The sequence below is a fragment of the Calliphora vicina genome, chromosome 1 (genome assembly GCF_958450345.1).
Source record: "Calliphora vicina chromosome 1, idCalVici1.1, whole genome shotgun sequence".
In the NCBI taxonomy this organism is placed as follows: domain Eukaryota; kingdom Metazoa; phylum Arthropoda; class Insecta; order Diptera; family Calliphoridae; genus Calliphora; species Calliphora vicina.
Window position 1 is genome coordinate 6,219,134 of NC_088780.1, and position 72,089 is coordinate 6,291,222.

Genomic DNA, 72,089 nt, shown 5'->3' on the forward strand with positions numbered 1-72,089 from the left:
AGTTGTTTTTCTATTGATCCCACTGTGTGTTGCTGTGATTGTGCGAATGTGACCAAAATTGGTTTTAATATTATTTTTTTTTTTGTTCAACGAGTAGAGGGAGTTATTGGGGGAGCCCCCTATCTGGTTTTGTTAGTTTGGCTTCTTTTCGGTGCATGTGAATGAGTGGTTGTATGGAGTGCGTTTGTTTGTTGTTTTTGTTATTTTTATTTTGCATTTTTTTTTCAATTTTACATTTTTCCTGCAGGGCATGAAAATTGCCAATTTTTGGCAAGAAATTGTTTCATTGTCTATAGTTGATGTTGTTGTCATTATTGTATGGATATTTTTTTTTTTGTATATTTTTCAGTTGTTGTGTATATGTATAGGGCATTTTAAACGGCCACTCAGGTAATAGTTTTTATTTAAACTTTTATTAAATAATAAATTAAAACAAAATAATACAATATCTGAAACGTGAAACATTGCCATATAAACAATTAATTTAAAGTGTTGTTGTGTTTGTTGATTAATTAAAATGCACTTGTAACATTCAACATAATTTTTAATTTATAAATATTTTATTAAATGATCAACTACTCAGGGGAGTATAATATAAAATGTTGGCATTTCATTTGTAAAACATTGAATTTATAGTTGTTGAGTGTTTCAAGGGATTTTTTTTGTTGTTTGTGTGTGTAATAAGTTTTGTATAATAAATTTATAGAATGGCCTTGCAGTCGTCAAATGTAATAAAGTAAAAATTATTAATATCTAGGCAGAATAAGAAAAATATAACTTAAAAATTAGGGATTTAAAATAGATGGCGTATCTTTTTAATGCGGTTTTTGTTTTTAATAACTTATATTTCATTTGGAATGTAAACAACTTTGTTTGCTTCAAAAATATCGAATTTTGTGCCAACATAGCGTCATATGCGGGAAGTTTTGCTTAAGCACACCGATTGCTCACCAAAGCTTATAGTGAATGTTTTCCATCGGTTTCAATGTGCTAGAAATGGTTTGTTCCGTTTAGAAATCGTGATTTTGACACGGAAGACAATTATCGCACAGGCCAGCCAGAAAAGTTTGAAGAGCAAGAATCATTGGGAGCTACTCAAGCAGCAATTTCAAAATGTTTGCGAGCAGCAGAATTCATCCAAAACCAGGGAAATTGAGTACCATACGAATTGAAGCCGAGAGACCTTGAAAGACGAATTTACATGTCCGAAATAATACTTGAACGCTATAAATGTTTGCATCGAATCATTACTTGTGATGAAAAATGGATCCAATAGATCGTATGTAAAGCCTGGCCAACCATCCGAACCAAACCAAAAATATCCAAGGCGCTAAAGTGGAGCTCTGTATTTGGTGGGAGAAAAAGGGAGAAAAAGGATCTATTATGAGCTGCTGAAATCTTACAGGACCATTACAGGGAACCTGTACTGTACTGATTCGTTTGAAGCAAACATTGACCGAAAAATGGTCAGACATGAAACCGTAATATTACATCATGACAACATTCGGCCACATTTTGCAATAACTGTTATTTATAATGAAGTGGTTGAGAAGTTTAGCCTAACCCGTCTTATAGTCCAGACCTTGTCCCGTCCGACTACTATTTGTGTCGATCGATGCAGAACGAAATTTGCTTGATTCGTTCTTGGCCTCAAAAGGTGAGCAGTTTTTCCAAATTCCTTTAATCACAACTAGTTACTATTTTCAACACCATTATTTTTTCCTTTGCCATTGATTACTTAGCCCCAAAACACTCCTTATATAGTAACTACATAAATACATAACACCTACATTTAAATTCTAGAATTCCTTTATTGCCACCACTTTAGCTAAACAGTACTCTAAAGGTGTTTTATACATACATATTATGTAAATTATTGTGAATTCAAAATTTCAACCCACATAAAAAAAAGAACTCCATACAACAACAGATCAGTAGCAATAACAACAATAAAATTAATGAATATGGTTGCTGCTGCTGTTTTAACAGTCAGCAGCAACCATATTCATTAATTTTATTGTTGTTATTGCTACTGATCTGTTGTTGTATGGAGCAGCAGCAAACCAAATAAAATTAACAACAATAACAATTCCAAAGACCAATTCATGTTATAAAAATCAAATAAAGTTTTATTGCACCCACAAGAGTGTAAGTAAGTAAGTAACATTGTTACTATTTCCGTTTTCCGTTTCAGCCATTATTGTTTACTTGTCAAATTGTCAATGTGAATTTGAGAGAGAGTGAGAGTTGTAAGTATGTATGGCGTCGGTATGTGTTAATGTCGCCACCCAATACAATAACACTCACCAAAATGTGTTTGGTTAATTGTAATTGCAAACAATTGTAATTGTTGTAACAATATATTAAGCAGGAAACGAAGAATGTTGTCATTTATTTTCGAGAAAAATACTTTATATTGATAAAACCGGATTTTTATTATTTACTTAATAATATATCGAGCTTTTTAAAACAGATATATATGTATAAATCAATCGTTTAACTTATGGCTAGGGAATTTTGCCAATTTTTCACTAACCGATTCCAGGGATTTTTAGTCGGGAATCCCGGGAATTAAAAACTGACGAAATTACATAGAAAACAAGTTAGAACTCTATTTTTTCGCCAAAAAACAGTAAAAAGTTTTTTACAGTTTTTTGCTTATATCTCGGCAATAATAGACCGCTTATTATTATTTATTTGGGTTTTTCGTATGAAAATTTAAAAAGTGAATTCATTATTTATAGAATTTATTTCTTATTGAATCATTCTAATTTCTTTAACCCTTAAATGCATGATTTTTACTTTTATTTTTCTATAAAGTATCAAATATTTAGTTGATTTTTATTTATTATATTTCATTTAGATTTAGTTTGATTTAGAATTTCATTAGCTGAAAATTATCGTATTCCATTTGATTTTGCTGAAGGAGTGGAACTGGAATGTAGACAATTGGCAACAATATGCATTAAAGGGTTAAATTTCTTCTTTAAATCCATATCAAAATAGCTTCCAAAATTTATTAAATCATTAAATTTTTCTTCAATTAAAATCTAGTACCATAGAGAACATAGTCCGGAAACTCGAAAAAAACTCAAACAAAAAAAATACTCAAAAAAGTTACACATACGAGTGTTGTTTTTGTTTTCACATAGTTTTTTTTACTAATACATTCTCACCACTTAGGTTTTTGACAACTAAGTTAGGTCTTTGACAGGAGAGTTTCCGCTCTATGTGTTTTCTCTATGTCTAGTACAAAAAGGCTTAAGACAATTTTTTAAATAATTTTGTAAATGATTTGATCTAACAAAAATTTAATCATTCAAAGTTTGAATAAATTCTGTTATTAATTAACTATAAAATTAATTCAGTTTAAAAAAGGCTTTGAATTGAATCTAAAAAATTCAATATTATGAATGGATTTATGCAATGAAATTCTGGCATTCTTAAATTACGGATTAAGATTTTAGTGAATTAAGCTCAAATTTTATTAATTAATTCGAAGCTCTGATATTTAATAATTATAACACTAAATTTGTATATGAAATTTGGCTATAATATTCCTAATTTAAAATATCATTATATATTTCGGGAATCGCCGGGTACCCGGGAATGTAGAAAAAAATTCCCGATTCCCGGGAATCAAAAAAGGTCGGGATATTAAAAACCCTACTTATGGGTTCTTTTTTCGCCAAATTGATTAACTCCACGTATATTTTTTTATCTGTTCATAACACTCTATGTACTTCCATAAATATGGTACAAAATTATACCCAACATACCTACATTATTATTCAAAATTTTCTTAATTTTCTTAATATTTAATTCAAAAACAAGTCAATGAATCTGACTTAGTCACACTAAAATATGAAAATATGCCAGATTTAAAGTGGCATATATTTGAAATCTAATTGAGATATTGACTTGAAATCTTCTTTGTAAGTCTAAAAATTAACCTATCTAAACAAAACAATATAGCTCGGAATAAATGTGGATCAAATTGTTCCTAGTATTAGCAATCCTTTTAAAATTTTTAACCAAGCTCAATGAAATTTTCCACGTAAATTAAGTACCAAAGTAACAAAGTGTAAAAGAACTTGTCAAAAGGGATTTGCAGGATTCCCGCAATTCCTAAAAATTGTAGCGAAAATTCCAAAAATTTAACTTTTTACAATTTTTCTCATAGGGTCCACATTTTTTTAGTGGCTGGAAAAATACTTTGGAGGTAAATAGAAAATACATTAAGGTTTTCAAGGCTGTTTTACGTTTTCTGATTCCAGCTTTGGGATTTTAGAACATGTGGCCTAAATTTGAAATTTTTATAAAAAAAAATTGGTCAAATTCCGAAGGGCGTAGGGACGACATATTCGAAAACTATGACATGTTTTGTTATACTAAAATGTTCTCCGTAAAGATGCCTTACAGAAAAACATAAAATTGTTATATGTTCTTAAAGAAAGTTTTTTTAATAAAAAAGAGTTAAGTCAACTTTTCGCCTAAAAAACAACAAAAATCTACTATTTTTTGAATTTTTAAATTGAAAATCGTTTATTTTTGAATTCATAATTGATATTGCTCTGAAATATTTTGTATATTATTGGTAATTTAGTTGTCTAACTAACAAAATAATTCGAGTCCATTCAGTCCAAAACTATGCCCTTCATTTTTAAAAAAGCTGACCAAGGTATGGCTAAATTTTAAAATTTCAATTTTGAAATGACTAACTCGAAAATTATAAGATTTAAATAGCACACGCAAGCATGTTTTTTCAATACTCTTTGAAAGCGGAAAGGAAACAAAAAAAATTACATGTGTTTAAAATCTTATATGTCGATGGTACCCTAATTTGGGCCGCCATAGCGCCGCCCCTGGAGCATTTTTATTGTCCATTTTAATAAATTGAACTCAAGTACTCCTTGGCTAGGCTCTCGTAAAATTTTATCCCGATCGGACTAGCTGTTTGGAAATGCCAGATTTATTTCCAAAAAATTTTGATTCTGCCTAGAGTATCCAAAACCGGTAAACTCGACCGGTTTCCGTTTTTTTAACATTTCGGTTTTTTGAAAAACCGGTTTTTGTAAGACGGTTGACCGGTTTTAATGAAGTATATTTTCAAAAGCTCATTTAAACATATTTTTGGAAAACTTTGATACCATTTTTAAAAAATTTTATTTATTTTATAGAAAATTGTAGCATTTTTCAATATTTCGTAAAATATATAAAATAATTGCCTTAAGAATTAAAAAATTTTAAATTAGCGTATATTTCATATTGAATAAAAATTTAATATAAACCGTTTTGGAAGACAAAATCTGAAACCGGATAATCGGTTTTTTTAAAAGATAAAAATCAAAACCGGTTTTTCGGTTAAACCGGAAACCGGTTTTTTAAATTTTCCGATTTTTTGGACACTCTAATTCTGCTCCATTGTGCACTGGTAATACAGTTGATGTTATTTCTAACAGCGCCTATGATAAACTAACTGACTGCAATTTTCGGTTACCATTTCTCTACTATTTATATAGTGTCATCTTGTAGTAGTTCCATGAATTATCTATCTAACGGATAGTCAAGCTTTTAGCAGTTTTAATGTTAGCAGCTTTAACACTTAATGCTGCTATAACGACAAACAATGTTAATAACAGCGTGTTATCAACATTGTTGATGTCGAGCACTGGAAATATTTATAAATATGCTGAATGTATCAAATCTTTAATGCAATTTCGTAACAATATATTAAGACTAGACTTTCTATCTTATTGATTTATAATCAGTTTTGATTTCCGAACGATATTTCTTTTGTATGCACTTAGAATTTCATAAGAATCATATAAGGATACCATGTATACGTTATACGGACTTAGATGAATATTTTGCAGTGTTACACATGGAATAAAAACCATATACCCTTCCATATTTACCACGAGTCATGGTGGAGGCTACAATTAAGCTTTAACATTACTCTCTTAGTTGTTAATGATCTGTGGTAACAGTGTAAAAATTGGCTAATTGTGGCATCTTTATTTAGTTTTAATTTTTAGCAAGCAATTTCATTTAGCGCAACTAAGACGATTTACCATAAATACCACTTATTAGCAAGATTTTTCTTTTTCAACATTTTAACTTTTTATTTCTTTTAATATTTGTTTTTGTATTTAATTATATATCAGCTTTATATTCGATGGTTTTTGTTAAACTTGTTTCTTTTTTTTTTTTTTTGTATCTGGTATTTTTCTTTAATTTCTATATGTTCAAGTGTGGAATGAATACATATTTGTGTGTATGTATGAACACTAACATTTAGTTTCAAATTCTATTAACCGTTATAATACACATGTTGCAAATGTATGGGTAAATAAGTGTGTAAGTAGGTGTGTGAGTGAGTGAATGAGTGTGTGAGTGAGTGAATGTGCATGTGTATATAATAACCAACAATCAACCATGCACATAAAATGTTGTTAACTACTTAAGTACAACTTACGCTTTACCAAGCAATTCACCAGCAAATTTTCTCACACACTCATATTCCCATACATACACACACACGTTCATACAAAAGCATACTCATACATACATATACACATATAATGTAGGATACAATTACAGTTACCAACCATAAGGGGTATAAAATGGAATGCAATACAAGTTAGCTGTTATAACAAATAAGGAATATCTATAATATAGTCGAGAGTAACTCTATAGTTTTCTTAATATTATACCCAATAGTTAGACTATTACAACTATACAGACTTAAATACATACATATACATATGTACATTTATATTAAGTATACTATATATTAAAAGCATTTCTCTCTATTATTTCCAGTTTTACTAAATGAATACTTGTGGGGCTGTAGAAGGAGCAAAAATGTTTAGGATCATATTCTGCTGATGGTTTTTTTTCATTTTCCTTTTCCTGGGTTTTCTTTTCTTCTTTTTAAACTTACTAATTTTTTAAAAAGAAAATTCACTTAAATATAAACAGACTTGTGTACTTAAAGAAACATATGGAATTTACCAGCACTTATACAAACAAACTCTCATACATACTCATGCATTTAAAGGGTGCAAAAATCTATTTTTTTATATATAAAAGTCGCTATAACTCGGTAATTAGTGATATAAATGGAAAAAGGACGATCATCTGTGATCACTTCTATTTTCAACCAAAAAACGATTTTAAATACGAAACTCAAGTAAAAGAGGATATAATTCCGTAAATAGTGGTCCAAATGGATAAAGGACGATCATCTGTGATCACTTCTATATTCAAATAAAAATCTTCTTTATATATGAAAATCCAGTAAAACTTAAAAGTGGCTATAAGTCGATAAATAGTGGTCCAAATGGAAAAAGGACAAACATCTGTTATCACTTCTATTTTCAACCAAAAATCTTCTTTTTGTATGAAACTCGGTAAATAGTGGTCCAAATGGAAAAAGGACGATCATCTGTGATCACATCTATTTTCAACCAAAAATCGATTTTTATATGAAAATCAAGTAAAACTTAAAAGTGGCTATAAGTTCGTAAATAATGGTCCAAATTGAAAAAGGACGATCATCTGTGATCACTTCTATTTTCAACCAAAAATCGATTTTTATATGAAAATCTAGCAAAACTCAAAAGTGGCTCCAAGTCCGTAAATAATTACGATCATCTGTGTCACTTCTATTTTCAACCAAACATCGATTTTTATATGAAAATCAAGTAAAACTTAAAAGTAGCTATAACTCGGTAAATATTGGTCCAAATGGAAGAACAATCATCTGTGATCACTTCTATTTTAAACCAAAAATCGATTTTTATATGAAAATCAAGTAAAACATAAAAGTGGCTATAACTCGGTAAACAGTGGTCCAAATGGAAAAAGGACGATCATCTGTGATCACTTCTATTGTCATCCAAAAATCGATTTTTATATGAAAATCAAGTAAAACTTAAAAGTGGCTATAACTCGGTAAATATTGGTCCAAATGGAAAAAGGACGATAATCTGTGATCACTTCTATTTTCAACCAAAAATCGATTTTTATATGAAAATCAAGTAAAACTTAAAAGTAGCTATAAGTCCGTAAATAATAGTCCAAATTGAAAAAGGACGACCATCTGTGATCACTTCTATTTTGAACCAAAAATCGATTTTTATATGAAAATCAAGTAAAACTTAAAAGTGGCAATAACTCGGTAAATATTGGTCCAAATGGAAAAAGGACGATAATCTGTGATCACTTCTATTTTGAACCAAAAATCGATTTTTATATGAAAATATAGTAGTCTAAATGGAAAAAAAGACACTTCTATTGTCAACCAAAAATCGATTTTTATATGAAAATCAAGTAAAACTTAAAAGTGGCTATAACTCAGTAAATAGTGGTCCAAATGGAAAAAGGACGATCTTCTGTGATCACTTCTATTTTCAACCAAAAATCAATTTTTATATCAAAATCAAATAAAACTTAAAAGTGGCTATAAGTCCGTAAATAATAGTACAAATTGAAAAAGGACGATCATCTGTGATCACTCTATTTTCATAACTCGGTAAATAGTGGTCCAAATGGAAAAAGGACGATCATCTGTGATCACTTCTTTTTTTAACTAAAAATCGATTTTTATATGAAAATCAAGAAAAACTTAAAAGTGGCTATAACTCGGTAAATATTGGTCCAAATGGAAAAAGGACGATCATCTGTGATCACTTCTATTTTCAACCAAAAATCGATTTTTATATGAAAATCAAGTAAAACTTAAAAGTAGCTATAAGTCCGTAAATAATAGTCCATATTGAAAAAGGACGACCATCTGTGATCACTTCTATTTTCAACCAAAAATCGATTTTTAAAAGTGGCTATAAGTCCGTAAATAAAAAGGACGATCATCAGCGATCACTTCTATTTTCAACCAAAAATCGATTTTTATATGAAAATCAAGTAAAACTTAAAAGTGGCTATAACTCAGTAAATAGTGGTCCAAATGGAAAAAGGACGATCATCTGTAATCACATCTATTTTCAACCAAAAATCGATTTTTATATGAAAATCAAGTAAAACTTAAAAGTGGCTATAAGTCGGTAAATAGTGGTCCAAATGGAAAAAGGACAAACATCTGTGATCACTTCTATTTTCAACCAAAAATCTTCTTTTTGTATGAAACTTGGTAAATAGTGGTCCAAATGGAAAAAGGACGATCATCTGTGATCACATCTATTTTCAACCAAAAATTTTTATATGAAAATCAAGTAAAACTTAAAAGTGGCAATAACTCGGTAAATATTGGTCCAAATTGAAAAAGGACGATCATCTGTGATCACTTCTATTTTCAACCAAAAATCGATTTTTATATGAAAATCAAGTAAAACTTAAAAGTGGCTATAACTCGGTAAATAGTGGTCCAAATGGAAAAAGGACGATCATCTGTGATCACTTCTATTTTCAACCAAAAATCGATTTTTTAATGAAAATCAAGTAAAACTTAAAAGTGGCTATAACTCGGTAAATAGTGGTCCAAAAAAAAGGACGATCATCTGTGATCAGTTCTATTTTGAACCAAAAATCGATTTTTATATGAAAATCAAGTAAAACTTAAAAGAGGCTATAACTCAGTAAATAGTGGTCCAAATGGAAAAAGGACGATCTTCTGTGATCACTTCTATTTTCAACCAAAAATCAATTTTTATATCAAAATCAAATAAAACTTAAAAGTGGCTATAAGTCCGTAAATAATATTACAAATTGAAAAAGGACGATCATCTGTGATCACTCTATTTTCAACCAAAAATCGATTTTTTTATGAAAATCATGTAAAACTTAAATGTGGCTATAAGTCGGTAAATAGTGGTCCAAATGGAAAAAGGACAAACATCAGTGATCACTTCTATTTTCAACCAAAAATCTTCTTTTTGTATGAAACTTGGTAAATAGTGGTCCAAATGGAAAAAGGACGATCATCTGTGATCACATCTATTTTCAACCAAAAATTTTTATATGAAAATCAAGTAAAACTTAAAAGTGGCAATAACTCGGTAAATATTGGTCCAAATGGAAAAAGGACGATCATCTGTGATCACTTCTATTTTGAACCAAAAATCGATTTTTATATGAAAATCAAGTAAAACTTAAAAGTGGCTATAAGGCGGTAAGTAGTAGTCTAAATGGAAAAAAAGACGATCATCTGTGATCACTTCTATTGTCAACCAAAAATCGATTTTTATATGAAAATCAAGTAAAACTTAAAAGTGACTATAACTCGGTAAATATTGGTCCAAATGGAAAAAGGACGATCATCTGTGATCACTTCTATTTTCAACCAAAAATCGATTTTTATATGAAAATCAAGTAAAACTTAAAAGTAGCTATAAGTCCGTAAATAATAGTCCAAATTGAAAAAGGACGACCATCTGTGATCACTTCTATTTTCAACCAAAAATCGATTTTTATATGAAAATCAAGTAAAACTGAAAAGTGGCAATAACTCGGTAAATATTGGTCCAAATGGAAAAAGGACGATCATCTGTGATCACTTCTATTTTGAACCAAAAATCCATTTTTATATGAAAATCAAGTAAAACTTAAAAGTGGCTATAACTCGGTAAATAGTGGTCCAAATGGAAAAAGGATGATCATCTGTGATCACTTCTATTTTCAACCAAAAATCGATTTTTATATGAAAATCAAGTAAAACTTAAAAGTAGCTATAACTCGGTAAATAGTGGTCCAAATGGAAAAAGGACGATCATCTGTGATCACTTCTATTTTGAACCAAAAATCCATTTTTATATGAAAATCAAGTAAAACTTAAAAGTGGCTATAACTCGGTAAATAGTGGTCCAAATGGAAAAAGGATGATCATCTGTGATCACTTCTATTTTCAACCAAAAATCGATTTTTATATGAAATTCAAGAAAAACTTAAAAGTGGCTATAACTCGGTAAATATTGGTCCAAATGGAAAAAGGACGATCATCTGTGATCACTTCTATTTTCAACCAAAAATCGATTTTTATATGAAAATCAAGTAAAACTTAAAAGTAGCTATAAGTCCGTAAATAATAGTCCAAATTGAAAAAGGACGACCATCTGTGATCACTTCTATTTTCAACCAAAAATCGATTTTTAAAAGTGGCTATAAGTCCGTAAATAAAAAGGACGATCATCAGCGATCACTTCTATTTTCAACCAAAAATCGATTTTTATATGAAAATCAAGTAAAACTTAAAAGTGGCTATAACTCAGTAAATAGTGGTCCAAATGGAAAAAGGACGATCATCTGTAATCACATCTATTTTCAACCAAAAATCGATTTTTATATGAAAATCAAGTAAAACTTAAAAGTGGCTATAAGTCGGTAAATAGTGGTCCAAATGGAAAAAGGACAAACATCTGTGATCACTTCTATTTTCAACCAAAAATCTTCTTTTTGTATGAAACTTGGTAAATAGTGGTCCAAATGGAAAAAGGACGATCATCTGTGATCACATCTATTTTCAACCAAAAATTTTTATATGAAAATCAAGTAAAACTTAAAAGTGGCAATAACTCGGTAAATATTGGTCCAAATTGAAAAAGGACGATCATCTGTGATCACTTCTATTTTCAACCAAAAATCGATTTTTATATGAAAATCAAGTAAAACTTAAAAGTGGCTATAACTCGGTAAATAGTGGTCCAAATGGAAAAAGGACGATCATCTGTGATCACTTCTATTTTCAACCAAAAATCGATTTTTTAATGAAAATCAAGTAAAACTTAAAAGTGGCTATAACTCGGTAAATAGTGGTCCAAAAAAAAAGGACGATCATCTGTGATCACTTCTATTTTGAACCAAAAATCGATTTTTATATGAAAATCAAGTAAAACTTAAAAGAGGCTATAAGTCGGTAAATAATAGTCCAAATTGAAAAAGAACGATCATCTGTGATCACTTCTATTTTCAACCAAAAATCGATTTTTTAATGAAAATCAAGTAAAACTTAAAAGTGGCTATAACTCAGTAAATAGTGGTCCAAATGGAAAAAGGACGATCTTCTGTGATCACTTCTATTTTCAACCAAAAATCAATTTTTATATCAAAATCAAATAAAACTTAAAAGTGGCTATAAGTCCGTAAATAATAGTACAAATTGAAAAAGGACGATCATCTGTGATCACTCTATTTTCAACCAAAAATCGATTTTTTTATGAAAATCATGTAAAACTTAAAAGTGGCTATAAGTCGGTAAATAGTGGTCCAAATGGAAAAAGGACAAACATCTGTGATCACTTCTATTTTCAACCAAAAATCTTCTTTTTGTATGAAACTTGGTAAATAGTGGTCCAAATGGAAAAAGGACGATCATCTGTGATCACATCTATTTTCAACCAAAAATTTTTATATGAAAATCAAGTAAAACTTAAAAGTGGCAATAACTCGGTAAATATTGGTCCAAATGGAAAAAGGACGATCATCTGTGATCACTTCTATTTTGAACCAAAAATCGATTTTTATATGAAAATCAAGTAAAACTTAAAAGTGGCTATAAGGCGGTAAGTAGTAGTCTAAATGGAAAAAAAGACGATCATCTGTGATCACTTCTATTGTCAACCAAAAATCGATTTTTATATGAAAATCAAGTAAAACTTAAAAGTGACTATAACTCGGTAAATATTGGTCCAAATGGAAAAAGGACGATCATCTGTGATCACTTCTATTTTCAACCAAAAATCGATTTTTATATGAAAATCAAGTAAAACTTAAAAGTAGCTATAAGTCCGTAAATAATAGTCCAAATTGAAAAAGGACGACCATCTGTGATCACTTCTATTTTCAACCAAAAATCGATTTTTATATGAAAATCAAGTAAAACTGAAAAGTGGCAATAACTCGGTAAATATTGGTCCAAATGGAAAAAGGACGATCATCTGTGATCACTTCTATTTTGAACCAAAAATCCATTTTTATATGAAAATCAAGTAAAACTTAAAAGTGGCTATAACTCGGTAAATAGTGGTCCAAATGGAAAAAGGATGATCATCTGTGATCACTTCTATTTTCAACCAAAAATCGATTTTTATATGAAAATCAAGTAAAACTTAAAAGTAGCTATAACTCGGTAAATAGTGGTCCAAATGGAAAAAGGACGATCATCTGTGATCACTTCTATTTTGAACCAAAAATCCATTTTTATATGAAAATCAAGTAAAACTTAAAAGTGGCTATAACTCGGTAAATAGTGGTCCAAATGGAAAAAGGATGATCATCTGTGATCACTTCTATTTTCAACCAAAAATCGATTTTTATATGAAAATCAAGTAAAACTTATAGGTCCGTAAATAATAGTCCAAATTGAAAAAGGACGAGCATCTGTGATCACTTCATTTTCAACCAAAAATCGATTTTTATATGAAAATCAAGTAAAACTTAAAAGTGGCTACTATTTACCGACTTATAGCCACTTTTAAGTTTTACTTGATTTTCATATAAAAATCGATTTTTACATGAAAATCAAGTAAAACTTAAAAGTCCGTAAATAATAGTCCAAATGGAAAAAGGACGATCATCTGTGATCACTTCTATTTTCAACCAAAAATCGATTTTTATATGAAAATCAAGTAAAACTTAAAAGTGGCTATAACTCGGTAAATAATAGTCCAAATGGAAAAAGGATGATCATCTGTGATGACTTATATTTTTAAGGTATAACCGATAAAGTTAATTAACATTTATTAAAATCCAAAACATTATTTTTCTCAAGAACACAGTAATAAAATACAAATTCCATTTAATTTAAAGTAAAAAGAAAAACAAAAATAAAATAAAATAACAAACAGTGAAACAACTAAATAAAACTCGTATTCATATGAAATGGAAAAGTAGAAGAAAACTCTCAGTGCACAACATGAATAAATAAATTTAAAGTAACAGTAAACAGCCGTTAGTGGAGCAGTTAGAATTCATATGTATGTATGTATTTCAGAATATATATGTGACTGCTTTTGAATAGTATGTAAGTGTGTTGAGTAAAGTAACAGACAAATGCATTTTCAAGGAATTCATTCAAGTTTTATTAAAAGCTGTTTAAATATTTAAATTAATAATTGTTTTTGAATTTGTCTAATGCTGCCATAGTAAGTATAACAATTTTGTTACTTTTAATTTAAAAGTTTTAAATTTAGTGTTTTAATTAAATTGAGTTTTAAAATTTCTTAGTTTTGTCATAAACTTTGATTGTAATGGATTTACACAGATTTATTAAATTTGTTTATCACAACTTATCTCAAATAAACATCAATTAATCAAAACATGATTTGAAGCTACATAGTTTCAATAAACATTTGTAATTTATTAATAAAACTGTCATTTGCAGCCAGCCAATCATTATTAGACAACATTTGCAGCTTTACTTTCATATTCTGTGTTTATTTTTTTGTATTTTCAAATAAGTATTTTCTGTTTTAATAAAATCATCATCATCATAAAATTATTATTATCGTCACAAGCACTTGCGCCTTAAGAAATGAATGGCTCATGTACATTAGCTCACTTTTTTTGTAAGATAAATTAAAAAACATTTGGAAAATATAGGGAAAATGTTTAAGATATTATGAACAGAATAATAACATGAACATTTATTTAAGTTTTATTAAAAAATATAATTTAAAGAAGATAAAAATGGAACTAAATTTCAGTAAAATTAAACTGCTAAATGTACAAATATTTATAGCTTCCAATATAATTTCTTTAATTTATTGATTTCGTACAACTTCCGCTGAATCATATGAAGAACCAACGACACGAATACTTGTTATTTATTAATCACATACATTTAGGCGTTACGTATACGCAGTGTAAGACTATACTTTCACACAATTCATCATCAATTCCTTATTATTAATACTTATTGAATAAAAACAACAACCCTTTTGATTTTCTTTTGCAGTCTCAATAGTGTCTGGATGTCAAAAATGATTGATGAAATTGTATTCCATAATTAATCGTCTGTCTGTCCCACAAATTAATTGTTTTGCTGCAAGAAACCACTTGAATTATTTCCAATTATATGAAGTTTTATATAAAACTTAATTGTAATTAAAACCAAAAAAACATAATCATAAAAACCAACACAGCCATGCCATAAAACATACTCGTTAAATTTTCAAGTGTTTTTCACTTAACTTGTTACAAACATTTTTAAACAAAACGGGTCAAGACAGGGAAATTTCCAACTGTTTTTTTTTCAACTGTTTTGCTTTATGCTGCAGAACAATGTTTATTTTCTTATGTTTTTTGGTTGTTTATTTTTCTGCATGCAAATATTGTGACAGAAAAATAACAAAATTGTCAACACCCAGAATATGAATAGAAAAAGAAACTAGAAATGCAATAGAAAAAAACATTTTGATAATAAAACAATATGGCCCATGTTAGTGCAGCAACAAAAAAAAAACGACTTCGACAACATTTTAATAGTTATTTAAGTTTCTATTCTACATTGAAAACAATATTTTCTGTTGTTGGCCAGAAGCCAACGAAATATGTATTTACAACAACAAATACCAGCAAAAAAAAACTAACATTTAAACTAACCGAAACCTCGTACATCACTTGAAGAGCAGACCAGCAACGTTTGGTTAAATTTTGTTCTCTTTTTAAGGTTCAAGAAAAAAATATATCAGCAGCAGCAGCAGAGGACACAAGGTATTTAAACCTGGTGATTGTTTGTGTTCTGATTGGAAAATGTTAAACGGAAATTGTTAACACAAATGAAAGTGTTAAAATATAAATTTGAAAATTGTCGTTACATGAAAAAGCAAGGAGGAAGCATTTTAAATGAAAAATATTTAAAAAAATAGTAAAGACATCATATACCTAAAAAATTTTACAGAAATTCACTAATATTTCTATATATCATGAGTTCCATAAAACATCACAAACAAATTGAACATGGGTCTTTGGATTTTTATCAGATTCGGTAAACACTTGCCCTTTAGAGTCCTTTAAAAAATCTGACATCATCCTCATAATATATGAATATTTGAAGTAAAAGCCCAAGTTAATGTTCTTGATTCGAAATTTATAAGAATAAAAACTAAAATGTCCAAAGGGAATCTGAACTTCCCGCATATGACGATTCGTTTGTACAAAATTCGACATTTTCAAAGCAAAACAAAAATTACAGATATCTAGGTACCCTTCAAAATGTTATTAAAAACAAAAATCGCGTTCGAAAGATACGCCATCTATTGTAAATCCCGTATTTTGAAGTCATACACCCAATAATTGTTTTAAATTTTGTGTAGGACAAAAATCAATTTGTTTGATTTTAACATATCTGTTACATTAAGTAACGACGGCAATTTAAATTTGTATAATACTATGAATAATACATCTGAATGTTGATTGCAAGTTGTCCCATTTTATCCTAGAATGGCGTCGCGATCACTACGGGAAGATGAAATTTATAACATTATATGTCAATATGATATGGACGATGATGACGGTATTGTTTGACCCAGATTTTCAACCACCGTTAGCAGATTCTTAAATATTTCCAGATTGTGAAGAAAATATCGGGGTAGATATAGATTTAATCATTGTTAATGAAAAAAATTTCACTACTTCAGACCCCTCACACTCAGTTCGTGAACAGCAAACAAATCAATCTCATTGAACAAAGCTAAAATGTAAAAAACAATTCACAGGAAATACTAGTTTGCCACCAAATATATTGAATCTGGATATATCTATTTAATATACATACATATATTTTTTTAAATATTTTTTCATATTAAAGACTAAATTTCTACAGAAAATAATTATCTCAAAGAAGACTAAATAAATAAAAAAAAAAAACAACTAACCTCAAAACGAACTCTATTTTTATTTCCAATTTGCGTTATATCAGCATTTGTTCTTTTATTTGATTTTATTAATACTAGTTGTATGTAAATATGTAGTATGTATGTATGTATGTATGTAGCATTGTTTGTTTTTGTATAATTTTTATCACAGTCCTGTTAACAGTTAGTTTTCCTTTTCCCTTTCATTCGTTTTGTAGCAACACACTCGCATTCATATCAAAACAATAGAGATGCCGTTATAAACAAACATGTAGAAATATCTCTCTCCACTGTGAAATACACAACAATAAATGTCGGCATTACATACAAAGTGCACACTACATACATACATATATATATACATATATGCATATATTTGTAGGTATGTATATATGTTTGTATATTTGTGTTTATAAACTATAGTTTCCGTATATTGTTATTGTTTTGTTATTAAATGTCATGTTTGCAGTAAATGAATGGTTGGTTGTTGTTGCTGCATACATTCATATTTCTGTCTGTTTGTGTATCTCTCTCTGTTTTATGTTAATGTCGGTGTGTTGTGTGCATTTCCGTTTCTTATGTTCAACAGGAGTGGAATAAGAATACATTTCATGTTTATTATCTTGAATGAATGAATTGTAAAATGTTGTTGCTACTAGTACTTGTTGTTAATATTAGATAATGTTAATGGAGGAGGAGGAGGAAGACCCATCTCAATAGACTCATTCAAATACAAATTCTTAGCAGCACTTTAAGAAGAAATAAAAAAAAATAAAGAATTGTTTTCACACCAACTACAACCACTTTGCGGAAGAAATGACGACAATTGCAAATGACATTTGAAATTGAAAGGTAAGTCACAGTTTCATTTATAACATTTATTATATTAAATGGATGTGGTAGTACCATTTGTTGGAATAAAATTTTTGAATATTTTTTAGTTTTAATATCCACGATATTAATTTGTATTAATATGTAATTAGAGTTCTTTTGTGACCAGGTCACTTCATTTGTTTTTCGGGTATCACCACTTTTCTGAAGGCTTTTGCTTAAATAAAAATAATGGCGGATTTTGAGCACATTTTTCTGTAGAGCAAAAATGGTTGAATATATTGCAAATCTGATTTCACCAATGGGTTCTGCATCAAAAATTAATACAACTGATGTTTTTTGAATCCTTATAAATAGTTCCACAAACCCACAACAGGGGGCGCAAATCTCATAAAAAAAAAAAATAAATTTTAGTTTTTTTAAACATGCTCGATGAAGAGGCATTTTAAGCTTAGAAAACGGCACCAATATTTCTATCATTAACCATTAAAAAGTTACGAGACTTCAAAGTTATTTATTTAACAAGAAAATAAAATTTAGTAAAAAAAGTTTAAAAAAAGTACCAAGGAAATATTGGTACCGTTTTGATAAGCTTAAAGTATTTTCATCATACGTGTTTAAAAAATCAAAAATCCTTTTTTTAATTTTTTTATGATATTTGCGGCTCCTGTTGTGGGTTAGTGGAACTATTTTTAAGGATTCAAAAAACTTCAATTCTATTAATTTTTGATGCAGAATCCATTGGTGAAATAAGATTTGCAATATATTCAACCATTTTTGATCTACAGAAAAATGTGCTCAAAATCCGCGTCTTTAGGTGCGTTGAACCACTACAAGGAGTGAAAATTTTCTAAAAAAAAAGAACGCCATTATTTTTATTACCCGCAAATCAAATTTTTTAAATTAACTCTAATGTACATATTTTGCATTCATAAATACTGGGGAATCGTTTAAACGATCATTGTGTTCTTAACAAATACTAAAACTTCCTATCATTGTATTCATTAAGAACACTAAAACTTCTTATAGAAAATCATTAACTTCAAAGAAGACTTTAATTTTTATGGTCTTTTCATGGCCTTCTTTAGAAGACTAAAATTTTCTATGGAAAATCATGTCCGTCTTAAAGAAGACTAAAATGTTGTATAGGAAATCATTGTTTGTTTTATTTACTATAAAAAAAAGAATATTTTAATCTTCTTTAAGAAAATTAAATAGCAGGATTTTTGAATATCCCAAGGGGTAAAATTGTTCTCCATCATGTAAAAACCAAATGAAGAAATTTTGAGCAAAATCGAATAATATTTTATAGAAACATTTTAGTTCAGAAGATTCGCGCTTAGGGTCAAAGTAGCAAGATTTCTCAAAAAATGTTTTTTTTTTATTTGTATTTCATTTACCCATTGATGATATATTACTTAATTTCATATCTTTTTCTAATCTAAATCTAAAAAGACTTTAATCTCATACAATTTTAAATTGAAATTTCCAGGACATATGTATAGTTTAAGTGCTTCATAATTCACGAATTAAGGAATTATAATTTACAATTGCTCAAGAAGTCGTGAAGCTCACATTCAATTTTAAGTATTTCCAAATTTGTTGCTGGGATGCTTCCGAAAACTATAAAGAATTTCAATATTTTTAAGTATTCAACCCCTTTTGTGGGTTTCCCTGCTGATGGTCTACTTTGATATCACCTTGGTCTCATTCAAGATACAATTGGTGACCCCAAAATTGTTGCAACCGCTGGGCAAGTATTTTCGCGTACTTTCTCATTTGTACAATTTATTACTGGATTTCGTGGGATTCCATTCGTTTACTTTTACAAACTTCTAACAAGAGAGCAAGATACTGTTTTAATGTACAATTTTGGATCAGCAAAAATAAATTAACGCGCTAATATTACAGTTTATGTTCCTCGCTTTGGCAGTACAATTTTTTAGCTTTATTCCATTAACAGCTCGTGTACTTTGTTAGGCATATATGCAGATTGTGGCTTTTTCGCATTACCTCTGCTAAAGGATAGCGACGGCAGAGTCCCATTAGGACTCGCCCGTCTCTGCAGGTTTTACCGATGGCTATGTTCCACGGGACACTTAAATAGTTAAATTATTTCTTAGTAAAAGTGCTTCCGACCTTGGAAGCAGTAATAGTTTATTAATCGGTTAACGGTAACTCTTGTGATGATTGAAGATTCGAATGCGAGTTGTTTCTAGATACCGATTTGTACTTTGCTTTTGATGCTGGGGTGAATTGCCGCATTCGATATCGAGTAAAACTGATCGTATTTTTCTAATTTGAGATTATTGCATTCGATATCGAACAAGAAATTTAGTACATTTTATTATAATTTCGATATCATAATCATTTCGATAGCTCATTCGATCACTAATGCGGTGTATAAAATACACATTCTTCTAATAAAAAGCACTATAATCAATGCATATATGGACATATTTTATATCGTTTTCTCTTATTACATTCTAAAAGGAGCAATGATTGAAAATGTAAACCAAATCAAGAGTAAAAATTATACATTTGTATTTTTATGTTTTTATTTAAAAAATTTTTAGTATTTAATAAGTCAAATTTATTCTTCTTAGCGAGCATAACACAATTCAACAAATCTTATGTTAGGCTTTGGCCAAATATGTCTTTATATATGTAATTTAGTCACTATCGGCCACATCACTGTCACTATGACCCGGATCATCTGCATCGGGATGATTTTTAAGCCTAGCAATTAAATCCTTGGCGGGATTGAATATGCCATTTGTTTGTTGTGAGCAGATAAAACAACGTTGGGATTTTTTATAATTTTCCAAAGCACATTTTTCACAAAAATAGTGCTTGCATCTAAAAAAGAAAAACATTCATTAGATTTATGGTATTTTATAACAAATTTAATTTTGGTAATTTGAATTAACATACTTTGTAATCACAGGATTGACAAAACTTTGACGGCATATGAAACATTTAAATGGCAATGATTCTTCATCGGAATGTATCTCATATTTGCTATCATCTTCGTCCGACTCACAATCACCTTTTTGTTGTGCGGCATAGTCCATTTCTAATTGCCAGCCGGCCTTATAATCACTACGATCGTGCAAAAACTTACAACTATCACCGAAACCACAATAACCAGTCTCCTTGTAATCTTTACAAATATCTGGCTGATAATCCCACCTCACTGTAGCACGTAAATGGGCTGGTGCCCTAATGGGTCCCCTGCGTACCATGCCAGAACTTGCATTCCCCGCAGCAGTATCTTGTTTCTTATAGTATTGAGCGTAATTGTTAATACCACGATAAATTTTATCATCTGCTTTGCCTTCCAGGTCTTCATTGATTTTAAGGGCCTTTTCGTGTATAGCCTGAGCATCACGATCTAGTTCAGTGTCAACTTCATTGATGGAAGCAGCTCCCTGATCTTGGGGACCATTAGGTTGAGCGGTACGATTGGATTTGTACGATACGGTTACTTTGCGTTCCTCATCACTTTCATCGCTTGTCGAGTTGTCCTTCTTTTGACGTTCTCTTTTGGCCATCAAGTGTTTAGTGCTTTGAAAGTTGGGATTTGTACGCTTACGTTTTTGTTCGGCTCTTATTACAGCAGTGCTACTGGTGGTTTGTTCTTGGTCACTTTTATTGTCATCTAAAAGTTATTTCTGAGTTGAATTTTTGTCCAAATTAAGGAAGGATTTGATACTTACCAGATTCCTCACTGGATTCTTGTTTTCTTCTAAAGGCAGGTTTCTTTAGGTTTCTTTTTTTAAAGCCAAAGCTTGCTTCGGTTCCGGCAGCTCCTTGAGACATTTTACCTAAACGTTTTCCAAAATATTGCTATTGTTTACAATTTTTCTGACTTATTTTTTTATAAAAGTTGCCAGACTTAATTTTTACATTATTTACAATTTATATTTGGCAATACTGTGTTAGGGACAGTCTCCACACGTAATTGTATCAATACTATAAAGGCGAATCCAAGGCGTATTTAACAAGGTGACAGCAGTGGCGAATTGAAATAAATACAAGCGAATTCACTTATTTTTTATATATAGAGTTTGACATACGGACGTACGGGCGAATATTTTTTATATATGTAGTTTGACATTTGTGCGTGCTATTTCTATAATCAGTTGTGCTGCCGATGGCACCTTATTAAATGCACCTTGGGCGAATCTAATAGATTCTAGATTCGCCTTGAATACTATATTCGCCTTTATAATAAATGAAGTTTTCAGAATAACGAAACTTTTTATTACCAACTTTGTATTTAAGAGGTAGAGAACATGAAATTTGTTTTTATAATTTATTTATAGACTATTTTTATTTATTACATGATTTTTCTAATTAATTTATCTTAAAGCATTATTACTTTTTTAAATTTGGTTTTGTAAATTAAAAAACACTATTTTAATAGAAATAACGCAAATTTAAATGCTTATGTTAAATATAATTTTTTCAAAAATTGTTTGAATAATCATTTTGCAAAATATTAGCAAATAAATGTTTTTTCCGTACAAAATTATTTTCAAATTAAAATTAGTATTTATTTTCAACATGCGACGATTACAAATAATTAATTATAGAATAAATTCATAGAAAGAAAGTACAAAAAAATCTCAGTAAAAAAATTTTACAAAATAACTTTCTTTTCAAACATATGTGTGAAAAGTACAAGAATTGGGTTTTTGAAAACAGATTTCGGTTTTTGGCTCTTAGTTGTCATCTATGGTATATAATAAATAGAATCAGAATTTAAAGAGCTTAAATAACATGATTTGTAAAAATTTAATGAATCAAAATGAAAAATGTTTGTAAGATTCATCCTCCAATGCGGAACGAATATTTATCGAAGATAATTAACGAAAACTGAAATCATTTATACAGTTACTGGAAGGATTTCTATAATCCTGTACTACAGAACTTTTTTTAAATTTATAATTGACCCATTGTCGGTCCGAATTTCTTATAGGGAGAGTTTTCAATATTTAGGACTATATATTTTCTTTTGTTTGACGTTACAAGAATTGTATAATTGAGAATTTATTTTCTACTGAGTGTACCTTATATTGTTGTATCATGCTTTGGACGATATTGAAGATTTTTTTTAGTCCAATTTTAATGATTTTACACAAAAATAAGCCATTTTACTAAAAGTACAACATTTAACAAAACCACATGCAAATTGTTTTTGTTTATGATGGCTAGAACAGTCAATTTCTGCCTGTTGTTTTTGTTGCTATGACGTTTGTTATAGTATTCGCAACAACAAACACTAGTAAATTCGAAAGTTCTAGCCTCTAAATAAGTGAAGAAAAAATAATCAAATGTGCTACCGACACCACCTTAAAATGAATACCTCTTGAGTGGAGCCGGTCAAAGTTTTGTCATCAGATAAGACTTTCGCAAAAAACTCGAATAGTTTCATTATAATTTAATATTTTTTCAACATTATTAAGAAAATTGTTAACATGTCTCTAAAGCTTTTGTCGACCAACAAATGTTTCGAAGGTGAGCAACGTGTCTACAGTCATGACTCCACCACCTTGGGATGTGAAATGAAATTCGGTGTTTATGTGCCGCCCAGCATGTTGGAAGATAAAACCGAATGTCCGGTGTTGTACTTTTTGAGTGGCTTAACTTGTACCCAAGACAACTTTATACACAAATCGGGTGTTCAACAATATGCCGCCAAACATGGCTTAGTAGTGGTGAACCCGGATACATCTCCTCGTGGCCTTAATATTGAGGGTGAAAATGATGCCTATGATTTTGGTACTGGAGCTGGCTTCTACATCAATGCGACCCAGGAACCTTGGTCAAAGAATTATCAAATGTTTTCCTATGTCACTCATGAATTGGTGGAATTGATCAATAAAACCTTTGCTGTGCTACCCAATAAGAAGGGCATTTTTGGCCATAGCATGGGTGGCCATGGTGCTTTGGTTTGTGCTCTAAAGAATCCCGGCCAGTATCAATCGGTTTCGGCCTTTGCACCTATTTCCAATCCCATGGAGTGTCCTTGGGGACAAAAAGCTTTTAAAGGATATTTGGGTGATGACCAAGAAGCCTGGAAACAATGGGATGCTACTCATTTAGCCAAGAACTATGCCGGCGCCCCTTTGGAGTTATTTGTGGACCAGGGTAGCGAAGATGATTTCCTCAAGCAAAAGCAATTGCTTCCCGACAATTTGCTTGGCGCCACTGCCAACAATGATCATTTGCAAACCATTTACAAATTGCGTGAAGGTTACGATCACAGCTATTACTATATTGCCTCTTTTGTGGGCGAACACATTGACTATCATGCAAAGTTATTAAAACAATAAATAATGGTGCAATTGGGGAATTTAATTTCAGAATATTTACTCATTGAGATTGTTTATTTTACAACTTAAATAAAGTAAATGTCCAAATACATAATTTTAATATTAAACTATATTTTTGTATAAAGTTAAAGCTAAACTAAAAAAAAGAAAAAATATATAAATGAATGTGTATTAACTGCAGTAAGTAGAGTTTTAATCAATTAAAAATATAGTATAGTTGTTGTAGTTCATTACTATACGCTTAGATTTCCAGCAGTTGTTGGGCTGCTGCTTCTACATGGACATCATGGTGATAGACGGCTTCATGCTCTTGATTGGCCTCCATTTTGGCTACCTCGACTACTTCCAGTTTGATGCCTTTTCTCTCATGTATCAATTTATGGTTCCGCAACTTGTAGTTCTGTGGAAAACCTTTGCCACAAATATCGCAGCTGCAAAAAATTACACGTAAATCAAATTCAAAGGGGTTCAATTAAAAAATATATAATTTGTTTAAACTTACACAAAAGGCTTTTCACCGGTATGGATCATTTTGTGGAATTTCAAAGTATTTGTGTAAGTAAAGCTCTTGCCACAAACATCGCAGACATAAGGGCGTTCATTGGTATGGATACTAAAAAAATAAAAATATTTATACATTGTGTGCAATTAAATCGATTTTGACCTCATTCTTCTACTTACCGATGATGCTTGTTTCTGGTTGATAAATCAGCAAATGCAGCTGGACAATAACTGCATTTATAGGGTCTATTACCTGTATGGGTGTTCATATGACGTGCCAATTGCTGGCCTTGTGCAAAGCAATGCCCACAAATTCTATAAGAAAACAAAAGTATAACTCAAAATTCCTTCCAAATTTCTCAATCAAAATTGAATTAAAATATTGTTAGCAACTTACTCGCATTCATGTGGTTTAATTCCTTTATGTAACTTAATGTGTTCTGTAAGTCTACCCTGTGAGGGATATTTATTACCACAGAAATCACATATGTAAGATGTTTCCTTGGGTTTCTTTTCTTTGGGTGCTCGTTTTGCACGTTTTGCTGCAGGAGCAGCTGCTTTACGGCTGGTAGAGGCTTGGACTGCAGAACGTTTTGCTGCGACTTTAGATTTTTGCTTAGAATTTTCATTATTAATAAATTCCTCGTCGTCTGATGAAGGCAATTCCAAATCTTCTTCTAATTCAAGATATTCCACATTATCCTGGCTATCGGGTAGGCTCTACAAGACAAAAATAAATTTAAATAATAACAAAAACAAAAATCTCCTGTTTCCCTACGTCATTATCAAAGGTATCATCGGCAAGTTGGAAAACTTCTTTTTCCTCTTCCTCCGTCATGGGTTCATAGATCTCAACAAAATCATCATCTTCCTCCTGTATATGAACCGTATATTCTTCTTTTACCATCCCAAGATTTTCCTGCTCCAGTTTGACCATTAAACCTTCGTTAGATTCTTCAACGACATAACCATCTTCCGTTATTGACAAGGTATTTCCAATTGAATCAGTTTCTTCCTCAAATTCATTCTCAGCCGTCGTCTTTTCAACTTCTACAGGGGCTATAAATTTACTTAAATGATTGTGAGACCTTTGACAGGTTAAACGAAATTTGTGGGCCACTTGTAAATATTTATGACATCTGCTGCATATTTTATCGGGATAATGATCAAATTGTTTTATCTTAAACATAGAGAAGCGAATTATTTGTAAGTATTTATTACATTTTAAATCGATTTAATACTTACAGGCACTCCACCACATTCCAATATCATACGCGTCAAATCTTTTTCAGCATTTTTGTCAAATATTGTTTGCATTTCTTCTTTGGGCTGCTTCAAGCAAATTCTACACACCAGCCATTTTTCATTCAGACCAGACTTCATTTTATTGGTATTTTTATGAATTTTAATAATGTAAATAGAACACTATATTATTATATCGAAAATTATTGTTAATTTTATAAATATTTGGTAGAATCTTTTCTATTTATCTTAAATTTTTTAACAAAATTTCACTGTAAAATATGACGCTCGCGCTTGTTTTGTGTTGTTGCTTTCATAAAGCAAAGTGTCAAATGTGATTGTGACAGCTAAGAGCTGTAAATAGTAGTAGTATATTTATGTTGCCACTTGCTGCAAGTGGCAACACTCCGTTGCGGCTGACATCAGAAAAACCTAAACAATTTTTAATTTATAAAAAGTGTTGTGATTCACAAACAACTTTTTTTTTAATAATAAAATACAATTTTGTAAAGTTTTGAAAAAAAAAATATGGCAAACGTAGTAATAATAATTTGTTCTGGAGCCAGTTTCTGGAAATATACCAGTTACATCCAGCTTTGTGGCAGATTAAGAAGGATCATCCTGCCGAGTCCTGGGAAAAAGGGCTTAACATGCTCATTGAAAAAACGAAAGAGGTACATCCAGAAAGTGAAGAACAGTTTGAAGTCAGGGTCATCAAAAAATAACATTTATAATCCGAAATTGTGGTATTTTGACCAATTGGCGTCCTTGGACGAAACTGACGATAACGATGTATTCTAACGTTATTTAAATGATTCATAAATATAATATATCATTAGATATGTTTTTTAAAAGGTTTGATAAACCTGATTAGGGTCTGCAATCAATTATCCGAATTATCAAGGTTTTACAATGAATAAAAAATATTCAGCCTTATCATGTAAGGCGTAGTCGTTTTACGACAACGACAGTTTCGTACTAGATTAAAGAAATTATTCAACATGTTTCATTAATCTAGTACGAAACTGTCGTTGTCGTAAAACGACTACGCCTTACATGATAAGGCTGATTTTTAAAATAACGATATTCCCACTATTTTGAGATTGGTCTTATTTTTCCATCACGGTGATAAAATTTATTAAAAATCGAAAAATTCCAGATATGTACTCTAAAAAGCAGAAAATAAATTAATAGAAAACTTTTTTAAAACAAGATTAGGTATAAAATAACGATGTTCCCACCTTTTTGTACTCTAATTTGAGTTTTATTGTCTTCTTTTTCTCGATTTTTTTGATAAAAAAACTGCAAGCTAGAACATTTCTTAAAAAATTATCATTCATAGGTTTATTTCCATAAAAAGAAAATCTATTTCTCTGCCTTTCATTGCCGCCTGAGGTAAAATATAACAAATTGTTCCCGATTCAAATATAAAATTTATGAAACAAATTGAACAAACATAATCAGCCCAATTATGAATAAAAAATCCGCGCTATTTTTTCCCCTTTTCACAGTTTTCCTATTAAAATTCAATTAAAAAAGTAAGCCATTCATTCCTAAAATCAAATTCTTTAGCTTCATTCAGTCTATTATTTAAAAAGATTTCATTTATCGTTGAATTAAAAAATTCATTCAACCTTTGAATGATTAATTTTTTTTTAAATCATATTGAATTTAAATCTTTATTTTCATTAAATTAGTTTTTAATCACTTAAAAATTCGTCAAAAGCCTATTTGTAAATTGAATAAAAATTCAATAATTCAACATATTTAATTAAGCTATTCAATATTCAATGATTCAATAAGAAATTATATCTATAAATAATGAATTCAATAAGTTTTGAGTACTAAGGAATTAATACAACGAATTAATTCGTTGTGAATGGTATGATGGAATTGCTATGAGAATATATTTGATTTTGAAAATTAAATTAAGAATTTATACTATGTTAGTGCTTTTTTAAAATAAAACATCCTAGAATTAAATTTAGAATATTTTTAAGTTTATTTAAAATGTATTACATTATTACAGCAAACAATAACTTTACTTTCTTCCTTTTGAATTGCATTTTTAGATAATTTCTTCAATTTTATATTCCTTTAAAACATCGTCGTCCTCCTCCTTCATATATTCAATAACAGGTGAGTTATTTACAAGTACCATATTAACACTAGTATGACGCTTTTCATGGGCATTTTTATGATGAAGCTGTGAAAAGCTCTTACCACAATAGTCGCAGCTAAAAACAATGTTCTTTTACTAAAAAATGTTTTTAACTAGGTATAATTAAAAATACTTACGTATGAGGTCTTTCGCCAGTATGTGTCATCATGTGTACTTTCAGAACATTGGAATAGGCAAAAGCTTTATCGCACATGTTGCATTTATAAGGCCGTTCATTCGTATGTATTCTGTAAAAGGTTTTTTTTTTTAAATAAATATTTTAATTTTTAAAGTAAAGTATTTTGTAAACCTTTCGTGTTTGATTTTAGTTGAGGGATCTCCAAAACGTGCCTCACAATATTGGCATTTGTAGGGCCGATTGCCTGTATGGGAGTTCATGTGGCGCGACAGTTGTGGCGTGGTAGAAAAACGCTTTTTACAGATTCTATTAAAATATAAAAATTGTTAAAGATCTTAAATTTGACATCATTTAAATAACCTACTCGCATTCATGTGGCTTATCCTTAATATGTATCTTCATATGATTAGTATATTTAATTTTCTCCATGTATGTATTCTCGCAAAACGTACAACTATAAACACCATTGAAACCATCATCCTGACTCTGTTTTCGTTTTCTCTTCACAGGCGGTTTTCTTTCAGTGGGGCGTTTAACACTTAATTCTTTTTCTGGATTTTTAGCCAGCTCTTCAATAATTATATCATCATTATTTAAGTCTTCTTCATACTTATAGGTTGCAATTATATCTTCACTGTCTTCGGTTACGAACTGTTTGGCATCGACTTCTTCCAAAACATATTGCGAACTTTCATCATCACTAAAATCACGAATTTCGCCCTCATCATCTTCAATGCTAGCTGTATAATCTTCATTTTTAGCCGGTGCATTTAATGAGGTTTCCTCGTTTATGTCATATTCTACTATGCTCTCCTCTACAATATAATCTGCATCATCTATTAAGATATTTTCCTCTTCTTCTTGAACTTCAGTTTTTTGATCTTCAGCATCGGAATCAAAATTTATATCAAGCGTATCTTCAGACTCCTCCTTCTGTGGTATCGATATGATAAATTGTTTTAGTTGATTTTGAGACTGTTGGCACAAATCGTGAAATTTATAGGCAGCTCGCAACAGTAACACACATCGATTACAGATTCTACTGGGTAAATTGTTTTGTTGAGTAAGCTGTAGATGTAAAAAGGTACATAAATTAATTAACTTATATTTGTTCGAATGGTTTTTTGTTTACCTTTATTGCTCCACATAATTCTATTTTGTCTTGCAGTGTTGTGCCTAAATCTGTGATTTCCTCTTCAATTATGGGACCAAATATATTGTACAATTTCTTATTTTCACTTTTTAAACATATTCTACATATTAACCATCTGGTATTGAATACTGGATCCATGTTTGAATTCTATTTCGATTTGTTTACGTTTTTAAGTTATCAACAGCTAAAAAAAATTGAATTTACCAAAAAATTTTCAGATAGTTGGCAAGCGAACTAAAATATAAAAAAATGCACACATCTGTTTCCACAAATGTTAGTGTTGCCACCAGCAATGCCAACTATGTCATAGCGAGAAAACAAAGAGAGTGATTAGAGTGACCATTCTAGCATTATTATTTATAATTTAACTAATTTTAAAAACGTTGGTGTTAAAAAATCATTAACTAGTTTTTTTTTCAAATTTCCGTTTTCGTTCACAAAAAAATTTAGCAAAATCTAGCAGACATTTCGAGAGAAAATATGTTTCTCTTTTACTATTTTTTAAGTTAAAAAATGACCATTCTAACATTATTATTTATAATTTAACTAATTTTAAAAAGGTTGGTTTGATTTACATATTTAAATAAATAATGAGTGTGTTCGTTTTCAAAAAATTATTAACTAGGTTTTTTTCAAATGGAAATTTGCGTTCACAAAAAAAATATAGCAAAATCTAGCAGGCAGGAGGATATGTTTGGTGCAAAAACAAATTGTGGGAACAAGTTTTGGTTAAAAATCAATGTAATCGAAAAATCAAATCGTTCATATTTGAGACATTTGTCGATTTTTTCGATCCTAAGTTTGTAGCGGATTTATTGATTTATAAATGATGTAGTTAAGTTATTTAGGGCTATATCGACTCCGCTACCTATAACGATCCAGAATATATGAAATGAAAAATGTGGGTAAAGAAGCATAAACATATTACGACATAAATTTAAAATGGATAGAGAGTTGGCATTACTTAAATTTAAACACAATCCACAACTTGCACTCGAATGCTATCATTTAATAGTGAATACCACTTTTTCGACAGTAAGAAGAAGCGTTGGTAGGATTGGTTGTGTAAAGTGTTTTTTAGGCAACGAAATTTACTAAATTTTTCTTGAAATTATCACTTAGAAACTTACGTAAATATGGAAATGTTATCCTCAAGCAGAAACTGCATAAAATTCATGCAGGTATTTATAATTTTAGCGAATATTATTGGCCAATTACTTAACGACATGTGTATCTTCCAATTAGTGTCTGCAGCCGGGCATGTTGACCCCGGGTGTACAGGCTTTGGTACAAACCCAACAAGTACGCCATCGCCAAACTAAACATTGGGCTCCCAAATTTAAACATATGCGCAAATTGAAATTTGTGAAAATGGATTTGCCCAATTTCCATGAGAAAGCCGAAGAATTACCCCCGGACGAACTAAAGAAGAGAATGAAAGAACGTGGTTTCTTTCCTCCAAGACCCTGGTTAGAAAGACCTTTCCATATCAGTTGTACTGGAGGTATATTTGAGCCTTACGTTCCTCCAGAGGGAGATGGTAAAAAATCGTTCATTTCTGCTGCCGGAGCAAAGCAAAAATTTGAATTCTTGGAAAAGAAATCCAAGTCTATGTTGGCAGTACGTAAAATACGTTCTTATGAAGAAGAGTTTGATACTGATAGTTTCCCCAGCATAGCCCAAGATGTTTATATTGAGGCCCACAACTTTATGGCCCAAAAGAATAAGCATCAATTGCGTGAATTTGTTAGTGAACGTGCCTACCCGGAAATGATGCATAATGTCAAGGATAAAACTATACACTGGAGTTTCATAAAATCCTTAGAACCACCCCGTGTGGTACATGCTCGTGTTACAGATGTCATTTCCAAAGAAAATCTTTTTGCCCAAGTTACTGTGCGTTTCCACACCCAACAAATGTTGGCCATCTATGACCGTTTTGGTCGTCTCATGCATGGCAGTGAAATTTTAGCCAAAGATGTCTTGGAATATGTGGTTTTCGAGAAACATATTTCCAATGAATATGGTAGATGGCGTTTGCACGATAAAATCATACCCGATTGGCTGCCAGCTAAACAACCAGCTCCCATTACCTACAAATTCATTGAAGAGGCTGTGCCAGAGCAAATTTCTGAATCTGAGGAAGCCAAACAATTAGAGGAAGGCCAAAAGAAGCTGGATGCTGGCTCAGAAACAGAACAAACACCTATTGCTGCTACCACAGAGAAGATTGCTTCGAAACCTAATACAACGGCCATTTGATTATATTATTTATTGTTAGGTTGGCATTTTAAACGTAAGCGTTTAAATCCGATTTAATAAATTTTAAACATTTTTTGTTTTCTTTTTTTAAGTTAAAACTTTCGTTTTTTTGATTTACTTTATTTTTTTAAAAACGTGCAATAGAAAACACTTCATAAATAATTTAAATTAGAAGAATTTACAATTTTAGCTGTTTAGGAATGGAAATTATTTCATTTTTATTTGACGATCATGTTTTGCACACAAGAACTATTTTTCTTTATTATTTTTTTCTTTAATAGAAAATTCTCATCTGATCATCATGTATACATATGTGTTAAATATTTACAACTATATATTAAGTTGTTCGTTATTTAGGAGTATGACAGAAAACCAAAATATTTGAGCGTAATTGTATTTAAGCAAATAAAATTTAAATAAACATAACTATTGATTACATTGAATTAATAAAAAAAAGTTGAATTTAAGAAGCAACATTTTTTTGGCTTTTATTTGTTTAATAGATGAATTGAAAAATCTGTGATGAGAAAAAAGTTGTTAATCTTGTGATAGGATTTGCCTACGTGCGATAGATTAACTATTTCTACATTTGTTGATGCCGCCATAATTACCTGGCACGAAAAGCATGTCACAGAATTTCATTCCGATCGAAAGTGAAATTAATTCCGTATTTCGCTTCTTCAAAAAAAGTAAAACGAAAACTTCTTTCGGGATGAAACCACTTTCAGTTTTCAAAGTGGAATTGATATTTCATTGTAACTATGTGTTTTTCTAAAATTTTTAATCAATTTCAGATCAAAAACGTCGTTTTTGTTTTAATATAAAACACGCTGTCAAATTAATATCAGAAATTATTAGAGTTATTAAATATCTTTGGAATCGTTCAAGTAAAACAGAAAAGTGACTATAATTCTGTAAATAGTGGTCCAAATGGAAAAAATACGATCATCTGGGATCACTTATATTTTCAACTAAAAATGGAATTTTTATATTAAATTGAACTGAAACATAAAATTGGTTATTAATAAGTAAATAGTGGTCCAAATGGAAGAAGGACGATCATCGGTGATCACTTTCTTCAACCAAAAATTGATTTTTGATATAAATATTTACTGAAACATAAAAGTGGCTATTAATCGGTAAATCTGTAATTCACTTATATACACATACATACATATGTACATATTTCCAAAAATCAAATTTTCGTATAAAAAATCTAAAAATATTTTAAATCGTTAATAACTTTGTAAATACTGCAATTTTAGGGAAAATAAACTCAATGTGTAATAATTCATATTTTATGTATATCAAAAATCGATTTTTCGTATAAAAGAAACCCAAATATTTTTATATGGTCTGCTATTATGTCGTATTGTCATAAAATATTTTTTTAGTTTAAACAAATTCTTGTTGTGATGCAAACAAAAAAGTGTTATTTTATGACAAACCAATAAGCATAGTTCAAAAAGACTTATTAGTTTATAACTTTTTTGTTTGAAACCCAACAAAAATTTGTTAATAACTTCGTAAATAGGGAAACACAATCTGTGATCACTTATATTTATTTTGAAAATTTAATTGGTACTTTTTCCTCTAATGCATTATATGTAATTTAACCCATTTTTGAGGCAAATTTCATCTTTTGTCAAAAGTCATATTTTGCACTTTCAAGAATGCATTTTTTGTTGTTGGTATTTGATAAAGAAAACATTAAAGCAAATAACGGCAAGTTTTGTTTTTGTAAAAGGCAAGTGGCCAAAGTCATTGTTTGTGAGCAAAGTGTTGAAAGCAGTAGGTATATACAGTGCAATTTGATCGAATTTTTAAGTTTATTTAAATATTTAAAATTAAATATGGAAAACAAAAGTGATAGTTAGTGATTAATAGTTTAAGAAAAAGATTTTAAGGGTCCTCATGTAAACGCTTAAAAGCCTCGCAAACTGTGCAATCTGTGCATTTTTACACTCTCGCAAATGAAATGTCAAAAAATGTATGGAAATTCGTTTGCACAACTCCGATAAGTTTGTGCGACAATTTAGACTCGCAAACTTGAATTTATTGTGCATTTGATGAATCAGCTGCTTTTGTTTACTTTTATTTATAAGAAATAAAAATCAAATAAAATATAAAAATTTTGTGCATGTGAAAATTGTGTAACTTTGGAACAGAATGATTGTATTAAATGACATTGTGTATGAAAACATTAACCAACAGCTAGAACATAAACAAAGTGCTCCAAACTATGTATACCACCGTTTGTTCCAAAGATTTAACTTTCATTCAACATTTTAAAATTAAAATTTATACAATTTGAAAAAAAACAAGTAAGAGTGCTATATTCGGCTGTGCCGAATCTTATATACCCTTCACCAAATTATACTTCAAAATTTTAAATATTTTTAGGTAAACAAAATTTAATTTGTTTTCCAGTTGTTTTTTTTAATTTTTTGAAAAAAAAATTTTTCGATTGTTATTTTAAATTTTTTTTTTTTTTAAATTTAAATTTTTTTTTTTTAAATTTAAATTTTTTTTTTTTAAATTTAAAATTTTTTTTTTTTTTAAATTTAAAATTTTTTTGTTTTTTAAATTTTTTTTTTTGGAAAAAAAAATTCGGGTTAAAATTTTTTTTTCCCGATTTTGACCCGTTGCAGGTCCAACTTACTATGGTCTTATATACGTCGTTGCAAATGTCTTTGAAATATCTATCATTAGATATCCATATTGTCTATATTAATGTCTTAGTAATCCAGATATAGGTAAAAAATAGGTCAAAAATCGAGGTTGTCTTGGTTTTTTCCTCATATCTCAGCCATTTGTGGACAGATTTTGCTGATTTTAAATAGCAAAATTCTCGAAAGCATGTCTGACAGAATTATTGAAGATTTGGATCCTGAAGATATCTGGGGTCTTCAGAAAACTGATTTCAACAGACAGACAGACAGACGGACAGACAGACAGACGGACATGGCTTAATCGACTCCGCTATCTATAAGGATCCAGAATATATATACTTTATAGGGTCGGAAATGAAAAATGTAGAAATTACAAACGGAATGACAAACTTATATATACCCTTCTCACGAAGGTGAAGGGTATAATTATTAAAGCTTTTGTTGAATTTATGTATTTTTATTTGACAAATAGGTATAAATTTTCTGTATAAACTTGCACAAAATTGAAAAGGTGGGTTCATGAAACATGTCGCGCAAATTTGCCCATTTGCACAAATGGGAAACTTAAGCGTTTAAATGAGTACCCTTTTTGTTTTAAAAAAAATACTTCTGACATAACCTTTAATTTTATAATTGTTCCTGAAAGATGATTTGTTTAACAATCAGAACTTTAAACAATCAGAAACGTGTTAAATGAAGAATTTTGATTTTAATTTGTTAATTTCAACTTTTTGATAAATATAATTTTTCGTAGGCAGCCTCCCCTTGCAAAATAGCTAACTTGCTGAATTTTGGTTAGATGAGCAGATTTAAAAAAAATATTTTGTTTTGAGGTTTTGGAAATCAAATAGTTTGTATTTCACACAGTTCACATTTTTACCCACGTAAATCAGAAGAAATTTTAAAATTTACGCCACCATATTGGATCCGCCTTTTTATACCCTTCACCTTCGTGAGAAGGGTATATATAAGTTTGTCATTCCGTTTGTAATTTCTACATTTTCATTTCCGACCCTATAAAGTATATATATTCTGGATCCTTATAGATAGCTCGAGTAAGCCATGCTCGTCTGTCTGTTCAACTTTCCGAAGTCCCCAAATAACTTACATACACCAATATCACCGGAATTCTTCTTAAAATCGAGAAAATCGGTCCACAAATGGCTGAGATATAAAGAAAAAATCAGGACAGCCTAGATTTTTGACCTATATCTGGATTACTATGTCATTAATATAGACAATATGGATATCTAATGATAGATATTTCAAAGACCATAGCAATGACGTATACAAGACCATAGTAAGTTGGACATTAGAGTGACAGCCGATTTTTTTTTTTTAGATTTCAAAGAGTGCCGGGTGGAATATTGTGACACTAGGCCTAAATGTTAAGTGCTGAAAATTTGAGCCAAATCGGGCAACGATTTCTGGACGCGCATCGAGGTCAAAGTTCAGATATATGCAAAATTGTACTGTTAATATGGAATAAATAGGTGAAACTCGTTAGCTTTCTGCATTGTTTTCTAGAAATATGTAGATTTATTTATATTAATGAATATTACATTAAAAAAAAAGTTTTGGAAATTAACCCTGTATCTCCTTTGGTTCAAAATGACCCAAAAACTGTATTATCGCCAAAATTAGAGAAAAATGCAAATTTTTCAGTTTTTGAAAAAAATTTGCTACTAAATAAATACTTTTGCAATTGAATGCAAAAGAATCGAAATATGTACGTAATTATCGTTGTAATGAGATATAAATGACAAAATTTGATTAAAAAATGTTAAAGTTATTACAAATTCGCCAGACCATTACCGTGTTTCAGACCACTTGAACAAAAAATTTAGATATTTCGAGAAAAATTAAAATAAAAGCTCATTTTTACTTAAAATATGTCCATATTTACTTGTATATGAGTTTTTGTCTTCGTAGGATACCGTTAACCTATTCGCAGGTATGGCCAAAAAAAATAATTTTTTTAACGGCTGTTTCAAAACTCCATTTTCAAATTTTTAAAAATTTTGTTAAACAAATTTCAGTTTTTTTCGATCATCACATTGGGGTTTATTGAGATCAAAATAGGGAATAAAAATATGAAAAAATTATGTCAATACCTCTTACAGTTTTTCCGTACCTGTGATTGAAATTTTGCGTTTTTCAAGAAAAACTAATTTTTTGTCCATATTTAGGCGAATGAGTCCAATTTCCTTACTGTTATAAATTTTAAGTAAAACTTATTCACAGTATTATAATCCTGCTAATTTTAAATATGGTCTGAAAGTTTTACTAAAATCAGAAAACGTTAACCTTAAAATCGTGAAGGTCAAAGGTCAAATTTTTCAATATTTGGAATTTCTAATGAAAAGATAGCGAAATGTTATATATTTTTGGGCCGATTTTAATGCAACTTAAGGAAAATATAACATAAAGTCCAGAATTTAAAATAACAGCACTAAAATGGAAATTAACCCTTAGCAGCACTTGGGGTCCAAATTATTCTCAACTTTTAAAATCAAGAAAAACACAACCGTTTTGACCCCAAGTCCTCTTAAAGGTTAAAATTCATTTTTGCACTGTTGTTGTAAATGCTAGACCCCAATATATATTTTCCTCAAGTTTCATGAAAATCGGCCCAAAAATATGTAACATTTCGCTATCTTTTCATTAGAAATTCCAAATATTGAAAAATTTGGCATTTGACCTTCACGATTCAAAGGTTATCGTTTTCCGATTTTAGTAAAACTTTCAGAACATATTTAAAATTACAAGGACTATAATATTATGAATAGGTTTTACTTAAAATTTATAACAGTAAGGAAATTGGACTCATTCGCCTAAATATGGACAAAAAATTAGTTTTTCTTGAAAAACGCAAAATTTCAATCGCAGGTACGGAAAAACTGTAAGAGGTATTGACATAATTTTTTCATATTTTTATTCCCTATTTTGATCTCAATAAACCCCAATGTGATGATCGAAAAAAACTGAAATTTGTTTAACAAAATTTTTAAAAATTTGAAAATGGAGTTTTGAAACAGCCGTTAAAAAAATTATTTTTTTTGGCCATACCTGCGAATAGGTTAACGGTATCCTACGAAGACAAAAACTCATATACAAGTAAATATGGACATATTTTAAGTAAAAATGAGCTTTTATTTTAATTTTTCTCGAAATATCTAAATTTTGATTCTAAATTTTTTGTTCAAGTGGTCTGAAACACGATAATGGTCTGGCGAATTTGTAATAACTTTAACATTTTTTAATCAAATTTTGTCATTTATATCTCATTACAACGATAATTACGTACATATTTCGATTCTTTTGCATTCAATTGCAAAAGTATTTATTTAGTAGCAAATTTTTATCAAAAACTGAAAAATTTGCATTTTTCTCTAATTTTGGCGATAATACAGTTTTTGGGTCATTTTGAACCAAAGGAGATACAGGGTTAATTTCAAAAACTTTTTTTTAATGTAATATTCATTAATATAAATAAATCTACATATTTCTAGAAAACAATGCAGAAAGTTAACGAGTTTCACCTATTTATTCCATATTAACAGTAAAATTTTGCATATATCTGAACTTTGACCTCGATGCGCGTCCAGAAATCGTTGCCCGATTTGGCTCAAATTTTCAGCACTTAACATTTAGGCCTAGTGTCACAATATTCCACCCGGCACTCTTCAAAATTTTAACAAAAAATTTTTTCCATACAACTGATTGTCACTCTATTGGACATACAATGGGACAAAATCGGAATAAAATATTTTTAACAAGAATTGACCTTTTAGAAAAAATACTGTTTTATGTGCCCAGTAGATTATCAATCCGGCATAGAAATTTGTTTTATATCAGTATACATCACAGAAATTATGCTTTAAATAGTCCATTGATAAGAACATTAAATTTCTTCAATATTTTAAATAATAATTATTCAATAGAATTTAATGCATCAAAAACAAATTTTAAAAATTTTTTGTTACAATATTTGAATTAATATTATATTTTTTGTCTATAAATTTATACTTATATATCTTTGTTTTTATATAAGATAAATTATAAGATAATTATACTCTTTTTATTAGTCTGTAAGGAATATTGTTCTCTAGACTTTAAATAAATAAAATTTTTTTTTCCTCATCAAAATTTTTTTTTTGCTAAATACTAAAAAGAATTTAAAATTTAAAAAAAACAATTCGAAAAAATTTCTTTTCCAAAACATGAAAAAAATGGAAAAAAATAAATTTTGTTTACCTAAAAAGTATAATTTGGTGAAGGGTATATAAGATTCGAATATAGCCCTCTTACTTGTTTAATCTGAAATTTTTTTCCTCAGATTCGAAATCAGCATACCCGTTTACCAATTTTCATCCTCGTTCAGTGATTGCTTATAGTTTTGGCCACAAAATGGGTGAAATTAACTATAGTGCAATCGTACATTCTTACCTCCGTTTTCATAAACAATGTTTAAAAGCAAAATTTCCATACAAAATTTGATTTTAAAACGTTGTTTAAATTTAAATTTTGTTTATGAATACGGCTTTTAATATTTTAAATTATTAAATTTATCGACATACAAGTTAGCTGATGAGCATCTGCGTGAAGTTAGAATCAAACACAGGGAGAACTTATGGTACTTTTTGAATTTTTTTTATAATAATATACCTAGAAACATGAAATAAAGCATATCGTCACCTAAAATGCAAAATAACGTAACATCATTTCAAAAATGTTAAAAGTGATGGGAAAAAAACACTGAGGAATTAAAAGTATCTATGATATAAACTTAATTTCTGTCATTTGATCATTATACAGAATGACAAACTCATTTCCAAATTATAATCTTGTTCTTTTTTATTATTTCTTAACTTATTCATTATTATCTATCAACCATTCGATTTTGGGATTTTTGTTGTTATGTTATTTTGCATTTTAGGTGACGATATATGGTCCTGAGTGCATGAGAATACAAAGGGTGTAATGTTATAGGTACATTTTCTTTATTGTTTCGACGTTTTTAGTTGACACCATAACTGTTTATAAATTATTTATTATTAGATTATCGCAGGCAAAAATTATTTACACTTTCGATAGCAAAAGCAAATATAATGGTACATCCTTACACAGAGAAAACAGATTCGTTATGGCAACCGAATTTGTCGCCAATCGAATTTAGTCGGTTACATCTACTATCAAATAAATCAGTTGGAATTACCGAATTTTTGATGTCCTAATGAGACTTTATTGGTATACAGAGAAAATAAATTTGTTATGGCAGCCGAATTTTTTTACATGCAATCGGAGAACATATTTTAATACAACCGAGAATTTGATTGTAACCACCATATTTACTATTAAAACCTGAATACACATCGGTTGAAGTTACCGAATCACTTCAATTTATTTTAGTCTCACAGAAATGATTACATAAACCAATTTAACAATTGTTGGAATCGTAATACAATTATAAATATATATTTTTAGCTGTAAATATGGAAAATCTGTTGAATTAATACATTTTCCATAGTTATAATAAACTTTTAGTTCATTTAATTAAATATTAATAATTGTAACCGATTTCCAACCAAACTGTTTTCTGTGTGTACCCCCATTTTCTTAAAAAAAATTTTAATTCCAGTTAAAATTCAACCACTTGAATTTTAATCTTATGTGTGCTTATTTGATTTGAAATATTCTTTCATAGTCTTACTATGATTGGCGAGCCAGGTTTGCTAGTCTTCTATAAAATTTGAATTTTTGAATCTCGATAAAAGACAAAGCGAATTTACAATTTTAGAATAACTTCATATTCAAATAAAGAACCTAACCTAAGGTCCAATGTCTTTTGTTTCCTTCCAACTTATGTATATTTTCTGACATAAAATTAAATATTTTTTAAAATCTGATACTACTATAAATCATTTCCTTTCTTAATTGAAGTGAGTCATAAAATATGTATTACATTTATATTAAGAAAATAAATAAGAAAATGTTTCTTATTTTGATTTACAGCATTTGTATTGTAATAAATATATATGTATGTGCACATATTGTCTATTCTCAATATTGAAATTGCTTATGGGCATTCACTACAATACCTTCATAAGTAACAACCTCCACTTGAAATGCAAATTTCATAAGCATTTAGAATATTTATTGCATTTCCGATAAGTAAATAATAGTATACTATATTCTATTAGTATTAGAATATTATATGGGTAGACTCCATTATCTTTTCATACGTATGTATAAATAGTGGAGGTATAGAGTGTAATAAAGATACGTGGGTGTAGGACTACTACTTTTACCCTTAACCGTATTTACAGAATATTTTGTTGTCGTTCTTGCTTTGTATGTATGAAGAATGTCTATAATCTTATCAGCCTGTTAGTTTTTTTTTTAATATATTTTTTTTTGTTAATCCTATTGACCCAGAAAATATGTTTTCTTGTCTCCTTCTTCATCATCGTACCCCAACTCCTCCTCAGCGTCTTTTCAATATGTTGTTAAGCTTTTAAAATGTACCGTTATTATATTTTATTTTTATACACTAAAGCTTAAACCCTTTTTGTAACAATAAATAAAATTTATCACTCTGTGTGTAATCTCTACTTACTACTACTACTACTGCTATCGCTCGCTTCCACTACTGCTTGCTACAACTGCTTGCTACCACCTACAACTGTTACCACAAATAACAACAACGACAACAGCAACTACAATACATAAATACAACTACTTATCCAAACTCAAGTAGAGCAATTATTTAACTAAACTATAGGGGGGATCTGTAAGGTCAAGGTCAAATACCTCTCTTTGGCTATATGCTGCAGTCAAGCCAGCCAACACAGCACGAAAAATTCAATTTGAATTCTTTTTGCAATTTCAAAAAGTTACAAAATTATTGTACGATTATAAATAAACAGAGAAAAACAAAACAAATTAATAGCTAAAACCCCAAAAGACCGGCCGACTGAACCGTACAATCGACCCCTTAGAGTGTTTAACAACTCAGCTTCTGTTGGTTTTTTTCTTTAGCTTTTTTTTTCTTTGTGCAAATAGAAAATGAAGTGATTAATTTTCTTTCATTTGTTCTTTATTATTTTATCATCTTTTATAATTTTTTCGTCTGTTTTTTGTATTTCTTTTTTTGGTTTTTATACCACGTATTATTTATGTGCTTAAAATTTATTTAAATTAAATTTTATAGAGGTTTAGCAAAATGGGTTTGAAACAAAATTATTTGCATAAATAATAAAGTATAAGAAAATCAAAGTGAAAAGAAATCCTTGTTAAGAAATTCAGAGGGGATCAGAGAGTACTTTTTTTCTATATTAGAAAGTACCTTGAAGATATAAAGCCAGAGTGCAAGAAAGTAAATATTTCATCTCTAATATACTAAGGCCAGATTCAGAAACACAAACAAACGGCAAATTTAATTTCAAAATCTGTATAATAATGACAAAATTTCCAAATATTTTTTTTATTGGTTTTCATGCAAAATTTTTAAAATAATTAAACTTACCAAATTTTGTATAGACACCTCTATTCTATAGACATTTATGTATCATAGAGCCATATTCCGGGAATATATTTGTATGGGTGCTAGAAGAAATCATAGACCGATCCTTACCATTTTTACATTTAAAGAAAATTTAGATACATTTTAAAAAATATCACATTTTTTTGGAGGATGTCTCACAGTTTGGTCCATAACTCTGGTTCTGCTTGACAGGTTTTGCACATTTTCAATATTTCTAATCAACAACGAATATTTGAGGCATATTTCATCCCCCTTAAATCCTTTCCTGTAGGCCCTATCGTGCCATCAACGGACAGATAGATGGACAGATGGACATACAAAGCTAGATCGCCTTAGAATTTTATAAGGACCCGGAATATGTGTATAAGCGATAAATATGTCGATGTGTTACAAACGGAATGACAGAATCAATATATCCCCATCTTTTTGGTGGTGGGTACACAATTTTCATCTTGTAGATGGAATTTTTAATGCAATATCAACAACGTAAGGACGTAAACTATTTTGTAATAAAAAAAGCTCTTAAAAAAAGTACTTAAAATGTAAAATGTACAATAAATAGTACTTAATATACCAAACCTGTTGTATTGTCTTGCATTTTATAATTTTTTTTATTCGTCTCTTTTTTAATTGTTATAAACTACAGCTAGTACTCAATACAATATGTATAATTAATTTCATATTAAATACCATTTTACATAATTAAGTACTTATTCCAAGAAAGATATTAAAATTTAAAATAACAAATGGTAGAACAAGGATGTTTTATGAAATATGAAGTAAGGAAAAAGGATTTTGTTAAAGTGCTATAATTTAAGAGATCTTTAGTAATTAATTTAATTCTGTATTTAGAAATTATTTGCTTCTATATTGTTAGGTAAATTGTTTAACTTTGGAACAGTACATCAAATTTGTGTCATTAGATAGGTTTTTGTTTGCGGAATTACTCTATATAGAAAAAGGATGTACTACGAATTTGCAATATCGATTTTAATTTAACGGTCTGTAATGACAGTTGCAACATTCATCTTGTTTATAAACATGTTCATCAGTAGAAGCTTCTACTTATCAACAATGTTGATATAATGCGGTTGATTAGTATTGTTTTTAAGTATGGCAACACTAAATGTTTAAGCTGCTAACATTAACATTAAAAAGCTCTTGAATTGTGGGGTGCAATGGCAGGTGGAGGTGTTGGATATCTCATGTTTGGGGAAAGAACGATGGACAAATTTAGTTATTTGAATATTTTAAAAGAACATTTGAAAGCTAGCGCCACTAATTTGCGAATACAAGACGACTATGAGTTCTGACACGACAATGACCCAAAGCGAGAGCGGCTCCTCTACAACGTTAAGGAAGTGGTGCTTCACCCTCACCAGAGCCCAGATTTGAACCCCATAGAATATCTATAAGGTATTTTGGAGAAACAAATTCGCCAGCATAAAATAACTAATAAGCAAATGCTTAAAGATGTCATCGTTCAAGAATGGTGGAATATTTGTGCAGAAACTTCAGAAAAACTGGCTTTATCGGTGAAAAATCACCTAAGATATGTAATTGCTGCTAAAGGACACCACATTCAATATTAAGGACATCATACATCATAATTTGCATTTTATAAATACACATGCAAATTTATTTATAGGGTACGGACAATTTTTTGAGTTAATATGTTGAACTATTTTATTTAATTTTTTTGTTAAAAATATGACCTTTTTTTATTTTACTATTAATTTGCAGTTTTAATAATCACTTGTTGGACTTTTAAAAAACATTTACTTTATTCGAATCGGATAAGTATTTTTCGAAATATAATCAAATATATTTTCAGCTATATGGGATACGGACAATTGTTTGAGACAGTGTATATAAAAATCTTTCAAATCAAATCGCGAACAAAAATTTAGAATAATTTCTAATGTTTGATATACCCGAGGTGCCCCACATTGGGGCATTGTGGCTCGTCCCCTTGTTGTTTTAAGCCCAAATTCAAAACATGAACTTATCAACACCTCCTCTATAGCCATGGCAAATTTGATTAAAATCGGGCTGTAGAAGTTACAGATTTATTTCAGTTCCCCCACCGTGAGGCGTTAGTTTCATATCTCTATAAATAATAGAAAAATTGTAAATATTTCATTAAATATTAATCTTCTACATATGTATATACAATAAAACATAAAAAATGTTTCTATTTACCTATGTATGTATGTCCGTTATAGACTCCAACATGGTTTCATTATAAAGGAAATAAGGACATAGGTAATAAGGCCATATGGCCTTATTACAGGCCGCCAATAAGAAAAAAGCCGTTTCGAAATACTAAAAAAAATAATTTCCTTTTTTTCAACAAATAAACAACATGTGTTTATTTTTTAGCGAAATTGAGAATTTCCATTAGAAATTGAGAAAATTCCAAATGAAATTGAGATATTCAGTTTTAAATTGAGAAAATTCCAAATGAAATTGAGAAAATTCCAAATGAAATTGGGAAAATTCTAAATAAAATTGAGAAATATTATATAAATTATTTTAAACTAAAAAAAAACAAAATTAACGATTATATCAGATGTGGAAAGATGTGGTGGTCTGGGTAGAGCGACCAATTTCACTTTATTTTGTCGTAGAAAACATGGTTGGTCTTGTGTTGGATCCCGAACAGTTCTTTTGATACCTACTTCCCGTGGCCCCGACATCCACCTGATAGGTGCAATTGGTACCGCAGGCATTATTCAAATGGGTCAAAATATAACGAATGGGTCAAAAGTGTTGATAGCAAGAGGTGGGTAATCTGAAGTTATCTGAACTCGTTTTGGTATGTGACAATGCCCCTTGCCAGAATCGTTTATGTGAAATTTTCGACAACTCTCCAGCAACACTTTTACTATTGAGTCCCTATTCACCAATGCTTAACCCTATTGAAATAATTTGGCCTAAAATCAAAAATATTGTGAAGTAAAAGATGAATATACCAACCGTAAATCCTTCAAATGTAGGAGAGCAGAGGATTTTATATCTTCAAGAATTAATTAACGATTCCAAGTCCTATATAACTATGTACTGGAGATTGAAGTAAAGCTATACAACATACAACATCATTCCACCAAAGCGCTTTGGAATTGCAAGATATGCCTGTTGGTCAATAAGACTATGTACATATGTGTTTTGTTTAATTTATATTATAATATTTATTTATGTAGAGTAAAATAAAATTTTCTCAATTTCATTTGGAATGTTCTTAATTTCAATTAGAATTTTCCCAATTTCATTTGGAATTTTCTCAATTTAAAATGGAAATTCTCATTTTCAATTGGAATTTTCTCAATTTGATATGGAAATTTTCAATTTCAATTGGAATTTTCTCAATTTGAAATGGAAATTCTCAATTTAATTTGGAATTTTCTCAATTTGAAATGGAATTTCTCAATTTCATTTGGAATTTTCTCAATTTAAAATGGAAATTCTCAATTTTAATTGGAATTTTCTCAATTTGAAATGGAAATTCTCAATTTCATTTGGAATTTTCTCAATATCATGTATAATGTTCTCAATTTCAATGAAAAATGGTGTAGTTAAGCCATAACGATAATTGTTTAGGAGTTAATTTTGTAACATAAATATTCGAAATAAGTTGTTCTTTGAAAGTACGATTGGTCAACTATTTTGTGTTTGTTAGATACGGACTGATTTGAGTTTTAAATATAAAAATTAACATGCTTTAATTATCTTTTTAAGATAAATTTGGACATATATTATATTAATTTTAGAAAATAGTATTCGAATTTTAACCCTTTGTCGACCGACGGTACTTATAAGTACCATAACAATAATAAGCTTACAAAATGAAAACAAAACTTATTTTGACCCTTTTTGCCCAAAAGTACTTTGAAGTACACTATCATCTTTGGAATAACATATTTTATTTTGCCTATTGGCAAACTCGCTTACCCAGAATAACGGTGAATTATTTCATGTTCTCAATGTGGTGTTTATTTATGTTGTAATGATAAAAAATACTGTTTCGTAAAATACCATAACATAGACTTGTAATAGAAGTAATTGATATATTAATAAATTTTAAACAAAAATCTATGAGTACCTTGCAGGACCTCCACAAAGTTAAAATTTTGTAAATAATTTCCTGAAGTCCTTATTTTCAATATTTAAAAAAAAATAAAACCTTTTCAGATTTAAAGCGTTGGTCCACAAGGGGTTAGGAGCAACTTATATTTGGGGCATAATATCCATATTTAGCACATTTCTGAAGTGTATAATGTTTATCCCAATATTCAAATTTCCTAGTGAGCATTTTAAACCATATTTGGCGATGTGATACGAGTATAAACTTATATAAGACCGTATTCTAAGAAGGAAATTCATCGAAATTGGTCGACTGATGCTTGATTTTTATATATAAATGCGATTATTTATTCACACGACTACGAATTTATCTGCAAACACGAAAAAATAGTAAATATTTTTATGATTTTTTAAAAATATTGACATTTATATTTTTAATTATATTCTTCAAATTTTTGCCCTAAACTGATATTTTTCGTTACTTAACGACATCGGTAGGAAAGTATAAAAAGTTACAGAATTGCGGTACAGGGTCGGAGTTATCGGAACCCTTTACAAAATAATTAAGAGCTTATTGGGCCATCCAAAATAGGTGTTTTTTTAATTTTTTTTCATTTAAAATATTTTATGAAAATTTAGCTTTCAGAAAGTATAAATTCCTTATACATCCTCTTAGAAATTTTTAGTGATAACTTAAAAAGAAAAACAGTTCTTTTTTCACAAAAAATAAGCGAAAAATCGGCTTTTTAAAATTTTTTAAATTCAAATGCATATAACTTTGGACTTAGTCATTATTTTTAAACAGTTTTCTGTTTGACACATACATATGTTGTTAGTCCAATGAAGGAAATCTGGAGAAAATCGGAAAATCAGGGACATAACTGTTATAACCAATATTGGAAAAAATCCTGAAATAATTGTTTATCAAGAATTTTTGAAAAATGGTCCCTGAATAACAGTTAAAAATAACCAATATTATTTTGGTCTTTGGTAACCATTATAAACGATTTTTATTTTATTTGGTCTTCAATAACCATTATGAAAGATTTTTATTTTTTTAGGTCTTCAATAACCATTATAAAATATTTTTATTTTTTTAGGTCTTTGATAACTATTATTAAAGATTTTTATTTTTTTTGGTCTTCCGTAAACATTTTGAGTACCGACAAAGTTTTTTGGTCGCATGGACCTGGTTTTCTTGTATTTTAAAATAGACAGAGAAATATAAATTGGTTCAGAATTTCATAAGAATTAAGAATATTTATGATTATAAACAGTTTTCTTTTAAAATGTGCAATATGTGGGAGCTATGACTAATTATGGACCAATCGGCATAAAATTAAGTGACATGTCTTCTATATATATGAAAGTTATTTGTGCTAAATTTTATTTGAATACCAACTTTTTTAAGAAATCTATACTCGTTAAAATGCTTTTCGGAAGTGGGCCTTTTATGGGAGCTATGACTAATTATGGACCAATCGTCACAAAATTTAGTAGTGAGAGTTCGGCTTATATAAAACTTATTTGTGCTGAATTTGGTTTGGATATCTATATAACTAAGATATTTATGAGGGATTATCTATTTTCAGATAGGACAATCGTTTGGGGGCTAGGAGAAATAATAGACGGATTCTAACCAAATTAAATAGACTTCGTCCTTGGGGCACTATACGCTATATCACTATGGTGGTGTAGGGTATAAATATTTGTAATGGCTGTAGTCTATCGAAGACCAAAAAAATAAATTTTTTTTATAATGGTTATCAAAGACCAAAAAAATAAAAATCATTCATAATGGTTATTGAAGACCAAAAAAAATAAAAATCTTTCATAATGGTTATCAGAGACCGAAATAAATAAAAATCTTTCATTATGATTATTGAAGACCAAAAAAAATAAAAATCTTTCATAATGGTTATCAAAGACCTAACAAAATTAAATTTTTTCATAATGGTTATCATAGACTAAAATTTTTTTGAGTTATTTATAATTGTTATTACGGGACCTATTTTTTTGCAGTTATTTTTTCTATAACCAATTGCTTGTTTAAAAAAAAATAACAGTTATTTCGGGTCCCTGCGGAAAATATTTGGATACGCTGTTATCAAAAAACTGGAGTAGGTTGGGTAAAAATATTGAACATTTAATTTTCAAATGCGAATATCTCCTAAGATATAATAGGTAATTGAAAGCTACGACTAGGTCTTTTGTAGCGCTCGGTGAAAAGATTTTATATGAGTTATTTTTTTTGAAATCGGAACACAAACGAAGAAATAGGATTGTTTTACAAATGTAACATACCCGAGGTGTCCTACTTTGAGGACCCTTGGTCGCCCCTGGTGGGCCCATTAGGTCCACATTCAGAACTTAAACTCGACAGCACTTCTTCTTTGTGCATGTGAAATTTCATTCAAACCAATCTAACCATTTAGAAGTTACAGATTTATTTCCTTCTTTTTTTTCCATACCACTATGTGTCGCTTACGATAAAATTCGTTTACTGTAAAATGTAAACATTGACTTACGATAAAATCTTACCCCCTATAATTTTGAAGTTATTAACAATTTTGATATTCTGAGAACACTAAAACATCAGTCGGTCCATAGAATTTTAATTTTTGCAATAAAAAAAAATTTAGAAAATGTCGCTTACGATAATTTGGCTCGATATGTTTATATGAAACTGCTTCATCCTTAAAGTTTTTTGAAAAATAAAGTGCGAAACAACTCAAACTGAACAGGCTCATACAGCATAATTAAAAACAATTTAAAGCTTTCCTGCAATATCAATAAGACACAATTGAATAAAAATATTCTGTTAAATGTATAATTTTTGTTAAGCCATTTTCCAACCACAATAATTTAGCTAATTAACAAGTTAATATTTATTTAAAATACATACTTTATCACTTTCAGTGCACAATTTTCCACATACATATTTACTATGTACTTCCTAAAAATGATAATCCGATAAAAGTAATGAAAAAAACACACACACACTGGGTATTAAATTATTATTTATCTTTGGTTTTTATTTTATTTTTACGTTTATCTACTTAATATTATGTCATACATAATTAAAATCTTTTTTTTATTATTTCTTTTTTGTTTGGTTTTTCTGTGTTTATTTATTTTTTTTTTGTTTTAACTTACTTAATTATTTATTTATGTAATAATTAATAACTATGAACAATATAAACAAATGCAAAGTTTACTCTTTTTTTGCACACACAATTAACGTGGTTTGCAACAGTTTTGAACGTCATGCCATAATTGTTTTCTGTTTTCTGCTTTCATTTTCATTTCATGTTCAACACCCACCTAAGCCGCATATGACCACATGACCATTTTGCGAGACACACAGATGTGCTTAGATTTTCCTAATGCTCTCTGTAAGTATATCTGCTTGTAGGCTGCTGCCGCTGTCGCTGCTGCTTGTTTAAAATTAAAAAATAAATGATAAAACATGTGTTTTTGTTTTTTTTTTTTTATAAAACTTAAAAATTAAAAACATCTAATTGAAGTAAAAACGATCAAATCGTTTAGAGTCGAAAAAACAACATCCATTGTGGTGGCGATAAATGTTGATGTTTGTTTGTTGTTGTTGCTATTGTGAGTGTTAATGATGTTGTTGGGCAATGCATTAGATTCGGCCAATGCCGAATATTTCCCACTTGATTACAGTCACCTGGTAACACAGCGCGGCAGTCGACCATTATGCACGAGAAAACACTGCGATATAGTCATGCCCAATAACACTAGGCAACAGTTTGTTGCCATCATTAATTCAACTACGGATGAGAGTATATAATGCAGGGTTGATATATTGACCAATGCCGAGATCAGGCCATCATACGACAATGATCGCATGACTTTACGAATTGATTGTGTCAGAGATGAAGCACTATTGTTGCCATGTTGCATGGCTGCGGGATGTTCGCCATTGATAACGTGTACCACGACCGATGCGGAATCTGTGGAAGGTGAGAGAGCAAGATTATTAATAGAATTTCGTATTGTTTAATATTGAATTTGTGGAAAACAAATACATATGTATGTATGTGTTTTAATAAAAAATTTCAGATTATTTTCGGAATATTTTAGGAAATTTTATATATTGCAAGTTCCATAAGCTCAAAATTAATAAAAGTTAAATCTATTTTTTACTATGTTCAGACCTAAGTCAGCTGTCAAAATCCTAAGTCTTGCAACAACAAAACATGTGTAAATCAATGAATTTTATTGTTGTGTCAGCCATATAATATGAGAGCGAGTAATATTTTCAAAATATGTTAATCTAGTTCTACCCCAAGGCGAATTCATACAAGGTGCTATCAGTTCTACAAATACAACAATTGGTCTTAATAAATGTCAAAAAACAAAAATTAAAAATTAAACAAATATGTATTAAAACTTAATGTAGTGTAGATAATTGTATTGTGAGGGCTTTACTTATTTATGTAAAAAATAAATATGTTGTTAATACGATTAGAATATGTAGATATTTAAATATAAAAACAAGCTTTGACAACTTTTAGAACCAAAAAGCGAAAAAAAAAAATTATCAGCTGTTTGACTGACTATACCTTGTATAAATTCGCCTTGTTCTACCCTATGTTTCAGACCACAAATTATAGAGATATGAATCAGCTGGTTTCAGTAATATGGTAATAGAAAACAAACAAATGAAAATGTCAAAATGGCTGTGGTTTGGAAAGAGCGACAAATATATATCACACTCGTTGCCTTTTGAAAATTTTATGTTTTCTCTCACTCTGTAAGCCACAATCATTGAAAAGTAGTTGTATAATGTCAAAATAACCATAATTATCGATATTACTTTTTTGACAACTGTCATTTGTAGTATAACTGTAATAATCTGTGGTTCATATTAACCGTTTTTTGCCCTTATCACATTAATTACGACATATTCATGGTTCTAAATCAGTGACTGTATAATGAAATAAAAAAATATAATAACATGATATGAATTTTCTCAATCTGATGTTCTCCATCCGACCAGCTATTTATTGAGTGCACACTACCGTTTTAAAACCATCTAATGTTCATGAATTATATTATTTATCACTATTAAATCAAGATAAAAATCAGTTATGATTTTTTGCAAACTTTTTGTTTGCATGAATAACAATGTCTAAAACATATGGACATAAAAGACAATAAATTAAACAAGACAACCATCAACTGTCATCTTGTAAAATCCAGCTGTGTTAAAAAAACATTTGAAGTAAAACAAAAATGTCAAAGGTCATGTTAAATCACTTGATGTTTTTGCATAATCATACAGTGAAATTAAATAAAAAGTGATAGAGTAATACAAATTAACATGAAATTTCGTCTTCATATTTTAAATAAGTTGCTAAAAGTCAACACGTGTCATCTAGTCCAGATATTAGAGGTTGAATATCACAAAAATCGTTTTTGTGATAACACTGTGTGTAATTTTTTGAGTCATGGAAATATAATATACGTGATAAAAGACCAAAAAAAAGACACGTGTCTCCCAGTTTTGTTCAAAGTCATGCACTTTTTTTATGGCCCCCAAAGATTTGGGGCCTCGTTTTTTTGCAAAAAAGTGATAATTATTTTCAGGCTCATATCTTGCAATTTTGAATTTTGATTTACTCTCTGCGGCAATGTTGTAGCCATTGTCATAAAGAACAAACATTTTCTTTAAAGCTGCCTACAAGTATGCTTTAGTCTATAATAATTTAATATTTTATGGCCCAAAACACTTAATTCCTTTAGTTTTTTTTTACTAACTTATATTGACGTGCCTAAACGGTGTTAAGAATCATTCATAGGAAGTTCATATGTTCTAGAAAGTTGTTTATTGAGATCTTAGGTATATTTTTGTAGTTGATTGTTTACTTGAATTTTGAACGGTTTGCTATCTACGGGTCAGAAATATGAGTGATCACAGATCGATCAGATTTTCTTGATTAAATGCTTATTGGCAAAGTTATTAGCCAATTTACATATTTTGAGTTTTTATATAAAAAATCAGTTTTTGGTCAGAAATATGAATGATCACAGATCGAGTTCCTATTCCTGATTAAACGCTTATTGGCAAATTTATTAGCGAATTTAGATATTTTGAGTTTTTATATAAAAAATCGATTTTTGTTCAAAAATATGAGTGATCACAGCTCGATCTCATTTTCTTAATTAAATTTTTTATTAATTATTTGCCAAGTTATTCGCGAATTTAGATATTTTGAATCTTTATATAAAAAATCGATTTTTTGTCAGAAATATGAGTGATCACAGATCGAGCTCTTTTTCTTGATTAAACGCTTATTAGCCAAGTTATTAACGAATTTAGAATGTAGACAACACTGAAATACATACTTTTAATTAGTAAAGTTTAGGGAATTCCCTTATATAAAAAATGTGTTTGCATCCTCTAAATTAATTTTTTTTATGACAACGAATGTGTAATTTTATTTCAATGGATATTTTCTATTGGGCGTAAAAAACGTTTGTGGACTATTGCGAACATTTAAAAGAAAATAGCCAAATCGGTCCAGGTGTTCTGCGATTTTGGATATATTGAAAAAAAGTGGGCGTGGTAAATTTTCCATACGAATTTTTTAACAAAAAAAAAAAACAAATTAGCCAAATAGGTGCAGACGTTTTCCGATTTTAGATAAATCGAGTGGGCGTAAAAGTGTGTGTGGTAAATTTTTCGTTTAGTAAAAACCTAATTTGGACTATGACCAACATTAAAATAAAAATTGTCTAAATCGGTCTGGCCGTTCTCATCTGATTCAATTAACAACGAACGACATTTGATTTTTATTTATATCTAAGGATTTTGAACAAAATATGTACTATGTTTTTAAGACAATAAATATAATTAACCCTTTAATTCTCTTGGAGTCAAAATTGTCCTTATTAAAAGCACAGAATAATTTTCTCATATTTTTGATCATTTGCAGAGGGAATGTTAACTCATGGTCAGATATTTGTGATGTTTTCATAAAATATAAGGAAATATTTTTAAATTTTTATGAAATTTGAGAAATTATGAGAAATTGGGTATCGTACGAATTGAAGCCGAGAGACCTTGAAACACGATTTTGCATGTCCGAAATGATACTTTAACGCTATAAAAGAAAATCATTTTTGCAACGAAGCATTACTTGCGATGAAAAATGGATCCCTATTAAGAGATGCTGAAATCTGACCACACCATCCAGGGAACCTGTATCGAGCACAACTGATTCGTTTGAAGCGAGCATCATGATAACGCTCGGCCACATGTTGTAATACCTGTTAAATAGTATTTAGAATGAAGTGCATCACCTCCTTTATAGTAGATCGTGCCCCGTCCGACTACTATTTGTTTAAATCGATGCAGAACGCGAAAGAACCGAGTATCCGATATTGGTTCGTTCTTGGCCTCAAAAGATGAGCAGATCTTTTGGCTCGGAATCCATATGTTGCCAGAAAGATGTGGAAAGTTCATAGCTCTGTCAAACCAAAAATACAACAATTTAAAGTTTTTCGAAGCCTAGACCAAGAGTAACATTTACTAAAGTTTTAGGTTCTTCTTTATAATATAAATAAATCTTTTATACATTTACAGAATTTATACAATTCGTTTATAACACTGTGCAACAAGCAAATCTTTCCCGAATGAGACCAACGGGAAAAGAAAGTAGATAATTAGTATACCAAAACCCCCAAAGGGTCTTTTCTGCTCTGGTGGATGCTCTGTAGAACCAGAATTTGAAGTAGACAAATTTTGTAGTTCACTTCCTGTGAACCCTTTGGGGGTTTTGGTCTACTGATGTTCTACTATCACTTCCCGTTGGTCTCATTCGGGAAAGATTTAATGACCCGAAATTTGATGCACAGTGTAATTTGTTTTTGATTCTCACTAAAACCTAGAAATCTAATAACTAAAGAAATTTCTACGTTATAAGCATTTTCGAAATAACCTTTTACAATCATAAATGTTATTAACTAATCTTCATGTACCTACTACTGGTTGGTACTTAAACTGTTTTTGTATCTCATCGTCGTCGTTAATAAATTAATAGTGCATATTCAAATTGAAATGTTATAACAGCGTTTGCAGTGCTACGTGCAACGTGCTGCTTTGCTGTGGCATGTAAGAATATGTATGTATGTATGTGTATATGAATAAATGTAAGTATAAAGTGTATGCAACAAAATGTCTATCTAATTACATACCAGAACTACTGGGTGAACATGTATAATTCCCAGAATCTGCTGATGTTGCCTTTGAAATCAATAATTTACTTGTGCGTGTTGTTCGTTCCGTTATAACGTTGATGCCGCCACGTTGAGAATAGTTCATTAGACGTTTTCCTTTGTACCAATAAATAAACGAAGGCGGTATGGGTGATTGCATAGCAAGGCATGTTAAATTAATATCACTACCACTTTTGATAAACAATTCAGGATTACCAAGTATTTTCGCTCGAGACACTTTAAAAAGCAACAAAAAGCAAAAAAAACAGCAAAAACGAGAAAGAGAAAAAGAAACCGAAACAGAAACAGAAAAAAGTTTAAATGTTAAATGTGAAAATGAAATTGTAATGTGTGGCGCCTTAAAATGTAGCACATTCACTTACCCACAACATTCAAACGGAAACCTTGGCTTATTTTTGGTTCAGTTGACACTTGACACTCATACGTGCCGGAATCTCGAGGTTGTGGCGATGATATTCGCAATGTCCATTCGTCTGAACCTTCGGTGTGCAAAGATTGAAATCGTTGATCATTGGTGTATGTTAATATGCCCACCGTCAGTATGTGCAAGTCACGTTTGCGTATCCAGGAAACCTGTGGTTGTGATTTTTTTTTAGCATTTTGGTATTTTTAAAGGTCGTTTTAGAATTAAATGTTTACAAATTATAGGGTTTAATTTGACTTACCGCTCTATCTCCTAAATTTCTAACTCTACATTGCAGTAATGCTGCTTGACCCACTATGGAAGTGACTTCTCGTCTCGATGAGTTGTCAAAATAGGGTTGAGAATATGGAGTTTCCCAATAATGGGAGGATACATCACCGTATATTATACGCATCTCTGTAATGATTAAAAGAAAATAATTTAATTTAATAAATGTTTGTGTTATTTTTATGTGCATACAAAATTTTCAATTGTTATACATAAGTATGTTTATAGTTTTTCATTATAATTTATTATTTTTTAAATTTCTAAAATTCCTTTTTCAAATTTCGAAAAATAATGTTAAACTAGTGAAAAAGCCTGTGTATGTCAGAGATATCTTCCGCTCTCTGATTGAGATGAAAAAAACGAGCTCCGTTAGGATTGGAGGAGCAATTAATACTATAGGAATGTCGAATTCTAAATACCTAGGTCTTCTGGAAGCTTCTAGAAACTTCTGTTCTTGATAGACGTAAAATACATTAAAGAGCTTAGAATTGTAAATATAGATTCTTGAAGTTTTTGTTAAGTAAATGTGAGGAAATAAAAGTCAGATAGAATTTTAAAGATTTCGGAAAAACAAATAATTTGACAACAATTTTATAGTAGACTAATCCCATTTTTTCAAACTCTGGTTATAGCTTTTCGTAACGATATACTTCCTATTAATATAATTTTTGTATGAGAACTATCAGTATATTGTCACGATAAAAAATAACCATAGATTAAAAAAAATGGGTCTAACCCCCATTAACACTGGTTATGCGTTAACTAATAGTTATACTATCGGTTAAAATTATTTTTGAATGAAAACTGTCAGTATAACTATTAGTTAACACATAACCAGACTTCGTGTTACTGGGGGTAAATCTGTTTTTAGTTTTAAATAAACCTTTATTAATTATGGATCATAAACAAACTTAAATAATTTTGAATAAAAATGGGTTTCCAATAAGGAAATGACTTGAATTAAAACCATCGATCGGTACCCACCAGGGTCCGAATCTAATTGGAATTTACGAGGAAAACCAACAAATGATTAATCAGTCAATTGTTTGTTTTCAGAGAAGGGCTATTTTCATGAACAAGTTTTCAAGAAGTTCTCTTTGTGCTGACTATTGATTTAAACATGCTTCGATTCGGGTTAGTATCGTAGAAAACTCTTCGCATATGAAGCAACTCCCTTGCTTCCCAGAGACATCTCATATGCGGCACATTTGGTGGATCCAAATGGCACTCTAGTAAAGCAAAACTATCTTCGTCTAGCACTTTTCTTCGCAACAATGATATAAAATGCCATTTATCAGTGTTCAATATATAGGAAGCGCCAACAAGTGTTGTACCATTGCCTGCTAAAAATGGCTGAGTGGAAATTTCTCATATGACCTATTGTGACCTTGAAACCCCGATCAAAAGGGTCAGCAAATTCGACATCAGTATTAATAAATGGATGGGAAAGTATGTTCCTTTCTGAGGATAAGGAGTTAAAGGTTATAAGTTCACTTTTTCTAGCTATTTCTAGACTATGCGATAATAAATAACATTGACTTTCGAAGTACAACATCTCACAAGCCATGTGATCATGCTTAATTTGGGAATTGTAGGAATTTTGGGTGTTTCAGTTCTGCTCGGGATAATTTGTTGATCGTTACTATTTATAATATTCTGTTGCACACGTAATTAAAACGAAATACGTGACAGATAACACACATAACCTATGAAAAATCGTAAAAGTCCTTTAAAACCTAGGTATTTTGAACCTGATTCCAATCGAAGTCAGGTTTTTTAGGCCGAAAACGAACCAAACCTAATATTCAAACAAAAATACATTATTCGCCCTAATCATTCGCCCGAAACAAACCGAAACTTTTAAAATATATTATTAATTTCCGAAACAAAGTTACCCTGCGGAATTGTGGACTCCATTAATCTTGTTTTTTCATCGTGAACTGAAACGTTTTTTGAGGGATTACAGGACATTTTCCAGTAACATATATGATTTAGGATTATATTTATTATATTCAGAACTTGTTTCTACTTTAAACTTTCATAATTTAAATTTTGACCAGATACCCAATACTGGTATTACGTCTATTTTTAGCCTAATCCGAAACCATAACCAAATATTCAGTCGGACTCTATTAATCATTGTTAACATTTCTGTTTTCTTTTGAAGTGGCAGAGACAATGAAACCAGTGGTGAGAGAATCAAAGAGTTCACTCCTTAATTTGAGATTTCAATATACCTCCAAATTTTACTCACATTAACTCCATATCACCATGAACAATGCATTAATTATGCATAATTAATGAATTCATTTTACATTAATACAACTTAAGTGGAATTTTCAAAATTTTCAAGAGAGCGAAACAACTCAATGCAACAGTTTTTTTGCTCTCCGATAATTATTTTATTGTTTGTCCTTAAAGAAGGACAAATAATAAAATAATTATCGATCAATTCAACAGTTTTTATGCTCTCCTGAAAAATTTTAAAATTCCGCTTAAGTTGTTTTGTCAAAAGTCCACAGATATAATCGTAATGTGAAATGAATTCATTAATTAATTTTATTATGAAAAATTAGTTAAATTAAGGAGTGAACTCTTCTCAAAACAAACATTTTGGTATCCATATCAGGGATGCACAGTGGGCCTATCTAAAACAAATGATAACTTCTAAACTAAAGAGTGAATCAAAAAAACTTATACACAGCCAAAACTTATCTTTGGTCCAACAAGTTATTTTTTTTAATCACGTTAAAAATATGTCTTTTCTAAATTATTAATTTCTGTTATTTCGGTCAAAATAGTCTCCGAAAAAAGTACGTGAAAAATATTAAAAACTTTTGAAAAAAATCCAATATGGAAAATTGCCAAAGATCTGATGGTTCATCGCCACACTGTTTCGAAAGCCATTAAACTGTATAAGAAAGATTTGAACATTGAAAGAAAACATGGATCAGGAATAAAAAGTTCTAACAGATATTGCTAAGGCAAAAAAAAGTTGAACAACTCTTTCTAGAGCACCGACCACTTCTATCAATACTGTGATACTTTTGTGCGCAGAGCCAAAGCTAATGCTGGGCTGAAGTCATATAAAGTTCAGACAAAAGTTAAGGTAAAATTTTATAAAAAAATACACCTGTTGTGTTATGGATGAGGAAACTTAAGTACTGGCAGACTTTTCTCAACTTTCAGGTCAAGATTTGTATGTGTCTGATGGACGAGGTAATGTTCAAGAATAATACCAAACAAAACAAGTAATAGAGCTATATTCATATAATATATTTTTTTAAATATTTTTATTTAAACTAAATTAAAATTTTTTTCGAAATTATTTTTTAATTTTTTTTAAAAAAGTTTTTTTTCTCCAAATTTAAAAAAAAAAAATTTTTTTGCAAAAACAATTTATGACAAAAAAATTTTTTTTTGATGAAAAAAAAAATCGTTTTAAAAAATAGTTTTCCCGATTTTGCCCCATTGTAGGTCCAATTTTAATTTTTTTTTTTCGAAATTGTTTTTTTAATTTTTCTTAAAAAAGTTTTTTTTTACAAATTTTGTAAAAATAATTTATGACAGAAAAAATTTTTTTTTCATGAAAAACAAATTCGGTTTAAAACATAGTTTTCCCGATTTTGCCCCATTGTAGGTCCAACTTACTTATAGCCTTATATACATCGTTTCAATGGACTTTGAAATATCTATCATTGGATATCCATATTGTCTATATTAATGACATAGTAATCCAGATATAGAGCAAAAATCGAGGTTGTCGCGGTTTTTTTCCTTATATTTTTAGTCGAGCCGGAAGAATGCCCCAATATATTGTGTATGAATTGTATGTAATTACTAGCTGACCCGTTGCGCTTCGCCACCCCAATTAGAAGAAAGAAATAGTACTATTAAGTCTCCCGCTCACTCGGGTCCATATAATCTTTATTTCATGTTTCTAAATTCATTGGTGAAGAAATTAAAAAAAGTATCATTAAAATAAATAAAAAGTACCAAAAATTCTCCCCCTAGAATTCTCACTCACTTAGGACCATATATGCTTAACTTCATGTTTCTAAGTCCATTGTAATAGAAAATTCAAAAAGTACCATTAGAAGAATGAAAACGTACCTATAGTTCAGTTCTTACATTTTGGTACCTAAATATGATCCCTTATTTCTAACGCTAACTTCACTCAGATACATATCAGCTAACTTTAATGTCGATAAGTGAAATAATTTAAAATATTAAAAAGGTACCATTAGGAGAAAAGTACCAATTTCCCTTTTCCTCCTTGAACACCCCTCAAGTTTGAAATTTAAAAATATTCCATTTTGCAAAAGTTGTTTATGCTACAGACATGTCTCAATCGATTAAAATCTGTGTTAATGTGCCCAATAATGAATATGTTTAAAAAAAAGTACCAAACTGTTTACCAGGATTTGGCCTAAAATACACCATGGCACTCGAGTTCCAAATAACAACCTGTTAGTTAATTTTTGTATGAATCCAGGAACCAATGTTAAAAAACTTATGAAAATCGGCAATAAAATGTAATTTGCAATAAAATATATTTTCCCGATTTTATGCCCTTTTTGGTACCTTTTTTATCCTCATTGCGGTGGTAAAATATTATTAAAATAATTTTCTGTATCGTGGTGGGAGCTCATAGTAAAATATTTGAATGTCTATGTCAAATTATAGAAAAACATATTTTATGAAAAAGTACCAAAAATAAACACAATTTTTATCCCTTAAGGGTTCGAATTTCCAAAAAGTACCAAACTTATGTTTCTTATTTTTTGATAAGAAAATTTTGTTTCAATGTTTATTGGTTTAAAAGATACATAGGGTGCCAAAAAAGTACCAAAATACAGTTTTTACCCGTTTTCTCCCCTAAAAGAGTACGAAACACCTGTCAGCTTATTTTTTAAATGGAGTAACATGCAATTTCAAGTTTTTTTGTATCTTTATTAGTTTTGAAGATATAAGATTACCGGATTTACCCTTTTTTACCCCCTAAACGTTCGAATTTCCAAAAAATCCCTTCTTAGTGGATCGGTTTGGGGAGGGAGGAACCCACAGTTAAAATTTCATGATTCTAGCTTCAGTCGATGAATCATTCAGTCAGTCATTCAGTCAGTATATATATAGATAGATTTGGGGGCTACGGAAAGTTGATTTCAATATACTGACGGACATGGCTATATTGACCCCGCTATCTATAACGGCAACTCATGGCGAAGGGTATAAAAACAAACAAAATTGCCCAAGATGTTTCTTGTGTGAAGCGAATAATATGTGTCTACAAAACGGTTTTTTCCTATTTTTATTGGTCTGTTTTAAAAAAATAATTAAAGAACATAGGAAAGATATCCCAGGACATGTCCGATTTTAAGCGTAAGTGGAGCACCTCGTCCAATCTTGAATGGGGGATTTCCGGAAAAAGTGGTTAAATTTAGAAATACCGAATAAAATGCCTATATTATAATGTTTAATTAAATTAAATTTCCGTATTTTTGAAAATTTTTATCGTTGTGTAACAAACCGCACAACAAAATTAGTAAGCCTCTATTTGGAAAGTACAAATAAAAACAATTCAAAAGATCAAACAAACTAACTGGTACTTCATAAGAGTATCATGGTAAATATCTTCAACTTGTTAGTTTTTTTTCTTCATATTTTATATATTTTTTCTAATTTTTTATTTTTTATTTTTAATTTAATAACTCAAATTAACCATAATTTCCACTTAAATTATTTTTATTCCAATGTATATGTGCACTTGTGTGTAGTTAGTAAAATGAAAATGAAAACAAAATGAGGAGAATTTGTTCTATTATTTAGTCTACCGAAAACATAGAAAAGCAGAAAAATGAACTTTTTTATGTTCTTGTGTACATTTTGCTTGCTTTGACTACCTTAATGTGACCCTATTTCACTTCAAAATTTTACAATTTTTCTATGTATGAAACACAATTTTTTATTACACCAAACTGAACAACAACAACAACTAAAACTGAAAAATAAAAACTAAAAAAACAACAACAACCAAATGTTCTTGAAGTTATATCTGATATATACTATTTTATGACCTCATTAGAGTATGAACAAGGGGGTATCGTACCGTATCGTATCGTACATACTCGTACTCTCGTATGAGGTGTAAAAATGCTAAAATAAAATTTTTTCGCAAAACATCAAAAAAAGAACAACTGAAAACTTTGCAAATTTGTTTTTTTTTTCTTTTTCGAAAAACGTTAGAGGTAAAGCAGCAAAAAAAAAAAAGAAAATAAAAATCCTATTTACAGACTTAAATAGATTTTTGTGCCCAAACAGCACAAAAAAAAAAACAAAAAAAACAAATAAAGAAGAATTGCAAAAGGCATATACATAAATTTGTCTTTAGTCACTTTTATAAGTTATTAATTATTCACACTTGCATTGAAATCTATTATTCACAATTTAACTATAAATGTTTAGCAGAAACCCGTACATACATATAATCTGATTCGTTTTTGCGACAAAAATTGTCTTTTTATCTTCTTTTAAGTTTTTGACAGTTTGCTAAAACTTGTTTGACATTTGAGACAAGTCGACATTGAAATTGTCACTCTGCCTTTAGGCATTATGGGCTGTTAAAATTTGAACATGTTTATTGGTAAAATTAAGTTAAATTAAGTAGTTATTTGAATTTGGAAAAAGGATTTTTATTCTATTAATATCAGGCATACGAGGTTGGAATGGAAATAGTTTATTATACCCTTCATCTTCGTGAGAAGGGTATATATAAGTTTGTCATTCCGTTTGTAATTTCTACATTTTTCATTTCCGACCCTATAAAGTATATATATTCTGGATCCTTATAGATAGCGGAGTCGATTAAGCCATGTCTGTCTGTCTGTCTGTCTGTTGAAATCAATTTTCTGAAGACCCCAGATATCTTCGGGATCCAAATCTTCAATAATTCTGTCAGACATGCTTTCGAGAATTTTGCTATTTAAAATCAGCAAAATCGGTCCACAAATGGTTGAGATATGCGGAAAAAACCAAGACAACCTCGATTTTTGACCAATTTTTGACCTATATCTGGATTACTAAGACATTAATATAGACAATATGGATATCTAATGATAGATATTTCAAAGACATTTGCTACGACGTATATAAGACCATAGTAAGTTGGACCTACAATGGGTCAAAATCGGAAAAAAAAATTTTAACCCGAATTTTTTTTTCACAAAAAAAAATTTAAAAAACCAAAAAAAATTTTAAATTTAAAAAAAAAAAAATTTTAAATAGCAATCGAAATTTTTTTTTTGCATAAAATTAAAAAAAAACAACTGGAAAAATAATTAAGTTTTGTTTACCTAAAAATATTTAAAATTTTGAAGTATATTTTGGTGAAGGGTATATAAGATTCGGCACAGCCAAATATAGCACTCTTACTTGTTTTTATATAGCAGAGCTTGGAATTAATTCATTCAATTTAAGCTTAATTCACAGAAATCATAATTAAGATTTAAAGACTACAGCAAATCATTCCATGAAATCATGTCCAACAAAATAAATTCTTTAGCTTAATTCTAAGGATTATATTTGAATAGAATTCGTTCATAATAAAATTCATTCGACTTGTGATTAGTTAAATTTTTGTGCATTAAAATCTAATCAAAATTAAAGGAAAATACATTTTCTTCATATAGTTTTATATTTTATTTATAATTTACAAAATGAATTGAAAATTAATTGACTTAAACCTTTTTATAATAGATTTGTGAGGAGGATATTATGCATTTGTGCTGATATTTGTAAAGCCCAAACATATTAAACGATTAAACGATGACTGCCCGTCCCTCCGTCCTTCTGGCTGGCTGTCCATGTAAACCTTGTGTACAAAGTACAGGTTGCAATTTTGAAAATATTTCGCACATATGTAGATTATGTTCGGCCCAAGGATAAAGCCTATTGAACCCTATGAAACCTATTTCACCTAGTCCCCATACAAATATCTTCCCGAATTATATAAGTTTTAAAATATGGAAGTCATGTCACCTAATTTTATCATGATGATGGGTCCATAATTAGTCATAGCTCCCATATAAGGTCCGTTTCCGAAAATCTATCACGAAAATAAATTATTGAAATTTTAAAAGAAAAATGTTTCTGCTCATTTACTCAGATTAGGATTAAGAGAAAAAAATGTAATTTGATTATTAATATTGAATTAAGAATTAATTCTTTTGGAATTGTTTTTTACCCTAGCATTGATTTTAACATTCCCTTTGTAATAAATCGAGATATGGGTTGTAGACCCTCATAATATATATACATTCTGGGTCCTTATATACATATACATATGATATACATATGTGCCCCTAAAAATGATTGACTAATGCTATTTTACAGAAAACTGTCCAACGATTTCAAATATGCTACTCTTATTACAATCCGATTCTTGACTCAGAAGATATAGCCCTTCAAAGTTGACTGATTTTCAGTGTTAAAAAAAACAGACCATATTTTTATAATTTGGTCCGCTTTAAGATACAATATCTCGAAAACTAAGTAAGGGATCGAATTTTACCTAAATTTTTCTCTTGTTTTTTTCCTTCTAAGTTCTTTGCCACATTATGATCTGGAACATTCTGAACTTTATACGACTTCAACCCAGTATTAGCTTTGGCTCTACGCCCGAAAGAATCAGAGCATTTAACTTTACGAGCTTTTTTTCTGATAGAAGTATTCTTTGCTATTCGTAAAAGTTGTTCGACTTCTTTTGCCTTATGAAAAACGGAGACCTTTTTTCCACTTGATCCAGGTTTCCTTTCAATGTTCAAGTCTTCCTGATACTGTTTAATGGCTTTGAAAACAGTGTGACGATGAACCTTCAGTTTTAAATTTTTTTTCACGTACTTTTTTTGGGAACCATTTTGACCCAAATAATAGTTGAAAATTAACCTCTTGTCTATACCTGATAAATTTTTATCATAATACACGTCAAAATTCTTGTCAAAATAAAGAAATATGAAATATATTCTCCATTTGTTAGTGCTTTTGAACAGACAACTTTGTCTTGATAACAAACCAAGAATTGTATGAATTCGCCTTGCAACAAACGTCATTAATTGTTATGAAAAGTATTTGTCAAATATAGGGGTAATGATGTAGAAAAGATAATATCTGACATATTTTTAAAAGCTAATGTGATTAAAAAAAATGATAATTTGTTGGACCAAGGATAAGTTTTGGCTGGAATATTGTGTATACGTTTTTTTGGGGCACTCTTTCTATAGAAAATACTGTTATACTGAAGATTTTCGCTAGGAAATATTGTTATACTAATGATATTCAATATTAAATACTGTTATACTAAAGATTTCCACATAAACTATTGTTATACTGAAGATTTTTTATTGCTAATATTGTTATAATGAAGATTTTCTATAGAAAATTCTGTTATATACATGATTTTTAAGGGAAAATAAAAAAGTCTATAAAAATGTGTAAATTTTACTTAGAATACTGAAAATTATTTGAAAGCATCAAATGAGTCTCAGGAGTACTTCGGTACTTTTGAATGTGAAATAGTATTAAACATATAAAAGTGACGGTATTTTAATGATAACGGCAATTTTATACTAAATTAAATTATTAATAAAATTTATAAAAATTTAAAGTAAGATTTCAATAAACTCAATAAACTGAAATCAAAATTTTTGTATTTTTTATAATTTAAATTACTTATAGAATATGGATGGGTAGCGGTATTTACGATTATTGCGATAACGGTAGTTGAGGTGAAAGGCTATTTTAGGGGTTACGGTAGCCAACCTCAATAAAGCAACTTTTCTTGACCCAATTTATTTCTAAATTTTTATTTTTCTTATTCCTTAATTAGTTTAAAACATAATTGTGCCACTTTTCCTTAAAGTTTTAATATCATATATGCATTTTAATTTAATTAAATTACTTTTTTCTTAGCTTTATATAAAACTTTTAACAAATTATTTTGGATTGGTTTTATTTATAAATAAGTAAACTAGGATTGAGTAAGATTTTAATTTAATTTACTGCTTTTAAATTCCAGAAATGCTTCAAAAGTTTTTTTTTGTTTTTTTTTTTGGCCAATGGAATTTCAACTCAAATAACTTTGAGACTGAATGTTAAAAATGCACTTTATTAGGAATTTTATATGAATTCTAGGAACTAATAATATACGGAAAATTCCTAAAGAAATTTCTTAATAACTGTATAAATATACTCAGTTAAAACTAATAACTAATACATACAAACAAATACATAACCGCAATTCAACATATGGTATACATTAGGGAGATGACACTTATTTAGCACTTTTTGAATTTTCTATGTTCTAAAAGTCTAAAATTGTTCATATTGATCTAAGTCTCAAATACTGAAAATTTAAGCATAATCGGCTAATTTTTAAAGTTTCGAGTAGCAATCATTTCCAAAAAAAAAATTTAAATTTAATATTGAAAAAATAATTCAGTTAAAAATAGGTTTTGTATTTAATACATATAAAATAAAAATATTTTCTGACATCGTTAACCAATTATAACTGAGTCATCATAAGATTCTATGACGATCTAGCTATGTTTGTCAGTCCGTCCGTTCGTCTGTCTATCTTTTGAAAACACGATAGGAACCAAACGAAATGAGCTAGCTAGTTTAAATTGAAATACTCTTTATTGATAAGGTTTCTATGGAAATGGGCAATATTGGTCCATGATATCACCTATCCTCCATACAAATGTACCCCGCAATACTTTTTGAGCAATCGTAAATATGTTGATTATGCGGCAATACTGATACAATTTTGCACAAATTATAATTACTCTGAAATTATATTACGAAGTATGGCGAAAATCAGGCATCATTTGTCCCCAGTCCCCATAAAAGCTCACTCTCAGCAAATGACTTGAACATTCATAATAGTCTTGTAATAATCAACTTTTTTGAAGATCGGTCCATAGTTGGCCTAACCCCTAAAATCGGAAAAAATATATTATTGTCACTCTTACTTGTTGATCCTACTACACCATTTCCTATTGCATTTCAGAAACCTCCATTTGTATTTAAGAATTTTTTATTTGTAGTTCAGAATTTTCTAATTGTGTTTCAAAAATATCCAGTTGTTTTTTAGAATTTTTTAATTGTATTTCAATACTGTCAAATTATATTTCCGAATTTTGCAATTGTATTTCATAAAATTCTAATAGAAATTTCTTATATACAATTGAAAAATTCTGAAATATAATTGGGATATTTTTCAATATAATTTAAAATTTTGGAAAATACAAATGGAGCGTTCTGAAATATATTTAGCTGAGACATAACTGTTATAAGAAATATCTAAAAAAATTTAGCCATAACTGTTATATTGTTGAAATAAATTTTTGTTTCTTTAAATAATAGTTATTCTCAATGAAAATAAGTTTTGCTTTTCAATAAGTGTTATTCATAATAAATATTTTTTTTCGTTGCTCATAACTTTTATTTTTGATTTTTATGTTTTTACGTTGCCTTATAAGTGTTATTCATAATAAATATTTTTTTACGTTACTCATAACTTTTATTTTCTATTTATATTTTTTTACGTTGCCTAATAAGAGTTATTTATAATACAATTTTTTTTTCGTTACTCATAACTTTTATTTTCGATTTAACTTCACCTGAAGTATCTCCACTTCAACCAATATCCGATTTTCTGATTGACGAATCGACGAATCTAAATACGTCATCGTTGTTCAGAACATCAATTAGAGAACTTGAAGTGGATTTATCTTCAGAAGATGACAAAGGCAATACATCGCGAGAGTTATTATCAGCTATAGCTGAAATAGAGAGCTTTAAACCTATGAGACTGGACGTAGAAGCCGATTTGTTGCAATATTAGGAAGAGAAAAAGGATACTTTTGCAATTTTTAAATAAATTCTTTCATATTGTCTATGCACTGCCGGCTAAACGGCTTTCTGTTGAAAGAGCATTTTCTGCTTTGCGTATTTTGTTGACTGAGAAAAGGTGCAACTTGGCGGACAATGCGTTTGTTAAAACATTGATTGTGAAACATCAATCTCATACCAAGCTTATTTTTTGCGACTTTAAAGGTTAAATTCAATGTATGTACTAATAAAATGCAACCAAGGTGGCGAAAGAAACTTCTTTTGAGTTATGAGCAACGAAAAAAATATATTCTTTAGAATAACTCTTATTAGGCAACTTAAAAAAAAAGTTATGAGCAACGTAAAAAAATATTTATTATGAATAACTCTTATTTGAAAACGTAAAAATTATTCATTGATTTATGCCTAACTTTTTCAGTCTCAAAAAATTTAATAACTGTTATTTTTGGTCTCTGATATTTAGGAATTTCTGAATTACAATTACAAAAATCTGAAACACAATTAGAAATTTCTGAAATACAATTGGAAATGGTGTAGAATCGATAACTATTTTTTTTAATAATTTGAAATTCATTAAAAAAATTTAAAATTTGGGATTTGAAACATGAATCAAGTTTGTCATTCCGTTTGTAATTTCTACATTTTTCATTTGTGACCCCATAAAATATATATATTCTGGATCGTTATAGATAGCAAAGTCGATATAGCCTTGTCCGTCTGTATGTTGAAATCAACTTTCCGTAGCCCCCAAATAACTTACATACATGATTCATACATAAAAATATCGGGAATTCTTCCGGCTATGTTGTTATAAAATCGACAAAATCGGTCCATAATTGACTGAGATATAAGGAAAAAATCGGGCTAACCTCGATTTTTTGCCTATTTTTTATCTATATCTGGATTACTAAGTCATTAATATAGACAATATGGATATCCAATGATAAATATTTCAAAGTCCATTGCAACGATGTATATAAGGTTTTTAAAAAAATATATTAAAAAACAATTTTGAAAAAAAAAATAATTTTGTTTAATTTAATAAAGGGTTAGTATATACAATTATAGCTTGTTTATACGTCATATACGAATATAGATTGTTTATCTATATCTGGATTACTAAGTCAGTAATATAGACAATATGGATATCCAATAATAGATATTTCAAAGAAATTTGCAAATTGTTTTATATATTTTATATTTTTAAAATTTTTTATTTTAAAGTATAATTTAGAATATTGGGTTTAGAATTGTTTGGTTTCAATTTATATTATAGATGTCGTAACATTTTTATACATTATATTCAGTTATCTATGAATAAATGATATTGAAAAGCTACTTTTCAGTTGGATGTTTTTTCAACACTCGAAATTCAAATAAAATGTGCAACCTCAAAGTGTAATAAAAACGTCAAATAAAGTAAATAGCTAAAATATGCAAAATTTAAACGTTATCCAATATTGCTCAAATTTTTAGCAATTGGTTTTTAGATGACGAAGATGAATTTTAGACATTGGGAGCCACCCTAATATACATACATCTAAGTACATACTTATACAAACAGACAGTTAGAGAGACATTTTGAAATTTACATGAACAATAATTTCAACTTTAAAGTTGCCTGTAAAACTTCTATGTATGAAGTATGTATTTGTATTTATATTTCTATGTATTATGATATTTTGTTAGTTTTTTTCTAACAAACCTTGTCTAATCAAAAGCTGCTTAAAGTATGATGAAAAGATTTTGACATTCTGTTTTTATTTACGTAATTTTTTTTCTGTTTTTTTTTTGTTTGTAACAACAGCAACAATATAACAGCATTTGTTTCAAAACTCTGAGAAAAGTTTTGTATACTTTTTATTTATTTTTTTAAAAAAAAAAAAAAAACAAACTTTGCATCTATGTACGTACATAATACATAGATAGATACATATTATATGCTGTACAGTAAAAGCACCCATCAAGTACTGTAATTTACTTTTGCTGCTGCGTTGTGTTGTGTTGCTGCATTGTTGTAAAAATAAAAGCCATTTTATTTTTTTTACTTTTTTTTATCATTTTGTTTAAAATTTGTTTTATTTTGTTGTTGCTGTTGGCAAATGCATTTGTAGAAAATAAAAATCAAGTTGGTTTCATGATAACAAAAATAAAGTAAGAAAAAAAGAAAACTACTGTCAAGTTTTGACGTTTTTATTTTTATTATTTTCTACTATTTCTTGTTTTTTTTTTATATTTTTCTACCATATTAAGGCAATCAAATAAATAATGATCATTTTATTTGCTAATATTGTTGCTTTGTTTCTTTAAAATGTCAAATTTCATTAAGTAAATTTTATAATTTACACAATTAAATTCCTGCAGACTAATCAGCTTGAACAAAGGCATGCATGCTTTATTTACAATTTATTAAATGAAATTATTTACAATTGAGAATAAAAAAACATAAAATATGCATTTTTTGTTTGTTTGAATATCAATAATTAATGTCTACAAGATAAAATTAAATAATCAAGAGACAATTAGTATTTAATATTAACACGTGCCTAAGGGTATCTAGCATATTCATGTAAATAAAGACATTGTATTAATATGTATTTAAAATATACATGTATTTTTCATTTTGAAAGTTAATAGATTTAAAACAAACTATTATTTAGGTTATTGAAATGATTTCTAACCAAATTAATATTATTGAACGTGTAAGCATTTCTTAAAAGTTAATCGTACACCCAGAGAAATTACTACTCATCAATTATTACATGTCACTGTTATTATTTATATGATTGCAGCAAGCATAATATGTTATAGTTACCATTCACATGACAGCTGCTATCATATGTATGGTTGTAGTAATTAAGTATATGTTTGTGTCCATCATTTCCCTGATGAATCATTGCATCATATAATATTTTTCAAAGATTATGATAACGATAATCTGAGAGCAATATAAGGCGTGTCAAAATGATAAGGTTTATCCAAGGCTACCAACGTATAAGAAGTAGTCTGACTCTTTGACAGCAGTACCTAACTCTAAACATGTGTTAGTGACAAAAATGTACATGTGTTTGTGCCTTTTTTAATTTTCACCAGACACAAACATTTTTAAATTTTAATTTATTTAAATTTTCTTCAATTTGCAGTACCAAAAATTGAAGCTCTGTTCTATAGTTTAAATCAAGAAATACAAGGTAGTTTAATTTTCTCTTTATGTCAGCCTTATTAAGCATTTGAAAATTTGAAGAGATTTGAAGTTTATGTATAAAAAAAGCTATTACCATATTCATTAAAATGTATCCAATTTTTGCCTTTATTGACTTCAAACAAATAAAATAAAAATCAAGTAAGAAAGTATGGTCGGTCAAGCCCGACCATATAATACCCTATAAATTATTGATATTTTAAAATATCAATAATTTATATTCGTGAGTGATTTTCGGAAGTGGGCCTTATATGGGAGCTATGACCAATTATGGACCGATCACCATAAAATTAGGTCGTGTGATTTATGTCTATATGAAAGTTATTTATGTTGAATTTTGTGTATATACCAACATTTTTAAGTGATTTATGCACGTTAAAGTGATTTTTGAAGTATGGACCGATCGTAACAAAATTTGGTGAGATGAATTTTGTATATATAAAACTTATTTGGAGCGAAATTTGTGCAGATACATATATAAATTAAACATTTATTACCGATAAAGTCCAATTTCGAGAGGACATTTGTATGGGGGCTAGGTGAAATAATGGACCGATTTCAGCCAGGTTCAATAGGCTTCGTCCTTGGGCCGAAAAAATAATATGTACCAAATTTTATCGAAATATCTTCAAAATTGCGACCTGTACTCTGCGCACAAGGTTTACATGGACAGCCAGCCAGACGGACGGACATCGTTTAATCGACTCAGAAAGTGATTCTAAGTCGATCGGTATACTTTAAGGTGGGTTGTTATGGGCGTTACACACATCTGCACAAACGCATAATACCCTCCCCACTATGGTGGTGTAGGGTATAAATATTTTATTCAAAATATTCATGTGCGAGGGTTCTGTAGCGTTTCTGAATAAGAAATAACTTTCCTACAATTTTCAAATACTCTGGTCTGAGAGAATTTATATTTGGTGGGGACCGTTTTCATTATGACGGCTTTTCAAAGGGATACTGGTAGTTGCCTGTGACTTATTCTTCATGTTTTTTAAAGCAATATTTTGGTGTTGATATGACCGTAAGTTTTTAATTACTGCAGCTGGACGTTCTGTTACTGAAATATCAATTAAACAAAAAATAATTGGCAGCAACATGAACTGTCTTTTTCCGGATTGCAAAAGCTCGAAGCATTTTTCAAACAAATTTAACATCAAGTTTTTTTTTTTAAATACCCACTCTGCCATATATACGAAATGAGTGGTTAAAATATTGTAAAATCGCTGAAGAAGAATAACCTATTGAGCCAATTCACCCTACATTTTTCAAAGAAGGAGTATTGTAATCTTTCTCTAAATGTGGTGACGCTTCTCTGAATATTTACAAATAAAATAAACTTCAAAAATCCTGTTTATTGTCAAAAAATTATAAATGAAACTACCTTGTAATTATACCCTTCACCTTTGTGAGAAGGTACAATATAGTTTTCCAACCCCATAAAGTATATATATTCTGGATCCTTATAGATTAAGGAGTCGATTAAGTCATGTCCGTCTGTTTGTTGAAATCAACTTTCAGAAGTCCCCAAATAACTTACATACACGATTCATACATCAATATCTCCGGAATCGGTTGCTATTTAAAATCGAGAAAATCGGTCCACAAATGGCTGAGATATAAGGAAAAAACAAGGACAACATAGATTTTTGACCTATTTTTGACCTAAAGTGGTGGCCAGCTAATTAAGAACAAAATTGTTTGCTAAATTCCATTCATTTTGGTCGATTCTGCATCAAAAATTAATACAATTGATGTTTTTTGAATCCTTAAAAATAGTTCCAAAAACCCACAACAGGGAGCGCAAATCTCATAAAAACAAGTAAGAAAGTATGGTCGGTCAAGCCCGACCATATAATATCCTACACTAAGTAAAAGAGCAAAAACATTTTTCTTTTAAAATTTCAATAATTTATAATTTTGAGTGATTTTCGGAAGTGGGCCTTATATGGGGGCTATGACCAATTATGGACCGATCACCATGAAATTAGGTCGTGATTAATTATGGACCGATCGTAACAAAATTTGGTGACATGAATTTCGTATATATAAAACTTAAACATTTATGACCGATAAAGTCCAATTTCGGAAGGACATTTGTATGGGGGCTAGGTGAAATAATGGACCGATTTCAGCCAGTTTCAATAGGCATGTCCTTGGGCCAAAAAAATAATATGTACCAAATATGATAGAAATATCATCAAAATTGCGACCTGTACTCTTCGCACAAGGTTTGCATGGACAGCCAGCCAGCCGACCAGACGGTCGGCTTA

The 72,089-nt window shown here is 29.5% G+C and overlaps 5 protein-coding genes across 5 annotated transcripts; 2 read left to right on the top strand and 3 right to left on the bottom strand.

The window, feature by feature from the left end:
• Nucleotides 1–20,182: 20,182 nt before the first annotated feature.
• mdlc (RING finger protein mdlc) lies at nt 20,183–21,517 on the bottom strand. The gene is made up of 3 exons (XM_065515616.1): nt 21,362–21,517; nt 20,577–21,303; nt 20,183–20,501 (listed from the first exon to the last, which is right to left on the bottom strand). Exons 1-3 carry the CDS (start codon nt 21,462–21,464, stop codon nt 20,315–20,317), a joined length of 1,017 nt encoding a protein of 338 aa, XP_065371688.1. The 5' UTR covers nt 21,465–21,517; the 3' UTR covers nt 20,183–20,314.
• Nucleotides 21,518–23,015: 1,498 nt separating this feature from the next.
• LOC135949321 (S-formylglutathione hydrolase) lies at nt 23,016–24,163 on the top strand. Its single transcript, XM_065498845.1, has one exon. It carries the CDS (start codon nt 23,126–23,128, stop codon nt 23,981–23,983), a length of 858 nt encoding a protein of 285 aa, XP_065354917.1. The 5' UTR covers nt 23,016–23,125; the 3' UTR covers nt 23,984–24,163.
• On the bottom strand, nt 24,004–29,388 carry LOC135949093 (zinc finger protein 271-like). The gene is made up of 11 exons (XM_065498554.1): nt 29,159–29,388; nt 28,391–29,094; nt 28,198–28,332; nt 28,025–28,135; nt 27,801–27,963; nt 25,730–25,909; nt 25,263–25,664; nt 24,882–25,204; nt 24,665–24,799; nt 24,486–24,596; nt 24,004–24,414 (listed from the first exon to the last, which is right to left on the bottom strand). Exons 1-11 carry the CDS (start codon nt 29,315–29,317, stop codon nt 24,225–24,227), a joined length of 2,613 nt encoding a protein of 870 aa, XP_065354626.1. The 5' UTR covers nt 29,318–29,388; the 3' UTR covers nt 24,004–24,224.
• Nucleotides 29,389–30,223: 835 nt separating this feature from the next.
• Nucleotides 30,224–31,539, top strand: mRpL45 (mitochondrial ribosomal protein L45). The gene is made up of 2 exons (XM_065515617.1): nt 30,224–30,360; nt 30,425–31,539. The coding sequence occupies exons 1-2, from the start codon at nt 30,316–30,318 to the stop codon at nt 31,439–31,441; spliced, it is 1,062 nt and encodes a 353-aa protein (XP_065371689.1). The 5' UTR covers nt 30,224–30,315; the 3' UTR covers nt 31,442–31,539.
• A 17,806-nt stretch (nt 31,540–49,345) lies between these two features.
• Nucleotides 49,346–54,830, bottom strand: LOC135963673 (limbic system-associated membrane protein-like). Its single transcript, XM_065515618.1, has 4 exons — nt 54,676–54,830; nt 54,373–54,583; nt 53,969–54,226; nt 49,346–49,719 (listed from the first exon to the last, which is right to left on the bottom strand). The coding sequence occupies exons 1-4, from the start codon at nt 54,826–54,828 to the stop codon at nt 49,430–49,432; spliced, it is 912 nt and encodes a 303-aa protein (XP_065371690.1). The 5' UTR covers nt 54,829–54,830; the 3' UTR covers nt 49,346–49,429.
• Nucleotides 54,831–72,089: the final 17,259 nt, after the last annotated feature.

What these genes read in the sequence shown, in the direction of transcription:
- LOC135949093 (XM_065498554.1), bottom strand. Translation starts at nt 29,317, where the DNA reads ATGGATCCAGTATTCAATACCAGATGGTTAATATGTAGAATATGTTTA. An exon ending in GATAAGCCACATGAATGCGA is followed by an intron (nt 28,333 to 28,390) that starts GTAGGTTATTTA and finishes ATATTTTAATAG; the next exon opens with AATCTGTAAAAAGCGTTTTT. An exon ending in ACCGGTGAAAAGCCTTTTGT is followed by an intron (nt 24,415 to 24,485) that starts GTAAGTTTAAAC and finishes AATTTTTTGCAG; the next exon opens with CTGCGATATTTGTGGCAAAG.
- LOC135963673 (XM_065515618.1), bottom strand. Translation starts at nt 54,828, where the DNA reads ATGCGTATAATATACGGTGATGTATCCTCCCATTATTGGGAAACTCCA. An exon ending in TTTCCGTTTGAATGTTGTGG is followed by an intron (nt 54,227 to 54,372) that starts GTAAGTGAATGT and finishes TGCTTTTTAAAG; the next exon opens with TGTCTCGAGCGAAAATACTT. An exon ending in ATGTTCACCCAGTAGTTCTG is followed by an intron (nt 49,720 to 53,968) that starts GTATGTAATTAG and finishes CACCTTCCACAG; the next exon opens with ATTCCGCATCGGTCGTGGTA.
- LOC135949321 (XM_065498845.1), top strand. Translation starts at nt 23,126, where the DNA reads ATGTCTCTAAAGCTTTTGTCGACCAACAAATGTTTCGAAGGTGAGCAA.
- mdlc (XM_065515616.1), bottom strand. Translation starts at nt 21,464, where the DNA reads ATGTCTCAAGGAGCTGCCGGAACCGAAGCAAGCTTTGGCTTTAAAAAA. An exon ending in AGAATCCAGTGAGGAATCTG is followed by an intron (nt 21,304 to 21,361) that starts GTAAGTATCAAA and finishes AATAACTTTTAG; the next exon opens with ATGACAATAAAAGTGACCAA. An exon ending in GTCAATCCTGTGATTACAAA is followed by an intron (nt 20,502 to 20,576) that starts GTATGTTAATTC and finishes TTTCTTTTTTAG; the next exon opens with ATGCAAGCACTATTTTTGTG.
- mRpL45 (XM_065515617.1), top strand. Translation starts at nt 30,316, where the DNA reads ATGGAAATGTTATCCTCAAGCAGAAACTGCATAAAATTCATGCAG. An exon ending in ACTGCATAAAATTCATGCAG is followed by an intron (nt 30,361 to 30,424) that starts GTATTTATAATT and finishes TCTTCCAATTAG; the next exon opens with TGTCTGCAGCCGGGCATGTT.